The sequence below is a fragment of the Elaeis guineensis genome, chromosome 4 (genome assembly GCF_000442705.2).
Source record: "Elaeis guineensis isolate ETL-2024a chromosome 4, EG11, whole genome shotgun sequence".
NCBI lineage: Eukaryota > Viridiplantae > Streptophyta > Magnoliopsida > Arecales > Arecaceae > Elaeis > Elaeis guineensis.
Window position 1 is genome coordinate 122420014 of NC_025996.2, and position 72089 is coordinate 122492102.

Genomic DNA, 72089 nt, shown 5'->3' on the forward strand with positions numbered 1-72089 from the left:
ATAGAAGGTGGAAGCGATACTAGCAAAATCAGTGTCCTAGTCTTCTCCTCAATATTCTCACCAATACTGAAGAGGTCGGTAAGGATCTTCTAAAGTGGCTTAGATGTTCCTGTACGCTCTGTCCCTCAATCATCTGCAGCTGATAGAACTACCTCCGAGGAAAAGAGTATTGATGAGAGACTTTGCCATATATAATTCTCGAGCTTCGACCACAGCACCATTGAAGAAGTCTCGTTAAGCATATAGATCATCACCACATCTATAGATACATGCGAATGGTACTCACTGTCTGCATCTGTAGCCATTTTTAATCCCGCACCTCCATGGTGGTCGGCTTCTCCTCGCATAAGAGAGCATCAATCAACTCTTGCTGGATGAGCACATCCTTCACCCTTGCCTGCCATGAGAAGAAATTGCTCTTTCCATAAAACTTGTTGATCTCCATCTTGATTGATCCTGTCTTCTCCATCTTTAGTCTTGTTCACCACCGCTGCAATCTACATCCTTGTACCGCCTTACTCAGATACCACTTGTAGGGTAGATGTCTGGCCAGGAACCATCTCGCAGATCTTTTCGATACCACATGATGTAGCAGGAAGAAAAAAGAAATAAAATAAAAACAATCAAAATACGTGATAGCCAAAAAAGGGCTCGCCTCCACGGGGTATGCAAACTTCACTATGAGAAAGAAATTTTACAAGAGGAGATTTCACCCTCAACCCTCATACACCCAATTTTTCTCTCACAAAAAATTTTCTCTCGCAAAAGCTCTCTCTCTCTTGGAAGATCCCTCTGAACCCCTAAAGTGACTACTGTCTGCTGTCCAGAAGCTCCTGCTCCTTCTCTCCACAGTGTCACGGTCTCTATCTCTCTTCACGGGCTCGGGCTCTTCACTATTGAAGGCTGTGTGCACTGCACAGGACCACCAGCCGAACCACACAAGGCCACACACCCCACTATTCACTATATAGGCCTTTTTACAGGCTTAAACACTCAATTAGGAAGTGATTAGGAGCCCTAAACAAAGCCAAGTATCCTTCCCAGCCGTTGGATCAAGATCGCAAGCTATCCACACCCTCCGATCACATGCTAGTTCATGAAACAGTGTCGTGGACTGCACGAAATGCGTAGAAAACATCCACGCAATCCAGTATCTGGTCGTGGACCACCCGGTCCACTGCAGACTGGGGTACATGAGAACTGAGCTGTGTACGCGTGCACGTGGGCCTGGCCGCGCTCGCACGTGGGCCTGGACCAGCCTGCGCACCCCACATGCCTGGGCCTGGGCCGTGCGCGGTCGTGCAGCCACTGCTCAATCGGCCCACCGTCGGCCACCAACGATCCTCCACCACCCCGAGTTCTGTGCCAACTTCAAATGTGCGTATCTTTTCCGTTCGAGCTCCATTTGGGATGATCTTGGTCTCATTGGACTCCATTTTTTATCACGGATCTCGTTATGACCTCAATGTAGATTAAATTTTGAGCATCAAATCCTAACACTTTGATGCCAACTATCCAAATTTTTAATTCGATGACGGAAGATTTATGGGTACAGTCAAGTACTTGTAAAGTCTGAGTGTGAGTTAAGATGGAATTGACCACTTCAAGTAAAATTGAAGATGATGCATCACTGTATTTTAATTTAGCAAAACTTTGATCAAAATAGTCCTAGTGAGGAGTCACAGGATTTTTGAAGTTAAAACATAATGTGGACCACTCTTCTTGGGTTGATCATTTAACCCAAAGTCATCCTTAAGTATCGAGTGTCAAAGAGATAAATTATATGGTAACTATATCCATATGGGTTCTAGAGTATTGCTGGACATACATTCGGCCTATCCGGATGTCAGAAACTATTGCTAGATGATAACATTGATTAGTACAGAAATTATTCTTGTGCTATCGGCTTGGTTCGAATCTATGGGATCACACATATAGAAGTACCGTCTGATCAAATGACTGATCAATGATTATGAATCGTTGAAAGATTTAATTATCAATGTGATTGATGATTAATCCTTGCAAAGTTACAATAAAATATTTACTAATGATTGATAAATTAGAGGAATAATTAATTAACAATATGATTATTAATTGGCTCAATTTGATTGAGCAATGAAAATTAGATTAGACCTAATTGAATTGGATTCAATTAGATTTACTTTGGATTGATTGGATGCAGCCCTATTGAATGGCAGGACTTGTTTCAATTGATTTCAGAGATGCAAATCAAATTCTAAATTGATTATGATTCAATTAGTTTTATATAGGCTTGGATTGAATCTAACCCTATTGAATAATAGGCTTGATTGGATCAAGCCCTAATATCAAATGAAATCCCTGATCTCCATTTAGAAACAATCTCTAGATCAATGGGATTTTAATCTAACTAATTTCCAATTGGATTGGGGCCTAATTGGTTTCATAATTGGGCTAGGATCCAATTAGTTAATTTGTTATAACCAATTCCTAAATCAGTTAGGATTGGGTCCAAGAATTAGTTAGAGTTTGATCAAGATCTTGAATCTTATTTGGAATAGAGCTTAACCAACTTAAAACCTAAACCCATGTGACATAAATCCCACATGCCCCACACCTCTTCACGTTGAGAAATTCCTCATGCCCAAAAGGAGTAGCGCCCCTCTCTTCTCTTGCATGAAAAGGAGATGTTCTCTTTCTCTTTATGTCGCCAAGAAAATAGGAGGGGGGCATCCAAGAGTTGGATGCCCCAAACTCCACACGCCCACCCTTCATCTTCTTCCCATCTTGAAGTATTTTTGTAGGAGTTTCCATGCTAGTTTTTGGACATCAAAGAGAGGCTCCTCTGCTAGTTATACAGTAAAAATTAAAGAAGAAAAGTTCTTCCTAACGAGAGAAAGAGAAGGAAGAAGAAGAGTCTTCTTTCTTGTGCGCAGCCTTAAAGAAGGAGTTCTTCTTCTAGATTTTTTCTCTATTTTTTTTTATAATTAAAGTTATATTAAATTTTATTTTTAATATAAAGATTTAGAAGAGAAATACCAAAAAAATTTGGTTGGGTGTTTGGGGCTTCCTAGAGTTCTAGATCAAAGAAAAAAAAGGAGAAGAAGAGAGAAGAATGGTTCTTCTCTTGGGTCTTTCTTTTGGGTTCTTCTAGAGCTCAAGATTTCATATAATTTTTAGTATGAAAAATCAAATTAGATCTAATTTTCATCATAAAAAATTAGTGAAGAAAAATTCTTCTTAAAGGTGTAAAAGGAAGAGAGAAAGATTCTCTCTTATGCGTGAGAGAATTGAGAAGAAAGGGTTCTTCTCTTGATCTCTATTGTAAAGAGTTGATGTGTGGATCCAGAAAGAAAATGAGAGGGTCTCCTTATTTTTCATCCTCTTCATGTTCCTCTTAGATCAGCCATAATATGATGTCTTCGCGAGCTAGCATTTCCTGGATCATCGATCTGTACATGGGCTTCATGTGGATATCTGTAGAGGTCGAACATGTATGCAGCTATCGAGCATTATGAAGAACCAACTACCACAGACTTCAGATGCAGTGATCTGCTACCTACGCTCAGCTATGAAATTTTGATTTCGATTCAATTTAGATATGATCTAAATATAAATTAGATATGATCTAATTGCATATAAATATAATCTATACTTACTGAATTTTAGATTTCAAATTATACACATGCATATTAGTTCATGTCATGGATCCTGTATGGTAGTTTTAGATTTGATCTATACATACATTATAGATTAAATTATTTAATCTATATATATTCCGTTATAAAATTTTAAAAATGCATGCATAAAACTACCACGCTTCCCTTCAACTGGTATCAGAGCTGAGGTTCGTTATGACATGAACATATATGCATATAGAGTTGAAATCTAGATTTAGCAATGCATGAGATATGTTATGATCTGATTTTAGATATGATCTAATAAAAAAATCAGATCTGATATAATTTAGATTAGATCTAAATTTTTGCATATATGATATGTGAGTAGATTAGATGATCCGATTAGCAAGTACTTGGATTGGATTGATCACCAGACCGTCCAGTCAAAGGAGCAAAAAAGGTCTAAAGGTCCTCTCTTCCTATTCGATAGGATACTCTTATGACATGCAGGGGTGCCATGTAATTTAATCCCATGAAGAAGAAAGCGACAGGAAGAACTTACTTTTCTACAAAATCCTAGATGTTGAACTCCTAGGATTTATTGTATGTGATACAAAACATGAGTTGTATGAAAAGTAGATCATCTAATCTATATGATTAAAATTATTTTAATCATGAAAATAAAATTTGAAATCATAAAATATTTAGATATGATCTAAAATTTGTTATGATTAATTTTATTTCAGTTTATGCAAGAATTTTCAAATCTGAAACTATGTGATACTTGTTGGCATGCCAACTGAGCCGACTAGTTTTAAACTGAGTCGACCCAGTCTTCTGATTTAATCGATTCAGTGTTGACTGATCTGACCCAGTTATCTTAGGTCCAATAGTAATGGTTATTGTTCACAATCAGTAAGTCGATCAAGTATCAGACTTGACCCATTGAAGTGAGCCAACTTAGCTTAGAGGTGAGCCGACCTAATTTTCAGATCAAAAATTTTGCATAAAATTGATGTAAAATTATTTTATAAAATTAAAATAATTTTAATTAATAACCTTAACCCATGTTGATGCTATACTTAATTAAAAATTAAAAAATATATTATAGATCTAGAATTGTGATTCGAGATCCAATGACGTTGCATAAAACATAGGGCATGGGCTAGCTCAAATCAAGTCCTATTAATTAGGTTAGACCTAAGGTTAAAATCAAAGACCCAATGAATTAAAAAGAATAGTTGATCAAATCTAACCAATAGTTGATTTAGATTAGATCAAGGATACTCTAGATCAAACATAATAGTTATAGTTGATCGAGTTCATATCTTTGATTAAACCAAATGGATCTTAATTGAGGCTCAATGGTTGAGCCTGAGTCATTGGACTGATTAGATTACTAAGTGACTCAAGTTGACCCACATCGTTAAGGTTAATCATTATGACTGATTTAGGTGCCTTAGACCGACTTGTCAGTTGGACCGACTTGTCTCTAGTCCTTCTCATGATTTGGTGAAGTCAGTGGGAGGATTTATGATGTATCAGTTGGATCTGCTAGTCACTAATTCTTTATATGACTTGGTGAAGTCAATGAGAAGATTTATGATTTATAAATTGACTAATATCTTATTAAATAAATTAATCAAATTTTTTAAATTATTAGGTCCATAAAATGAGCTAGTTATGGGGATAATTAGATCATAGCCTCCCATTAAGGTACGTGATAATGAATCTAATATTTCAAATAGGTATTGAAGGCACCACACGCCTGGTGTCTATTATGTATTGAAATTATCATCCATCATATGACCATCTTGTTATACTTTCAGATCAATGCTCAGGTTGGTCGAGCCACACTTAGACCTGGACATCCATTTGTTGGATGCACTTGATATTGTCATGTTAATGATTGGACCTAATCTAGATTTTCAGTGGAGGTGCCACACGCCTCTGAAGGGATGTCTGGGGCAAAATCTGATTTTTAAAAATTATTTGAAGAAACAATTGATTATGAACCTACCCATGGATGCACTAGGATTGGCTGAGCCATGCTCGTTCCTGAATGCAGTCTGTGTGGATTCTAGCACTCGCTAAGAAATTAAAGTAATTTCTCAGATTGAGAGTAAAGGTTACCAATTCATATAAAATAGTGGAAGAACCTTTAGACTAAAGTCCAAATTTTTAGGCTTAAAATAATTCAGATACTAATAAGTCAATTTTTCTCTTTTCAAAAATGACTAGAATATTGTTGCTCTATTCATTGTTAGAGAGTGACAACGTTATCAAATCTAACTTCGATAGCCAGTATCAAAAGTTGAATATAGTTTTGGAGCGAATTGATCAAAAAAATCTCAGGCTAATCCAAACAGGCTTAAAGAGAAATCAATAAATTATTGCTGGTCAAGATGTTATGTGATAACACCTTGAAGTTTCTCTATTGATAATACTACTATCTGGGTATGGGATACCGATAGTGTAAGTCATATTTGTAAATAGTTGCAAAAGACTTCAGGATAGTAGAATGTTTGAAAACAGCAAAAGACTCTTGAATGTAAGATATGAAGTCTGTTCCAGTCTTAACATCAGAAATCGTTGAGCTTGTTTTCAATCCTGAAGATGTCATTTTAAGTGATTGTCACAATTGTCCAATCTTATTGATGGTGTCAATAAGAATGATTATTGTGATATCATTGTGAATGATACTGTAATAATAAGTGAATAATTAAAAATGACATAAACTCAATACCATAGCCTGTTAGTGTAAAGTACACATCTAACTAACACCCTAGATTAGATAATGTCATTGAAGCCTACTTTTGGTATAGTTGACTCATTCATCTTTTATTGGAAAGGATGAGCAAGCCAGTGATATTCTGAGTTTGATACATATTGATGTATTTGTACTCATGAACATGTGCCAGAAGAGACTTTACTACTTCATTAAAATCTCTGACGACCAATCTTGATATGGGTGCATCTTGCTTATGAAGCATAAAATCAAATTGATTGAAATATTCAAACGATTCCATAATGAGATAGAAAATAAACTACAAAGAGTATTATAACTCATCAGTTAGACTGATGAAGTGAATATCTTTACAGTAAATTTTGAAATATCTTGAAGAGAATTAGATTCTCTTTCAATAGACCTCTTCCGGGACACCACTGTTTAAAAGAAAGAATTAAACTTTGTTAGATATGGTTCGGTCCATTGTGGGTTTGCTAGTCAGTCGGAAGTTATGCTTTAGAGACTACTTGATATATGCTCAAGAATATTTCGAGCAAATCGATCACCAAAACTCTATATAAGATATAGACTTGGATAATTCGATACTCACTTACCTTAGGTTTGAGGTGTCGAACTTACATGAAATATTCACAAATCGACTAGCTTAGATCTTGATTTGATTAATATTATTTTAGGAATATTTTTTCTACCTTCTTGATGGATATGAGATGTTCATAAATCTTAAGGTATTTTTTTTGAAAAAGAAGTTCCTTGGTGAAGAAACTGATGCTGTTAAGAGCAAGCTTGGTGAAACTTGATAGGTAGAGAAACTTACTCTAATACAAACCAACAGAATCAGAGTTGATTAGATCAAATCCAGAGCCCGATGTAAAGGCATCTCTGAGTAGATACGGTAGAGTACCGTGTTAGCTGAATAGATACTTTGATTTTTAAGTTCGAAAAGGGGATTTGATCTCCCATACAGATGCTGTACAGGGATCTAACTTTGAGAAGTGGCTTGGAGTCATTAAATCTGAAATGAAGTCCATCAAGATCGATGATGTATGAACATTCGTTGATTCACCTAAAGGGATAAAGATCCATAGGGTGTAGTGGATTTTAAATGGATAAGAGGTGCAGACAGAAAGATGGAGACCTATTAATTCTGTTTGGTTGCCAAAAGATTTCATCAAAGTTATAATATTGACTATGACAAGATATTTTTTTTGCGATAATTCTCAAGTCCATTCGGATTAAATTAAACTTCTCGAAGTTGGAATATATTTTTGAACGTATAGCTTCATTGAGAACGAAGAAGAATCCTGAATGTACAAATGGACTAATAGTTCTGTAGAAGTATTCTTTATGTTGTTTAGATGAAATTCTCTTAATCGAAATGACATCCCTACATTACAAAGAATAAAAGCTTGATTGTCATCTCTGTTCTCCATAAAGGTTTGGAAGGTTATGAGAACCATCCTTAAGTATTTATGAAATACTAAGGACCAATGACTCGTTTATGAAAAATCTGACTTAAAACTATGAAATATTGATTCCAGTTTCTAGTCGGATCGGAATGATAAAGTTGTGTCAGATTATATTTTTATCCTAAAAAGAGGAGCGACATGTTGGAAAAGTTCCATATAGTATTCAGTAGCCAATTTTATTTACGATACGGAGTTCTTTATGGTATTTGATACTGATAAAAAGTTGTTTGGTTATGGAAGTTCATTAGTTAGCTTGGAGAGGCACCCTCCATTGATGGTCCAATCCTTCTGTTTGACAGTAGTACTGGAGCCATAGCTCAAACTGAAGAACTAATATTTATCTAAGAATAAAAACTTTTTGCATTACAATCACCTTATTCGAAAAGATCGAAATAAAATCGACCTTAGGAAGATCAACCGAAAGAAGAACTTGACCGCCCATTGACTAGACAATCAGATCTAAAGAGTTCGATGATCACAAATGAAAGATGGATATTTGATACCAATCTATTGACTTTAGTCCAAGTAGGAGTTGTTGAAAATGTATCCTAAAGTCAATCATCTAGATTATAGATGATTGTGCTCCATACAAGTATATGAATTATAAAATGATAAATGTTATCTTGCAAGATTCATTATAAGGAATATATCTTCCTAAATAGAACTCATATATTATGATGAAGTCCTTAGAGCTACTTTCAAAATGATAAAAGAAGATTTATCGTGTAGTTCTTAAATTCTACTCACGACAAATGATACAATTATTACAAAGATGATAATTGTATCAAGTGTAGATCGTTGTATGCCATATTGGCTGGTTGTCCTCTTAACCAAGGTGTGTGGTGACACGAGTATGATATATAGGTGATTTGTAGGAGTACATTTTACTGAGCGTGACTACTTTCGGAGCACTCTACTGTCAAAGGTTGCTCTAATGGGATAAGGGTATATGTGTCCTTCTGACTTGAGACTACCTTGGTGACTTGCAAGCAACTCACTGTACTTTGATGCCGGACTATCCGAATTTCTAATTCAATGACGAAAGATTTTTGAGTACAGTCAAGTACTTGTGAAGTTTGAGTGTGAGTCAAAATGGGATTGATCGCTCCAAATAAAATTAGAGATGATGTATCACTGTTTTTAATTTAGCAAAACTTTGACCAAAGTAGTCCTAGTGAAAAGTCACAGAATTTTTGAGGTTGAAATATAATGTGGATCGCTCTTTCTGGATTAACAGTTTAACCCAAAATCATCCTTGAGCATCGAGTGTCAAAAGATGAATTATACGGTAACTATATCCACATAGATTCTAGAGTGTTGCTGGTATATATTCGGCCTATCCAGACGTCGAAAACCATTACTAGATAGTAACATCGATTAGTATAGAAATTATTCTTGTGCTACCGACTTAGATTCGAATCTATGGGGTCACACACATAGAAGTATCATCTGATCAAATAGCTAATCAATGATTATGAATCGTTGAAGATTTAATTATCAATATGATTGATGATTAATCCTTTGCAAAGATTATAATAAAATATTACTAATGATTGATAAATTAGAGAAATAATTAATTAATAATATGATTATTAATTAGTTCAATTTGATTGAGCAATGGGGATTGATTAGATCTAACTGAATTGAATTCAATTAGATTGACTTTGGATTGATTAGATGCAGCCCTATTGAATGATAGGGCTTGTTCTAATTGATTTCAGAGATGCAAATCAAATTCTAAATTGAATATGATTCAATTAATTTTATATAGACTTTGATTGGATCTAACTCTATTAAATAATAGGCTTGATTGGATCAATCCCTAATATCAAATGAAGTCCTGATCTTCATTTAGAAACAATCCCTGGATCAATGAAGTTTTAATCTAACTAATTTTCAATTGAATTGGGGCTAATTGGTTTCATAATTGGGTTAGGATCCAATTAGTTAATTTGTTATAACTAATTCCTAAATCGATTAGGATTGGATCCGAGAATTAATTAGAGTTTGACCAAGATCTTGAATCCTATTTGGAATAGGGCTTAACCAACTTAAAACCTAAACCCATGTGATATAAATCCCACACGCCCCACACCTCTTCATGTTGAGAAATTTTCTATGCCCAAAAGGAGCACTGCCCCTCTCTTCTCTCGCATGAAAAGGAGATGTTCCCTTTCTCTTCATGTCACCAAGAAAATAGAAGGGGGGCGTCCGAGAGTTGGATGCCCCAAACTCCACACGCCCACCCTTCATCTTCTTTCCATCTTGAAGTATTTTTGTGAGAGTTTCCTTGCTGGTTTTAGGCATCAAAGAGAGGCTCCTCTGCTGGTTATACAGTAGAAAATTAGAGAAAAAAATTCTTCCCAACGAGAGAAAGAGAAGGAAGAAGAAGGGTCTTCTTTCTTTTGCGCAGCCTTGAAGAAGGAGTTCTTCTTTCAAATTTTTTTTTTATTTTATTTAGATTAAAGTTAGATTAGATCTAATTTTTAATATAAGATTTAGAGGAGAAATATCAAAAAAATTTGGTTGAGTATTTAGGGCTTCCTAGAGTTCTAGATAAAGAGAAAAAGGAAAAGAAGAGAGAAGAATGGTTCTTCTCTTGGATCTTTCTTTTGGATTCTTCTAGAGCTCAAGATTTCATATGATTTTCAGTATGAAAAATCAGATTAGATCTATTTTTATCATAAAAAATTAAAAAAAAAAATTTTCTTAAAGGTGTGAAAGGAAGAGAGAAAGGTTCTCTCTTATGCATGGAAGAATTGAGAAGAAAGGTTCTTCTCTTGATCTCTATTGTAGAGAGTTGATGTGTGGATCCAAAAAAAAAGAAGAGGATTTCCTTATTTTTTATCCTTTTTATGTTCCTCTTAAATCAGCCATAATATGGTGTCTTCGTGAGCTAGCACTCCTAGGGTTATTGATCAGCACATGGGCTTCGTGTGGATACCTGTAGAGGCCGACATGTGTATGGCCGTCGAGCATCATGAAGAATCAACTACCATAGCAGTAGATGCGGTGATCTGCTATCTATGCTTAGATATAATATTTTGATTTCAATTCATATTTAGATATGATCTAAATATAAATTAGATATGATCTAATTGCATATAGATAAGATCTATACTTGCTGAATTTTAGATTTCAAATTACATATATGCATATTAGTTTATGTCATGAATCCTGTATGATTGTTTTAGATTTGATCTATGCATACATTGTAGATTAAATTATTTAATCTATGTATATTCTGCTGTAAAATTTTAAAAATGCATGCATAAAACCACCACGCTTTCTTCACCTTATGTTCGACTTTCCGACTACCAACAATGAAGCAGAATACAAGACCCTTACAGCAAGGCTTAAAATTGTGAAGGAGCTAAGAGTGCAAGCCTAAAAGTCTGCAGTGACTCTCAGCTAGTAGTTGGCCAGGTTGGAGGAGACTACGAAGCCCAAGAAGAAAATATGAAAAAGTACCTACTAAAGGTAAAGAATCTGATCTTTGCATTCGCTAATTTTGATATTCAGCAGGTGCCAAAGTCAGAAAACTCCTGAACCGATCTGCTGTCTAAACTGACGACCTAAGCACCAAGAGACCTGCCCCAAGAATCCTTCTTTGAAGTTGTGAAAAAGTCCAGTAACGAGGAACCCACATCAGTGTTGCAGGTTAATAGCAAACCAAGCTGAATAGACCCACTGGTTCACTACCTTAAAGATGGGATGCTGCCAACAAATCTGAAGGAAGCTTGAAAACTAAGAAACTAAGCATCTCCGCTACATCCTCTATGAAGATAAATTATACAAGAAGTTGTTCTCTTTATCACTTCTTAGGTGCCTATATCCCTCCAAAGTTGATTATGCTCTATAAGAGGTACATGAGGGGATATACGAAAATCACCTGGAGGGCAAGTCGCTAGCCTGCAAGATACTTCAGTAGGGATACTATTAGCCCACTATGTAGTAAGACACGGCCACCTAACCAGATGGTACAATTGGTGCAATGGAACATGAATATTCAGTGCTGACCTGCCACACTATTAACCTCTATCAATGCACCCTGGCCCTTTGCACAGTAGGAAATGGATATCCTTGGGCCATTTTCTTAAGCATCAGTGCAACAGAAGTTCCTGCTCATCGTCATTGATTATTTCATCAAATGAATGGAGGCTAAACCACTGATCTATATCACTGAAACTAAGGTAAAGGACTTTATCTGAAAGTCCACCATATGTCGATTCGGCCTTCCTCGGGTGCTGATCTCAGACAACAGGTGCCAGTTCATCGACACCCAGGTGTTTGCTGAGTTTTGTGGAGACTTGGGTATCTCATATCATGTTACGTCAGTAGGCATCCCCAAGCTAACGAAGAAGCTGAGGTAACTAATCGGACTCTTTTGTAAGGCTTGAAATTCAGGTTGGATCGTGCTAGGGGATCATGAGCTGGTGAGCTTCAATATGTACTCTGGACCTATCGAACCACATAGAGAATACCCACCAAAGAAACTCCTTCAACCTCACTTCAGGATGGGGATAGTTATTCCAGTCGAAAATGGAATTCTCTTATTATGGGTCGAGAACTATGACGAACAAAATAATTCTGAATGGCTTCGAGTGAACTTGAATTTACTTGAAGAAGTTCAAGAAAGAGCCCAAGTAAGAATGGTAGCTTATCAATACAAGATCACACGATACTACAACTCTTGAGTCCGAGGCAAAATGTTAAGGATCGGTGACTTGGTGCTACGTTGAGCTGACGTATCTCAACTAAATGAACAAAGAAAGTTATCTTCCAACTAAGAAGGCCCTTACCAAGTGGATGAGGTCATCAGATTCAGAACCTACCACTTGAAGCAACTGGATGAAACACCACTATAGCAACCTTAGAACTCAGACAACCTGTGGATGTAACTACCAATAATGTAACAATCACTCTTTCAATAAAAATAGCTTTTTCTTTCTAATCCACAAATTTCATAGATAATTATAGACATCCTTCTTGTGACAATATTACTCGAGCCAAAGACCTCGATAGTCAAGAAGTAAGGGCCAACCTAAAGGACACTTGGAGGCCCCTCGTTCCTAAAATAAGCTAAGCTGAAGAAAATCTTAGTCATACCAGAAGCGAGGGCTAACCAAAAAAGACATTTAGGCTCTCAAATCTAAGTTACTCAAGCTAAAGATCTCAACAGCTAAGAAGCGAGGAGCTAAGCTAAAGGACCTTCAAAGGCCCCTTGTTCTTAAAATTAGCTAAGCCAAAGAAAATCTTGATCATGCGAGAAGCGAAGGCTAACCAAAAAGCACCCTCGGAGCCCTCAAATCTATGTCGCTGGGGCCGAAGACCTCGACGGTCAAGAAGCGAAGGCTAATCTAAAGGCTCCTCAGTCCTAAAATGAGCTGAGTCGAAGAAAATCTTGGTCATGTGAGAAGCAAGGGCTAACCAAAAAAAAACCTCAGAGCCCCCAAATCTAAGTCACTCGAGCCAAAGATTTTGGATGGTCAAGAAGTGAGGGCTAACCTAAAGGATCCTCGGAGATCCATCATTCCTAAAATGAGTTGAGCCAAAGAAAATCTTAATCATGCAAGAGGTGAGGGCTAATCTATAAAGATCGTGAAGGCCTCATGCTCACAAGTAAGCCGAGACGAAGAAAGGCCACATATTCGAAAAGTAAGGATTAACCCTGAATAATCCTTGATGCCCCCAAACCATCCCTTATATGATGGTCAATTAGGGTCACTTAAAACAATGCAAAAAAGCCACCTAGGCTGACTGAGTATCAGCATGAGTGGCACGATCCTAAGACTATCGATGGTTACTCCATAATTAAAATTATGGAATGCCTAACCATAAGCATCAAGAATGACAACCTAAAGCTTCCTAATAGAGTTAGTAAGTAGCAGCATCAACGAAATATTCAGAATCCTCATTTCATCAAGGTTAGATCAATCAACTACAATGTCACCCAAAGAATAATGGATGGTCAAAAAGAAAGGGAGACAAGAGTATGCATCTACATGACCAGATCCTAAGCTTTCGAAGTAGGATCTTCTTTGGCCAAAGTGGGATCTTCGATGGTGAGATCTGGCACGTCTTCGTCTCGGGTGCCTCAAGTTCACTCAAAAAAGGTACTTTAAGAAGAGCAACATTGACTTCAAAAAAAAGTCGCTTAACCAAGGCAAGCCGACCTTGTAAGCAATAACTAAGGCTTTTACCATCCCAAGTATGTCTTCAACCTGATTGGCAGTGACTGGCTTTTATTTGTTTGGTCTTATCTTCAAAGGCACTGATTGCCACTTCACTCACCGCCACCTTCTATGTAAGCTCTATCGCTGTAGACTTTTTCTGACTAACCAACTGCTCCAAGGTAGCAATCCTTCCCTTGGCCGCAAGGAGCTCATTCTAAAGCCATGCGACCCTCTTCATAGCACCCTACTTCGCCTCTTCAGTTATCTTGGCCGACCTCGCACAAGTTCGGCCAACCAAGCTCTTTCCAAAGCCAATCTCCTGTCAACTCTTCTTAACTCCTCCCTTAGGCACTTCACCTCCACAAAGGCCTCGTACAAGCCCTTTCCCTTTCCAAGGCTCTTAACCTTGTGGTCGTGGGTTCGAGCCCTACGGTGGATGCCAATATTGCGATCAAGGACTCATGGCTCAGATAGATAGGATGGATCATTTCTCTATACTTGTCCGCATGAGATATTGTCTGTTTTGACCAGCCCATGGCATCGGACCTTACAGTTTTACCCTTTAAAAAGTACCTCACCAAGGGAAGAGATGGCTTCGATCCTATATAAGCCAAAATCCTTCTCGACTCATAATCGATATGGGACTAAAGGTGCCATCCTCCCATAACATATGTACACGCGTGTGTGCGCGCCACACACACACACATATATATATATATATATATATATATATATATATATTTTTATATATATATATATATATATATATATATATATATATATATGTATGTATGTAAGTATATACATACGTACATATATGCAGATTAACAAAGCATGTTATTCCATAGATCAATACTTCTGGCAGACTAATGCCAAGACAGTCCAATAAATAAACTCCAGTGGATAATGCAGCAAATGGAGAGCTAAGCACAAGCTTAAGCATCCATTTTCATTAATGTGCAATAGATGAAAAAAAAAAAAAGGATAAATGTAGCTAGATTTAGTCTTGGACATAATGAAGAGGGCCCATGAATGTTTCAGGATTTATTAGATCAAGAACAGTTTGAAATAATATAATCCAGATCTAATCTTTCCTTCTTAATTGACTCGTACCCAACCAAACAATTAGTTTGAAATTTACTTCTAATCATATCTAAGTTGGGTGAAAGCTGGATTCACTGCTTAACCCATTCTATCATTGGTACATAGGATCCTAAGACCAGACATGCAAATAATTGATCAAATTCATGCCAAACTGCATTTTAAAATATGCACATTAAAACGGATATGAGAAAAATGGTATAATGTTAGAGCCGGGCATCGTGCATCCAGTCATATTGTCTGTAACATAATGGCCAATATGTCTCAAAGTAATAAATTTATGGAGTTGATTCTATATGCTCTTAAACAAAAGGAAATTAGAAGATGCGGAAAATAGAAGAAAGAGACTGACAAGGCAAACCCAATTTTTTTTCTCGAAGAGATTTCATTCAATTTTCCAGTCCTACAGTTTTTCAATTAATAATCATTCCCCATGACAAAAGGGATCATCATGACTTGGTGGTTATAAGACCATAGTAACCTGTTTTGCAATCCCCTGGAACTCGAATCTGAAAGAGATCTAGCGACTAATTAATTTTAAGATTTCTGCCAACTATGACAAGGCATAATTTCTATAAATATTCCTGCCCTCTCAACTTCAATTTCCAACTTTCTCCTCAAGGTTGATGTTTGTGATCTACAGTTGTCCGCTTGAATATTTTTCTTTTGTATTTGTAAATGCGTTTCCATCCATAAGGAAGAATTTTGGGACTTTCGTATGGATCTAGCTTAATTTTTTCATCTCAGTCGCGGTGGCCCCTTCTTTCTTTACCCCATCTTTATAATAAATAGCTTCTTGAGTGTTGTAGCAAGAAATTAATCAAAGCACTCAAGTATCTCTTATTATTGCAAGAAATTAATTCTCGTTATACAGATGAGCTGACCATACATCCTCTATCTAATGTTTCAACTGCTAGCACTTGATATTTTCTTGAGGCTGCTCATGCTCTAACAGTGTCTCATGCAAACTATGCATTGAGTAAAAGAGAATTTGTTTCAAAGCTTAGCTGATTCTCCTATGTTGGGTATAAAATAATCCCAGTCGAAGTTCGTAAAAAGCCGACCTTCTCAGGGCTCTTTCGGCTTCCAATCTTATGTGGCATCTTTCCGAACTCCTCCGACCGTCCGAGCTTCCACAATACCATCCGGACCGGACTGCTCCAAATACTCTCTGAGCTTCACTATCAGCCAATTTTCTACAGTGATCGACTATTCTCCAAATCTCAGCCTAAACTTCTTCCGGCCATGAACGACTTTACTCCAAACTTCTTCCGGGCTTCGTCGACGTCCGAGCTTCTCCAATAGTAGGACTTCTACAATAACCAGACTCCCTCCAAGTTTCTACGGCGGTCGACCGTCTTTCGGATTTCATCCGAGCTAATTTCACCCGAGCTCCTACAAGAGCCGGATTCCAGACGAACTTCTACGATGGATAGGCTCCACCGGATCTCTACTCCGAACTTCTTACGGACCTCGTCAATGACCAAGCTTCTCCAGCAGTGGGACTTCTACAATAAGAAGTCTCCATCCGAGCTTCTACGACAACTGATCTTCGACCGAGCCTCTACAATAAGCGACCTCTTTTCGGACTCCTACGAGAGCTGGACTCCGTTCGAACTTCTACAGCAAATCGTATCCCGGACTCCTCCAACGTTCGACCTTCCGCAGTGTCCTCAAACTCCTCTAGCGGACGAACCTCCACAATGCCATCCGAACTCCACTGTCGGTCGACCCTCTGCCAGATTCCTCATGAAATCGAACTTCTCCAACAGAAAGTCTCCATCCGAGCTTCTACCGTAGATGACTTCCGCCTGCAGCATCAGCGCTCTAGCACCCGATAATAGTGGACTTGTCAGCAATCTCGAAAACATCCGAGCCTCTCTTAGATTGCAGAGATAGAGAGCCATTCTGCTCCATCAGATATCCCAGCCGAGCTTCAGCCGTCAGATCCGAACTCTCTGGCAAGTCACGACAATGGCCACTACCTCACTCCACTCTCTATAATAGATTCCACGTGGTCCCACCACTCTCTGGCAAATCGCGACAATGGATACCATTCCACTCTCCATAAAAACTCCACGTGGCTTTGAATACCCACTGACGTTACTACTCTCCGCAACAAACTCCGCGTGGCCATGAACGGCCCACTATCAGGCGGTTACAGACGTCGCTGTCGATCAGTTACGCTCTCCGTCTATAAAAAAGAACCCCCAGATATATTCTCCTCGAAGCTCAAAACTCTATCTCGAAACTCTGCTAAAATTCATTTGAGTACTCCATTTCTGTTGAGGCAGAGAACTGACTTGAGCATCGGAGGGTCTTGCCGGAGCACCCCCAACTTCAGTTTAGACTTCTCTTGCAGGTCCCGACGGCGGACGCGATCTCCTCGACTCCAGCTTCTCCAGCGTCGGCGGAATTATGCACCAACAGAATTGACGCTAGAAAGAGGGCGTGTGTCTTCGCAATACCCTTGTTCTTAAAGGAGTACTCAATGGGATAGTCTTTGGTCATCTTCTTCGATATTTTCTCCTTCTTCTCCTACCAGATCTCCACCTGATGCCTCCCGAAAGGCATCCACCAGGCGATCCACGGCCTCCGCGGCCAGATCTCAGCGAGACCCGCAAGCTCCGACCTCATCTTAGTTTTTCAGGCTCCTCCTCCGGCAATGGCAGTCGGTATGAGCAGTTCGATTTGCTGGTTCAGTAGGTCAGGGGCTTCACCAAGCAGTGTAGGCCATGCAGCGGCAGCCGCAACAGCCGCAGGCATCAGTGCGGCTGGAAAGAGCATCGCCGGAGTTTCAGAATCTGACGACGGATGGGCCACTTGGGCCAGTCGCCCTGTCTTCCTCGAAAAGGAGAAACAGAAGGTGGAGAGCCCTCCGTCCGATCATGATTCCACCTCCTGAGGGTTCCTATCTCTGTTCCACCAGAAGACCCTCGAGACTCGCAGTCGAGAAGACCTCTTGGATCAAAGATTCCAGGAGATGAACCGGCGGATCGAGGAGCTCCGTCATGCTCCCACTACTTACGGATCATGCCTTTTGGCCTCAAAAATGCAAGGGCGACCTATCAACGGCTGGTGAACAAGATCTTCAAAGAGCAGATCAGCCGCAACATGGAGGTCTACGTGACGATATGCTTGTAAAAAGCAAGTCCACAAAGAACCACGTCACTGACCTTGAGGAGATCTTCAGCGTCCTTCGAAAATATAAGATGAAGCTGAACCCGGCCAAGTGCCTTTTGAAATAATCTCAAAAAATTCTTAGGCTTCATAGTATCGGGGCACGGATCGAAGCAAATCCGAAAAAGATTCGTTCCATCTAGAAAATGACCGTCCCAAGTCAATAAAGGAAGTTCAGCGCCTTACTGGGAGAGTAGTAGCTCTGAATCGCTTCATCTCAAGGTCGGTCGAACGATGTCTATCTTTCTTTCAGACCCTCAAGCAGTCGAAGAACTTTGTTGGACCACTGAATGTCAGCAACATTCGAAAAATTAAGGAGCTACCTCGCTCACCTCCGCTATTGCAAAGCCGAACCGAAGAGGAGTTGTTCCTGTACCTGGGGTCTCCTCTGTGGCTCTCGCAGTAGTTCTGGTTAAGGAAGAAGCAAAAATTCAATACCGATCTACTACATTAGTCGAGTATTGAGAGACGTCGAAATCAGGTATACTAAGTTAGAGAAACTAACTTATGCCTTATTGATTGCAACTCGAAGACTCCGACCTTACTTTCAAGAGCACACCATAACACTGCTCATCGACCAGCCGATCAAGATGGTTCTGCATCGAGCGGATGCTTCCGGAAAGATAGCAAAATGGCAGTCGAGCTCATGAAATTCGACATCAACTATCAACCTGGCCGACGATTAAAGCCAGATATTAGCAGACTTCATAGTGGAGTGCACTATTCTGGAAGAGGCCGAACTTGAACGAGGTGAAGCTGACAACTCAGGGCTCCAATGGAATTCTCCTAAAGAAAGAATAGATCTCCCTGCTCGCAGTAGTTCTGGTTAAGGAAGAAGCAAAAATTCAATGGCCGATCTACTACATTAGTCGAGTATTGAGAGATGCCGAATCAAGTATACTAAGAGAAACTAACTTACGCTTTGTTGATTGCAGCTCGAAGACTCCGACCTTACTTTCAAGGGCACACCATAACACTGCTCACCGACCAGCCGATCAAGACGGTTCTGCATCGAGCGGACGCTTCCGGAAGGATAGCAAAATGGGCAGTCGAGCTCATGAAATTTGACATCAACTATCAACCTCGACCGACGATTAAATCCAGATATTAGCAGACTTCATAGTGGAGTGCACTATTCCGGAAGAGGCCGAACTTGAACGAGGTGAAACTGACAACTCAGGGCTCCAATCGAATTCTCCTGAAGAAAGAATAGATCTCCCTGATGGTTTTGGGCCCTCTACGTGGACGGTTCCTCCAACATGTCAGGTATAGGTACAGGCCTGATCTTGGTCAATCCAGAAAGAATTATTGCAGAGTACGCGCTGTGCTTCGAATTTTCTTCGACGAATAACGGAGCAGAATATGAAACTCTGATTGCATGACTGAGGATCGCCAAAGAGTTAGAAGTAGATCGGCTCCAAGTCTACAGTGACTCCCAATTAGTGGTGGGACAAGTCAGCGAAACTATGAAGCTCAGGAGGACAGTATAGCCAAGTATCTCGAAAAGTAAAAGAGATCATCCCTGCCTTCAGTAGCTTTGCCATCAAGCAGATTTCAAGAGCAGAAAATACTAGGGCCGACCTTCTCTCCAAGTTGGCTACACTGGCTCCGACCGAACTACCCAAAGACTGCTCATAGGGGAGACCTCCTTTGCCTTAGCCTTCGAAACAGAAGCCATGATCCAATCGAACTCAAGCTTCCGTCGGTGCGAGTCGTGGCATTCGACGAGCAGCGCAACTCACAGGATCTTAAGGCCAACTTCACTTGTCAGAAGAAAAGCGGGAGATAACTCAAGTTCGGATGGCAGCCTACAAGCAGAAAGTAGTCGCTACTATAACTTCTGGATCAAGAGCAAAGCCTTCAGAGCGAGGGACTTAGTACTTCGGCAAACTGCTGTTTCACAACCACAGAACCAAGAGAAACTTGTCCCGAACTGGGAAGGCCCATATGAAGTTAAGGAGGTAGTTCGGCCCGGAACATACTATCTAAAAGAGCTCGGAAGAGCAGACCTTCCGCGATCGTGGAACTCGAAAAATCTACGAATGTATTACCGGTAACTTTGCCTTAAATGAAAGTCTTATATTTGCATATCTTTTCTTTTGGCATGAGCCTATAACGACAGGGATAGCTCCTTCAGACAATTGAAACTAAGCATGTCAGGAACAAAAGGAGAACCTTGTCCCGACACAAATGAAGGCCGATTATTAAGAGATCGGATGGGGGGAGAGGCCCTCGCAACGGTCCTTATGTGCCCCCACAGTCATATTAGGAACAGGAGGAGAACCTCGTCCTAACATGAGCAAAGTCGAAGGCTCGGTTATTAAGAGACCGAATGGGGGGAGAGGCCCTCGCAACTGCCCTTATGTGCCCCCACAGCCATGTTAGGAACAGGAGGAGAACCTCATCCTAACATGAGCAAAGTCGAAGGTCCGATTATTAAGAGACCGAATGGGAGGAGAGGCCCTCGCAACGACCCTTATGTGCCCCCACAGCCATGTTAGGAGCAGGAGGAGAACCTCGTCCTAACATGAACAAAGTCGAAGGCCCGATTATTAAGAGACCGGATGGGGGGAGAGACCCTTGCAATGGCCCTTATGTGCCCCCACAGTCCTGTTAGGAACAGGAGGAGAACCTCGTCCTAACATGAGCAAAATCGAAGGCCCGTTATTTAGAGACCGGATGAGGGGAGAGGCCCTTGCAATGGCCCTTATGTGCCCACGCAGCCCAAACATGAGCTGAAATTGACTGTGTCAGGAACAGGAGAAGAACCTCATCTTGACACAAACGAAGACATGGTCGGTCAAGACCGGATGAGGGGGAAGTCTCCTCAACGGCTCCTCACACCCCTACAACCCCGTTAAGAGCAGAGGAAAAACCCTCACTCGAATACAAAAAAAAAGGGGAGAAGAGAAAAGGAAAAAGCGACGAGCTACATCGGTGCTAAGAAAAAAATAAACTACATCAAAGACACAAGGAACCTCGTCTCAACGAAGAAGGAGACCCTTGTCAAAAACCCTCAGTCTCTAAGAGGGAACCCGACACTGGCAGGAGAAAATCGACTTCCTCAAGGTAACGAGAAGTTTGAGCCCCCAAGCTCGAGCACCGGGAGGAAGCGTCAAACTCGAGTGGCCTCGAAAAGACCTTCGGTCATGAACAAAAAAGGGCAAATCAACACGATGATGATCAGGAACCTTCAAACAACGTCAACATCGAACAAGATAAAAGATGAAAGAAGTTCGGTAAACAACAACTCAAAGCAAGAATAGACAAGGTAACGAAAAAATTTTTTCTCATTTCATTAGTAAAATATGCATTACAAAACCTTCGAAGGCCAAAAAAGAAAAACGACAAGAAAAGAAAAGAATGCATGGAAGAACAAAAGGTAAAAAAAAATTCTAAGGAAGTTCAGCTTCTTCGACTTCGAGCTCTCGGTTCCAGTCATTGTCAGGGATTGCTTGAAGTTTTCGACTTCTTCTTCCAGTTCCTTTTTCTTAAAAGCATCTCTACGTACATCTGGTGGAACCGCCGGCTTTCACCCTCCAACTCTCGAAGCCTCTTCCTCAGAACCATTATTGCACCGTACCTAGAGCAACGCTCCGATGGGAATTCCGAAAAAATCTTTTCGGATCACCTCAATTTGAAAAGGCTCCAGCACTAGCGCACCAAACGCCAAAATATCTGGAAGCAACCGAATACGGAAAACGAGAGAGGCAACTTCGACTGTGAAAATTTTTTGTACTTCTTCATTCGGAACCCGAACTTGGAAGTAGGGAGACTGGTGTTGGATATAAAATAACCCCAATCAAAGTTCGTAAAAGGCCGACCCTTCCAGGGCTCTTCCGGCTTCCAACATTGTGTGGCATCTTTCTGAACTCTCCCGATCGTCCGAGCTTCCACAATACCATCCGGACTTCTCCGATAATGGCTCCTCCATTCACCTACCGGACTACTCCAAACGCTCTCTGAGCTTCACTATCAGCTGATTTTCTACAGTGATCGACTATTCTCCAAATCTCAGCCTAAACTTCTTCCGGCCACGAACGACTTTACTCCAAACTTCTTCTGGGCTTCGTCGACGTCCGAGCTTCTCCAATAGCAGGACTTCTACAATAACTAGACTCCCTCCAAGTTTCTACGACGGTCGACCGCCTTCCGGATTTCATCCGAGCTAATTTCACCCGAGCTCCTACAAGAGCCGGATCTCAGACGAACTTCTACGATGGATAGGCTCCACCGGATCTCTACTCCGAACTTCTTCCGGACCTCATCAATGACCGAGCTTCTCCAGCAGTGGGACTTCTACAATAAGAAGTCTCCATCCAAGCTTCTACAACAACTGATCTTCGACCGAGCCTCTACAACAAGCGACCTCTTTTCGGACTCCTACGAGAGCTGGACTCCGTCCAAACTTCTACAGCAAAACCATATCCCGGACTCCTCCAACGTTCAACCTTCCGCAGTGTCCTCAAGACTCCTCTAGCGGACGAACCTCCACAATGCCATCCGAACTCTACTGTCGATCGACCCTCTGTCGGATTCCTCATGAAACCGGACTTCTCCAACAGAAAGTTTCCGTCCGAGCTTCTACCGCAGATGACTTCCGCCTGCAACATCAGCGCTCTAGGCACCCACAACAGTGGACTCGTCAGCAACCTCGAAAACATCCGAGCCTCTCTTAGATTGCAGAGACAGAGAGCCATTCCACTCCACCAAACGTCCCAGCCAAGCTTCAGCCGTTAGACCCGAATTCTCTGGCAAGTCACGACAATGGCCACTACCCCACTCCACCCTCTGTAATAGATTCCACGTGGCCCCACCACTCTCTGGTAAGTCGCGACAACGGACACCATTCCACTCTCCATAACAAACTCCACGTGGCTCTGAACAGCCCACTGACGCCACTACTCTCCGCAACAAACTCTGCATGGTCACGAACGGCCCACTACCAGGCGGTTACAGACGTCGCTGTCGATCAGTTACGCTCTCCGTCTATAAAAAGAGGACCCCCAGATACGTTCTCCTCGAAGCTCAAAACTCTATCTCGAAACTTTGCTAAAATTTCATTTGAGTACTCCATTTCTGTTGAGATAGAGAACTGACTTGAGCGTCGGAGGATCTTACCGGAGTACCCCCAACTCCGATTTAGACTTCTCTTGCAGGTCCCGACGGCGGACTCGATCTCTTCGACTCCAGCTTCTCCGACATCGGCAAAATTCTGCACCAACATCCTTCATAATTTTCCCTATGAAGTTTCTCTAATTTTTCTTTTCGATATCTCTAATAGCCCACTGAAACCACTAGTGCATCATTTTCCAATAAAACAACAAGAGTTGTATCTTTTGTTATGGTGGAATATTGCGGTAATCTAGAAACATTGTAGCATGACAGACCAAATATAATCTTCCTGTCAAACATAGGAAACTTTGAGCTGAATAAAACGAGAATAGATCAGGCAGACCAAGTCCCAGTGGACGATATCTTGTTATGCTAGGACGTAGGTAGGGTTCTCTTCCCATGATGATTTGTCTTTGGTGTCTATTAAGGTAGTATTTCAAATTTTTCCTTCATAAGTCTGCTCTGTTTCTCTTGAGACTCCCTTCACTTCCAAGTTTACCGCCCCATGACTTGGTGCCAAGTTTTTACCATGAATAGTGAAGAACAAACACCTTGGCAATCGTTTCAGCTCTGGTGCTGAAAGAGTTGATCCAGGTACTCAAATGAAAAATGTTAAAAAAAGGAGAGAGGAGGTGGCCTGAGCCTTTGTCTCAGATTTCATTCAAATTTTTAATGGGGTCGATTTTCTGGTCCTCACACAGTACAAGTTTTTGGATTAAAAAACATTTCCTAGCTACTAAACACATCATGTTGATCATTTGATCAGACTCATAACATTCTACCTCATAGCTTTCCTGCAAAAACACCACCTACTCTCGAGTTTCCACCAACCATGAGAAGGAACAATAATCACAAAAGCCATGCTTCATGACTTCATTGCAGATCATGTCTGCAGACTTAGGGGCCACTTGCTTATTGAACATAAGACCTCTCCATCTTGCTCTCCCAAGGATTACTGCAAATTTTCTTTTCTATTTATGCCATGAATAAAATTATAACAACAAAATTCATTCACGAAGAATAGCAGATTCATCACCACCGCCACCATCATCATCATCTAAAGCAAATTGCATTTTTAAGATAGCAAGTACTGGTGAAGTATCGTTCCAGTTTTTATAACTATACCAATGCATAGGGAGGAGCTTATCATGCATTCTGGTCAATACCACTCATGCACTACAACAGAATGCTATGCATCATCCTACTGCAGTCCGCTGGTTAATGTTAAAGCATGTTGATAAAATTAACATCATCCACTGTTCTCAATGTACCCGCATAATCATCATTTTGATTCTCGCCATCATCTATGGCAAATTGCATGTTGACATAACAAATACCAGTAAAGTAACAGTCACGTTTTTATAACTAAACAGGTGGTAGCTTATGTGCTGCCGTCTATCCTATTCATGTACCACAACAGAATGCGAAGTATCATATTCTTACAGGCTACAGCATGCTGGTAAAAGTTAAAATATGTTGATAAACTCCACTATTCTCACTATACTCTTCACAATCATTTTCATCATCTCATGTATTCCTTCATCTTGTATTTCCCAACATATCAGTAAATTTAATCTCAATGTATAATATACTGCATATGGCTTATGAATTGTAAATATAGCAAGCGTAACGCCTATTCTATACAACAGCTACACGAAAGGAAAAAAGAGCATAACAAAGACCATACAACCGGCACCACCACAAACCACATAACTGACCTAACTTCCATGATAGTATAGATTAAATGAAATGTGAAACATTGAAATATTCTCCATCTCATTACCTATCTTGCTCTACTCCAACTGCTAATGCCGGCATGCATTTAAGAGCACTGAAATTAAGCTTTCAGAGCACCACCATGACAATGATATTGATAGCATGAAGAAAGCTACTTGTGGCCCAAAGACTGCTAAGGAGGAAATTGTCATCCAAGTATAATCCTGTTAAAACTCCTGAGCACTGAAATCAGGCTTGGTTGGATAGTCAAGGCCCTGAAGTGCTGGAATTTTTCTCAAATCCTCTTCTGAATATGCAGGGATGAACCAATATTTCTTGTCGGTTCCAAACACCTGATCAATCAATAAATGTCAGGCAAGGTGACTTTGTCGACTAAGTTTGTAGCCTAATCCATGCAACAAGAAATATCATATTAAAAGCATTTACTGTAACCAAGGAAAATCTGAAAACAAGGCAGACTACCAAATTTGACAACCATCACTCATGCATGATAACGTCTGAGACCACCTTCCAAGTGCTAAATCAGATTTGCTTGATATCTCTAACATAAGTAGGCAGAAATCAAGTAATTGGAGAGAGTTGGAAATATTGTCAACTCAACGCCCCCACCAATCATGATCATAGGAGAGGATACAAAAGAATCATGGCTCCATGGGAGAAAGACCTAACCTGCTCAAAATTCTTTTTCCGGCCCAAATCGTATTTCCATTTTGGAGTTGTTTTCTTCTCATATGCCTGTTAGCAAAAATATGAAAAGTAAACAAAAACTGAACTTAAAAGATTATATTTATACATATGTGTATATGTGTGTGTGTGTAAAATAAACAACATGCTACCAGACACTTGCCTCAATAGTTGTTGTGTTACCACCCACCAATGAAATATGCATTATCAGAAACCCAAGAACACTTAATGCGAAAGCCAAGTTCAACACTGACAAAAGGGAAGCAAAAGTTAACAGCATAGCTTTCAAAGTTTATGCTGCAGTTAACCAGGAGGAATACCAACCAAATGTGAGGAAAGTAGTTGCAAGTGTGCCAGGTGTTCCAGGTATCTCCGCATCACTAAAGAGCGCAATAGAATTTGGCAACAGCGACAGGGTAACAAGAGTTGTCTCGAGAAACGTGTAAAGCTGCGTGGATGAAACAAAAGGGCATGGATGGATGGGAGAAATATTTGCATAGATGCATATCATTTGCATGCCATAATGTACTTTAAGAGCCAAGAAAAATATTTGCATAGAAGCATAGCATTGACAGAACATAAAATTGACCTGAAACTATTGCAGTGAATGCTATTTGCTGTAAATTTCATAACGAACCACAGGATCCAGTAAGTCTTACTTCAAGGAATTAATATTCACCAGTTGAACAAGCATGGAGATCATTAGCCATTAATCTTTGAGTCAAATTATTTTGCAACCATCTCTATTCAAGGTTTTGAGATTTGGCCACAAGACTCCAAGACCAGCACCAGCTTTGCAAATTTTTTTGCTCAAAGTGATGAGCTGCCTCATCAAGTGTCCATCTCCTATACCAAACCAAGAATTTGGCATATGTCCACCATGTTCAGTTGGAGGCCAGAACCAACACCCAGTCCAGGCAGACTCAATTGGCACCCAGGCTGTTTTCCTTGTGTGCACCTATGAAGCACGGGTACTCCTATTTCAGACATATACCAACACCGGATATATTTTCGATGCGGGTATGTTTCCGGTGCAACACCGGTACTCCTATCTCTACATTCTTGAGATTGTAAATTAGTCCCTTGATGAACCAGATGTGGAGAATAAATTTTTTGCTGATGATACAAAGGATAAAGCAGCTGAAACTATTATCACTTGATTATCAAGACTTACTATTTTGATTTTTTCTATTTATTTAGACTGCTAGTTTTTTTCTTTTCGTTAATTGCAAGTATTTGTTTATTTTTTATAATGATACTTATAAATTTAGTTGAAATTTGATAACTTAATTTTATTAATATTCGAATATTATATATATGATTCAGTTTTTTTATATATTTTTATTAATATTAAAATATTATATATATTCAAATATTAATAAAAATATAAAATATCTAACCATACTCGTATCGTGATTTTTACAATTTTTGCCGTATCGACGTACCCGTACCATAAAGCACCCGTACCACGTATCAGTATCTATGCTTCCTAGGTGTACACCCATCTCATCAGCCCAAGCAGTGGCGGAGCGTAAGAGGGACCGGAGAGGGCCACTACCCCTTAAAAAAAATTTTTAAAACACTTATTACCTATATATTTATATACATGGTAGCTCTCCCAATATTTTAGTCTTACATTACAAGTCCACCAGTTTGAGTAAAGACCATATAATTAATTTATATATTAATTTTTTATTAAAATAATAAACTTTTTAAAGAAAGAATAGTTGTTTATTTATTCTTTAACCCTTTATTTATTCTTCAACCTTTAATGTGAAAGAGATTATTGAGATTTTTACGCAATCAAAATCATTTTGCAGATCGCATAAGATAATATTTTTTATTTATATTTATTTATACATAAAATTAAATATTTATTGATATTTTTATAATATTTTTTGATATATATATATCTTTATTTTATTATTTATTATAAAATATTTTATTTAAAAAATTATTAATAAATTATTACTTTGCCCTTCCAACATTTGATGTCAAGCTCCGCCACTGAGCCCAGGGTCCTACAAGAGTGCCAATCATTTTGCATGTGCACAACTCACAAGCCCATCGTATCTCATGCACTCACTTGGTGTCCTTCCTGTGTATACACTTATCTTCGATCTTATACCTGTCAACTTTCTGCTTTTGCATAGGGTAATTGCAGTTATGTACCAGCTGTTGGTGGAAGGCCTCACTAAGATACAGCACATGTGCTCTTTCAATTTTACTCTGCCATTTCCACGTTAACATCAGTTGTTTGGGGTAAGACCTCATTGATGCACCATATGTGGGCTTCATTCATCATGCTCATGTGTAGCATCCTCGTGCTATTTTCTCAAAGACTCAACTCAACGGTTTCACTGAGAATTTCTAATTCCATGACACATGCACCCTAATTCATCAGTATCTTAGAGCTAAGAGAACTTAATGCAAATTAATCAATTACAAGCACCGGTAAGATTTTCTATAAAATTAGGTTACATGAATAGGTAGCAGGTGTTGGAGCAGGATGGAAACATTTACAAAAAAATAAATAAATAAATAACATGATGAAGGGCCTGGAAAGCGATGGCAGAAGCAAGATTTTATAGAGAAATCCATGTGCACACCCCAGATAGAATATTTTAGCTAGTAAGACCCATTACAAGCAAGAAGGGCATATAGCTAAAGCAAAGCATACAACAAAGCATGGACATAAACTCAAGAAGCCCAGAATGGTTCCAGACAAAATCCATGAAGCATGGATATTGAAAAAATGAGAAGGACATGATATGGCTAGAATACAACGACAAATAAATATATATCACTGAGGTACATTTATTCATAAAGCATGACGGACTATCAAAATAACATAATTGATACTTCCTACAACATCAATATCACAAACTCTAAAGCCAACCATATAACACTAAAAGGCCCACACTCATCAGAAAAATAAAAAGAAAGGCACCCAGTGTTATGTTTAATTGTCATTTCATGTTTAGCCCTTGCACAGCACTTTAGATTTAGTCCCTGCACACCAGAGTAAGGCCAACGTTCTTTACACAGTTACAGCAGTTTCTTTACACTGTAATATCTGTTTTGCATACAGCTACACATAAGCATGTACCAGAGAAGGGATGAAACATAAAATGGCCATCAGAAATCAAGGGATAGGAATAACAACAGGTAAACATAAAATGGCAGTTAATTCAACATGCTGACCTCAATAATAATAATAATAATAATAATAATAACAACAACAACAACAACAACAACTTTCCCTCACCTTGAGAGGTATCCAAGAAGTATCATAAGCATATGCGTGAAGTGGTGGAGCATGTCTCAATTTAAACTAACATGATACTTATAAGTGACACTTATCATGGGCGTATGCAACATGAAATGAAATTTGAAGTTGTGATTTTAAGAAGAGAATTCAGCAAATTTTCTTTTTTTTAGAATAGTTTTCTTGAGAAAACTCACCAAATTTGAGTCATGCCCGGATAATTCAATACATAAAAAAATCATAAAGACGAAACCAATGATAATGTGAAAGCATCTTATATTCTCCTCAAATCTTCAAGAATTGAAACTCAATGACTTGAAGATAAGCTCTATACATCAAGCATATGGGCACTCTAGTGTGTTTCAGAATGACTCAAAACAAAGCCAACATGGGATATTCTTCAGATCTTAAGCCTCCAAGGTGTATAAAAGATTACACCAAAGTGCTGGATTAAGTAGTGTCAAACAAATTAGCTGCTTGAGACCAGCTCCTGTTCAGCTCAAAATTCAGCTCAACCTCTGCCTGCTCGATTAGAGCTCAAGCTGAGTTCAGCCCACTTGATTTCAGCTCATGAGCCAGCTTGAATATATATATTAAACATAATATATACTAATAAATAATATATTATATTAATAAATGACATATATTATATATTAGCGATAAGCTTCAATTGGTCATTTGAGTAAAATCCAACACCTCAACTTCTTGATCTCACCCAATGCCTTTAGCAATTGCAAGTCCCAAACTCAAAGTTCCACAAACCCTCCCAACTTCCCCTTTCTCTTCCACCTCTATGGCATCCACAATACATCTCCACCCTTGGGCTCCCATCACCACATCTCTCCAGCTCTCCACCTCCAGTCCCACTGGCTGGCATCCACATCTAGTTCTCCTCGATCTCTCAGTACCTGAGGCGGCAAAGACCGTCAAGATCGATTGCAGCCTTGCAGCCATTAGTTTACACAGCCCAAGAGTCAAGAGAAACCAACTGGCGAGTGAGAGGACAAAGGTAAAGGTCAGACTTTCTCCTTGTGCTACTTCAATTAGGGTTTTGACACCTATTAGTTCACATTCTGGTGTTCTTCTTTGATGGTTTCAGAAAAATCCACAATATTTTCTACAAAAAAAAAAAAACCTCCAAAAGGTTATCTTCATTCTTGTTTTGCTTTTGAAATTTACTTCCAAATTTTTTTCTTTTGTTCACAGAATTTTACACTTTCCCGGGTTACTTCACAGCATCTTTTGCTTCAATTTTCCCCTGTTTTGTATAACTGACTGATTTTATGACAGAATTGAGCTAATTGTTGAGCTAAAATCATAATCTAGCTCACAAGGTTCAAGCTAAACTGAACCCAAGAGCTCGATTCAATTTTGGACCTTCGGCAAGCCAAGTTCAAGCTGGCTATAAATGACCCCATTCAAGATGGGGTTCCGAAGCTCATCTCAAGATTGAGCAGTGCATTTTCTATTTTGAGTCGACCTCAAACAGAGCTTAACTCGCTTGTCTTTGGCTTGTTTATGCCCCGAGCTGGATTACAAGCCCAAAAACCTACAGCTATTGAAGATACCTAACCATCAAAGAAAAAGGAGATAACGAGTGAACTCCTACAATTTACTCAAGTAGACTCTAATCATACCTTATGATAGTTCCAACTCGGTCATGAAATAAACCAATATCAGTCCAGACAAAACCCTAACCAATCCAGACACTGTAGGATAATTGATATCAAAATCACCAGCTAATCACATTACCATGATCCATTTTGATTTGGGTTATATGAGGTATCTTTGCTAGTTACCTGCAAGGAAGAAACTTAAAAATAAGGCCTTCCAGAAAAGTCACTACTATAGCATAGGAGTAAGGATTCCCTATCTTCATAGAAGAAAAGGAGACTCCTGAGTGCTCTCTTTACTTATTTTTAAGCCCTAGCAATCCAAGGCTCTTTAGAAGAGGCATTTGGGATTTCCAATGGTAACATTTTACCACATTAGAAATAGTTAGACTCCTGCATATATGAGCATGGAGCAACAAGAGTACACTACAGTAGCAGTGGTATACCAAGCACAATACAAGAGACTCTCCATCATAAACCATCAAATCTGTCATTTTGATGGTGGATTATATAATCTCCTTTATGTAGGCCTAAGCCCATCATGGGTGAATCATGTCACCATTCGGTAACTCAATATCTTGTCATTTCTCTTTCCTTCCATTTTTCTCCTTATATTTTTGTTATCTTGGGCACAGATTTGTCTCTAGAATTGGCTTATCTTGTCATTTAGGTGATATAGCTCCTAAAAATTCAGCAATGCCTTTGCTGCTATATATGGTATCAAAGCGCAAAGGTTGGAACACGAAGTGTTCAACAAATTGCTATGATGGCAATGAGTTGGTTTGAGATAAAAACAGAAGAATATTTTTTAGATTTTGGAAGTTGAATTCATGATTTGCCAGCACACTAGGGTCAATGAAATGCACTACTTAGGAAGGACAAAATGCCAGCATCTATGACCTAAAATGAATAATATGAGTTGGATAAGAAAGCATTATCCACAATCAACCTATACTTGATAGATGAGGTTCTAATTAATATTGTTGGAAAGAAGATGGTCATTGACTTATTTAAGTAAGCGACTTCGTGTTAAACAGTGTCCACCAGTAATTGCATTTTCTTGCAAAGAAGATTGCACCATTTAAAGATGAAACTGCCAAAAATCTCCAAGCACTTGAAAAGCAAGAACATCTTTTGCATTGGAGAGAATGAAAAATGATGGCAAGACAGATATGCACAAAGCCAAAGTTTTAAAACACTTCCATTACAAGCATATGCCACAACTAGAATGGTTACCTTGAGATGGCAACATTGACCAATACATTGCTTGCTGCTTAACTCCAAATGAATGCATCTTTGCAAAGTTTGGAAGAGTTCAGAACAGAAGCTCTCATGACAAGGGATTGTTCCAGGGAAAGTGAAGATCAATCATCCTTTTTAAACAGGGCCAAAATGAAAAGATACTGGTTTGGTAATATGAACAAAAATTTGAAGAAAGACCATTTGAATAGGATTAAATTTAGTTTAGGAAGTTCAGGTGAATCAAGCAAAGAAAAGAAGGGGAAAAAATCAAAAAATGAAGTGCACCAAGTTGAAGGATCTGCATTAGGAATTATCGATGATGAATCTTTATGCAAGGTTCTAGTTTGATATTTCGTCAATACTGGATTCCTGATAGTAGTGCAACCCATCGCTTGTATCCACATCTTACTTGTGGGTGTTTAATGGAATGATTTGAGAATGTGAAAATGTTCCTCTGGTGTCTCATCTGAAGATTGGCTTGATTTCGCTTCGTAATTAAATAATTAAAGCAACAATGCTATGGTTGGTTCATAGGAGTGAAATAAATAGAATGAAAGTAGAATGCAATGGGATGAGGGGATACATAACAGAATCATTGCTCCAATTCCATTGTTTGGGCACCAGATAAACACATAGGAAAGAAATGGCAATTCCATTTTAACATTTAATTTACCTAATTACTTTTTCAGATATATATACATATTTATATAATATTGTATTATTTTTCAAATGGGCTTGAATATCAATTTTCCAAACTCTAGCAATATATTCTTAACTAAGAAATAGAATTCAATTTATAATAATGACTGTTATAATTGTTTTGGACATGGTACATCATATCGGTCAATACCAGTGCATGCTGGGCATATTGGACTGTAACAATGCCATTGATACTGGGGGCATGCCAGTGTTAGAACATCAAGCCCACTACCGTACTACGCATACCAACATTGTAAGATATCACTGGTATGGGATCTGGTACCGAGACAACAAACCTTGGCTTCGGAAGGCCCTCATTATATGATATAATATTACATTAGCACATATACATGCTAGAGTTCCAAATAACAAACATTGTAATGCTACAATGTCACTACTTTTACATTTAAGAATTCATCCTAATAAAATAATATGATATAAGATTCAAAGGATAATTAAATCATTTATTGCCATTCTTATACTATAAATGTCACGAAATGGTTCATACAAGGTATACAACTGTTATCATTTAATACCATTAACTCATACCAAGATATCATACTTTCTCATCTGCATAGGAACAACCATTCCTTCCATCTAAAAGCGGAATTACAACCCTCTAAGTTAAGGGAAAATGGTGATTTCAAGATACTTGTGCAAACCAAACAAAAGAATGAGAGCAAAGTTAAAATTCCCATTCCATTCAAGCCCTTACTCTATAAACTGATTGAAATGCAATTTCACCAAATAAAATGGAGTAATTATGATCTCCAAGGTGCATTGCTATTATCAAGGTTACAAAAAGGTGCTATGGGACATATCAAGTCTTGTTTTTTAAGTCTAGAAGGGTTTAATCCCACCATGTCTACCCTATACCCACCCCACCTTTGGGGGCTGACTCCAAAGAATCGAATCTGAACCCATTACTTAAATGGCAAGAGGTGATACGATTCAAGCAAGTGCTTGGTGGTTAGGAACAGATCAAGTCAATGATGATCCTATCCAATACTCCAAATAATCGACCCAACCAAACCCAATCCAAGAACTTTAGTCAACAAACATCCCCAACCTGATCCAAAATAGATAAAGGTACCCATCCAAATCAAAAAGCCTGAATCCCAAACACAATACTTCGGCTGCATGCATTGTCATTATCAAAGAAGAATGTTTTGGTTGGATGAAACTTGGTTCTTCATTCGAATAGAGACTCAACCAAAGAGGATTCAAAAGCCAAGACCCTTGACCTCCAGGTTCTTTGGCTCTAATTAGTAATGTATCTCAAATGGAAATGCACTGATGTCAGTGAAAACGTCATGAAGTGGTCGCACAGTGCTTCCTTGGAAAAAAGTGACAAGGTGCACATGGCATTTGGCTTGTGGAGTAGAACAATATTGAAGCATATAGGCACCTAGCTGTGAACTCTCTAGTTGTGCGCTACTGCATTTATAGGTGTTGATCATAATGGCTAACCAATGATAAGTTGATAGTGGGCACACCATGGGTGTTGCAAGAGTTAAGACTTGCTTCCATGGTGAACTTGAATAATCACAACTGGCACATAAAAAGATCTCAAGGAGATCCAATAATGAGAGAAAGCAAGGGCCGGGATCAAAATTTAGCCAATCTCTCCATGATCCTATTCATTATGCCCAAACATACCTTGGGCACACATGCCTTGGGTCATATGAACATAGTGGGATGGACTTCCATTTTTCTCTTCCAACAATCCTCTCCCTTCTATTCTCCCACATTATCTTCTTAGACTAACCATATCTTTTAATTCTTAGGTTGTTGTGAAGTTTCTTTCCCTTCTAGAAGAATTCTCAAGACTCTTCACAATATAAACAGCTATCCACTACATTACTTCCCACCATGAGTTACATATCTTTTTATTGGTCCTTCTTAGAGTCCCTTCCCTATCTTTCCTCCATTAAAACCTTCCACATAACTTTCTCCATTATGGCTCTTTATCACTTATCTTAAATTTTGGTTGATTGTTCTCGCAGTTCTAGAATTAAACAGACTTGCTGCTTTTGTATAATGCCCTTTTATGGCAAATTAGTTCAAGTTTATCTGTTTAGTTAATTCTTTTCTTTATTTATCTGTTCAGTTAATTCTTTTCTTTATGTTTGAAAATAAAAATGGACTGCCTAAATCGGTAGCTGCCTAGGAGCCTAGGTGGCGCCTCAGCAATTAGGGTTCCCACCGACTCGAGACTGTCTATCCACCTTCACAACCACGTATATGAATAGAGGCATGATTTTGGAAGAGAAGTTTCAAAGATTTGAATATCAATTGAATTCTATATGAAAGGTTAAAAGTAATAAATCCATGTGGAAAGGTATAAATTGATAACACGAAGGTTATTAACTTTCATGAGTAGGCTTTTGACATGACTATGACAAGGAAGGACAATATAGAAAAAATAGATCATTCATGAAATTTTATATTAACTTTGGAAGTTTTGATAGAATAGTGAATCATAATCACCTCCCTCTTTTTCATTCACCCCTGTGTGTTTATTTAAGTCAAAGCATGCCCACAAACATAAAACAAGACAGTTTTATGTTTCAAATTGAACTGTACCAAGACAGGTAAAAATAGAGTTATTCAAATTTAATGTTCCCTAATCAAGCCTTCTAGTGGATAGCAGATCTCCCAACTTGTGTCAAACACATGCACAGGATGCTGGGTATCAAAGAGAAGTGCTGCATGTGTACAATGAATGCGAGGATAAATAGGTGTGAGGCATATATCATAGGTGTTAACCATATAAGATCACTTTCATTCTACTCAGGCACTAATCAAATCTGATATGACTCATAGAACCCGCTTAGAAGCTTAAAGTGGAAACTAATCTCAATCAAAACACAAAAGTTAAATGTTTTGGATCATGCTAGGTAGTTCTATCAAGGTTTTCATTTTGACGGAGATATTAGTTTGTACCGACATCAAGCACCCACCATATGACATGTTTAAAATCTCAGCCATTATTAATTGCACTAGTAAAACCACTATTTCCCACAATATGGCTCGCACGTTATCAAAATATTGCCGAATTATTTGTATCATTCTTTTATTTCCTTCAATGTGTCTTAATAAATAAATCAAAATCAATGCATTAACATAATACTAATCTTGGTTTTACTATATCAATTGAAAAGTCAATATCTCGGTTCCCCTATATCGGATCGATTTCCTGGAACACCTTGGTTGTTCCATAGTTTCGTCAACCTCTCAATAATGAAGATCTCAATGCATCTCAATATCGGTCGCTCACCAAGAAGACCTATCTGAGCATGTCAAAACCTTGGCTCTATTCAACCAGCTAGAGCTGGGAGATGTATAGATGTACATTAACTACAGTTGGGGGAAAAAAAATATCACTCAACTGTATCATAAACTTTCACTCTGTAGCATAGAATAAAGTTATGACTGTAATTCCAATTACACGAAAATGGGCATTGATTATTAGAAAAAGGCATGTTATGAAAGAGGAAGACCAATTCGATATAGATAACGTACCAGAAAGAGAAGAAAGAACTTATAATTTAGAGCCCCAACACAATTTACTACCCACACACAATGGTGGTCCATTTTCAATACGCATCGGCCACCTAAAATTAAGAATGTAAATCAAAACAAGGAGTCATAAGAGAGCAAAGGAGAGTGAACAGAAGACTTCCTAAATAAACTTCTTTAAGCATTTGGAATCCATAAAATTAGAATGTACGAGCTCACAAACAGAACAGTGATGACAGCGAGGCGGTTTCAACTGGTTGCATTTCCGACAGTATCTGATCCTTGGACTTCCTGAGTCTGCAAGATTAGCTGATTGCTGATAACTTAGAATCTGATTACCAAAATCTGGGCTATTTAATGGAGCTTCTTCACCCCTCTCCTCATCCACAGTTGGCTTCCAATTTGGTGGAACGCTGCCAGGGTCTGTCAGGACTACAGAGAAGTAGCTCCACAGAAGCATTACCAACTGCAAAGCCAAAGTCCAGTAAAATTATAATGCTGTAATATATGCAACCCAACGACCATAAAAGCATTTAAATCTCCACAGGACATTTTTTTTTCTTCTGTTTTTAACTCTCCTTCCATCACTTGTTGATTTCTATTTGATTCCAAAAGTAAATTCCAACGTATGACAAGCAGTTTCTCCATTTAAAGAAAAAAAAAATCAGCTTTTGCATTATTCGAATTGATATATGAATTACTTCCCACAAAAAAGATTAGTGATTGAGGAAAGGAAATTGCCCTTCCCAGATTACTAATTAAGTATTACAAGCCCAATTCAACTGATGCAGATCCCCTAAGAGCTAACCCTGCCCAATCTCCCACTCAGTTCCCAGGGCAGTTGGCAATCATGAAATACATAGCGCATGCGAGTGTCGCTTCGTGGTCAGGCCATTCACCAGGAGCCACATCATGGTAGGGGCTAGAATGGCGTGCCTTTGCACTTTCTCTAACTAAAACAGAATGAACACCAAATACAGATCCCTACTAACTAAGAGTGCATGTAAGACAGCACCCAAAACAATCAGAAAAACAATTATAATGAGATCATACCATGAGAAGTCAGAATAACACAAAGGTGAATATACCATTTTTCTGACCTAAAAACCCCAATTCTAACCTTCTCTACAGCTCAATTCACCTCGAAATGCAACTGTTTCACATGAAAAGTAGTAAATTTTCCACAGAGTGATATCAAAATTAGGGTTCTTTAGGATCTATTCAGCTCAAAACCACAAACTGGAAACAAGAACAAGAAGGAGCGGTAGAAGGGATTACCAGGAGATGGAACAGGAGCAAGACGGCGAGCGCAGCGAGGGAATCGATTGCGCCGGCGTTGAAGACGGCGGGACCGTAGGTGGTGACAACGACGGCGTAGTAGGTGACGCCGACGATGCCGAGGACGAGGAGGATCATGATGGAGCCAAGCCCCCGCAAGGCGGTGCAAAACTTGAACACGTTCCACGCCATCACCGCCCCCGATCTGTGCATCACGGCCGCACCGGGGAGAAACCCTAGATGAAAAAAATTGGGAAAAAGGAAAGAGAGAGGGAAGAAAAATTCTTCCCTACTATTATGATCCTCTGAGCTAAATTGTTCTTTGTTTCCTTCTCTCCTGCCTCCCCTCTCTTTCTTTTTTTTTGGTGTTCTACTCCGGCGTTATTTTAGAGAGCTGGGGAGGCGAAGGAAGGAGAAGAATATCGGCAACGGAGATGGAGGGTTTCCAACTTTGCCATCCTGTGGGTAGAAGAAGAAGGGGTTTGCTTTATCTTTCTCCTGGTCTAATTCGGAGAAGTAGAACCTTTTTGGCCTTTCCAGTTTTTCTTTCCTTGGTAATAATTTATCAACGTACCAGATGGTCAAAGTCTTGGGTGCAGAGGTGCAGTTGAACCGAGCACCGGTCCGGTTTAATATGAACCTGGTCTAACTTTGCATGTACCAGTAGACTCAAACTATATGTCAGGTATAACATATTTATATTATTTTTATTTACTGAATATTATATATAAATATAAATATTAATTAGATATAAAAATTTATATTCATATTTATTTTGAACGAATATAGATATAAATCAAGTATTAAAAATATAAATATCGATATAAATCAAGTATTGAAAATATAAATATCGATATAGATAGAAGTTGGATATCTAAATTTTATTATTGTTCAGGTACGGGTATAGAATTGAATATTCAAATTCAGATTAAATAGTTATATATTTATATTTATATTTATTTTTTTGATGAATATAAATATTAATATGAATAATAATCAAATATTCAAATTTTTTCATTCATTTTTAGATAGATTTAAATATAAAAGTGAATCTGGATAACTATTATCCTATCTACTTTCACCCTTATGTATCAGTGCAACTCGAGCTGGTTTGACCTAAACTCAGGCATACATCTTTATATAATCTTATATCTTTAATAAAAATAAGATATAAAATATAATAACTATTCTACTTTTGACAGCAGGCTCCAGTGTTTGGGTCCATGATACTCTCTAGTTGGTTTAGTTTCATGTTTTCATTTTCCAAAATACCCTTCGTATGCCTTTTATTTAAATTTCTCATGCTAAAACTCCACGTTTGTCACTCTAATTAGAAGCATGTCATTTTAACGACGCGGACGCTTTACATCTCTCTCACGTCTCAATGCCTCTAGATCTGACCCACCAGTACGTTTCATTCGATGGCTTTGATGTTGAGTGAGGACATTATCATGCCCAGAGAAGAAAGAAAGGGTAAGCCACATGAATAGCATGTGGTACATCTCAATCTATAAAAGAAAGGGTCTATATCCACTAAAGTTTTGCTAAGTTGCAATTTTAAAAAAAATAACTATTACGGTGGTTAACGTGAGTACCTCGTATCAGCATTTCAAGCAGAGAATAGCTCAGATCTTCAAGCTATCATCAGAACCGCCGATTAAGACATATGGAGCTGCAAAACTACTTATGGTCCACTATGTGGTCTGTCCGATGCACTTCATTGCCTCGGTGGACCAATGCTTTAGTACGTGGGTTGTCTCTGTCATCACAGCCAATTCACTTCATGATGTGCGCAATAGCTGTCCACCCCAAGTGGATGGATGCTGGCGTAACCGACTTTCCTAATCTCGCAAAAATGATTAAGGGCTGAATTATCTCACTCGCAATGACATGTTTAACGGCCCTACAATCTCGAGATCGCACAATCTCACAACTGTTCGACCAGCTATTCGACAGCCTTCTATATAAGCAACTAAAGGCCTGAGGATCAAGATAAGTCAATCAATCCCTATCAGAGAACTCGTTGGTATTCCTATTATTTTCTGAATCTAACTTGAGCGTCGAAGAGTCCTCGCTGAAGCGAAAATCTCCGGTTTGAACTTGTTTTGCTGGTCACTCTAGCTCCATCATCCTTGAGCGAGACTCAGTCACCTTCTCTCCGACCTCAACCAAATCAAACAGCAACAGATAGAGGAAGGGCATAATCTTTACTATGTCTCCAAAGCAAACATCCTCTCGACTCTCCAACGTCGCCGCCTCTCGTCTGGCGGAGAGCCAAGCCAACAGCAGGGTGCAGCAATCATTGATCGAAACTCCCCTGCCAGCCCAACCAGTGCTGGTCACGATGGATCAATTCAGTCTGCTCTTCCCATAGGTTCAAAACTTGATGGCTACCGTTCAGGCGGTCCAGACTGTTCTGGCGCCTCACCCAACGGTGCTGCAGCCTGTTCAGGCTGCTCCTGCACCTCCTTCAGTGGTGCAACCAGTGGCCCTCTCGACAGCACCATTGATGGCTCCCATAGTGGTACCCCGATCAAATCCAGTTCCACACTCAGCTCCTCAACCGCCACAACAGCCAGAGCCACATGTACCTCCTTAGAGCCCGGAGAGGAGACACATTCATCAGAGCTGTCAGCCGACCAGACGGAGATCTCCCAATCCACGATCGAGGCATGATTCAACCCCCGATCGTCATTCTTTGCAGTATTCTGAGGCATGCACCATCTAAGATCTCGATATCAAAAGGTGGTTCCAGGCTCTCAGCAAACAGATAGAAAAAAGAATAGCAAATGTATTCAACAACAATCACTCCTCGGTGCAACCCTATGAGGGGTATAATAGTGAGCCGCCCTTCATCCTAAGGATAGTGCAGGAGCCACTCCCTCGACACTTCAAGCTGCCCCAACTAGAGGTCTACGATGGGACCGTCGATCCCATCGATCACTTGGAAACCTTCAAGGTGGCCATGCTCCTCCAGAGAGCATCTGATGTGATCCTCTGTCAAACGTTCTCTCTGACTCTCAAAGGAGCGGCTCGATAGTGGTACTCTAGTTTGAAGCCAACTTCCATCCATTCCTTTGAGGATCTATGCCGATCTTTCATCGATCACTTTGTCAGTAGCTGACGGTAGCAGAAGCGGTTCGACTACCTCCACACCATCAAGTAGAAGGAGGGTGAGTCGATCCGTATTTTTATCAACTGTTTCAATACGATGAATCTGGAGGTCCAAGAATTGGACCAGTCGATCACGAAGGCTGCAATGATGGGTGGCCTGCTGAAGGATGACTTAAAGAAGTCATTGATTAAGACTTATCTCTGAAATTTTTCAGATGTGCTTACCCATGCGAAGAAGTATGCCCGCACGGAGGAAGCCTTTGCAGAAGAGACCCCTGCCAGTTCTGTTACGATAGGACAGAATAAGGAGTGCTTTCTAAGATGGGAGAGGAGAAACTGCCAATGCTCTCAGTTCTCATTCCAAAGGAGGAAGAATGGGGGTCGAAACCGTCAATCTCGAAGTCCTCAAAGAAGGGATCGACGACCCTCACCCCCTGGGCGTTACAATAATTACACGCCCTTAACTATTTCTAGGGAGAGGTGTTGATGGAAATCCGGACTGAGTTGCCCCAGCCTCCTTAGATGCAGACAAAGCCAAAGCACCACCGCAATCTGAATGACTATTGCCTCTATCATGGTGACCACGATCACCATACTAAAGATTGTCTGTAGCTTCGTGATGAGATTGAGAGGCTCATCAGGTAGGGGAGACTGAATCACTTCATCTGAGAGAGAGCGCCTCCATGTTAACCTCCTTCAGGAGCTTAGCTGCCACCTCCTCTATCTCAGCAGCCATTCCCTTTGCCTCAGCTGCAACCAGCACCAATGCAGCCGGTGAGACAGGAAGCAGGGGGATCAATGATAGTTGGAGACCAATCCATCCGTGGTGAAATCCACATAATAACTAGGGGATCATCTGGGTCAGTAAAGCCTCTGGAGGTGAAGAGACCAAGACTTGATGATGAGGGCGAGGATGCCATTATCTTCATCGAGCAGGATACTAAGGGTGTACTTGCCCTGCACAATGATACGGTGGTTGCAATGACAAATATTACTAATTTTAATGTGCACCATGTATTCATTGATAATGAAAGCTCGATCGATATTTTATATTTTTTTGTTTTTATCCAAATGAGATTCACCCCAGACCGGCTAACAAGACTTAGCACCCTAATTCAGGATTTCTCCAGAAGTTCGGTAATTCTGGAGGGGATGATTAAGCTCCCTCTTACTGTGGGTACTACACCAAAGTGGATGACGATCCAAGTTGACTTCTTGGTGGTCAAGCTTCCTTCAGTTTATAATGCAATCCTTGACCATCCAAGCTTATGGACTCTAAAGGCCGTGGTGTTGAGCTACCACTTATGGTGAAGTTTTCAATCCTGAATGGAGTAGGACAGATCAGAGGCAACCAGGCCATGGCTCAATAATATTTTGCTATCAAACTTCAAGCAGAAGGCCAGCCATCCCAGGCAAGGGCCCAACCTGAACTTTCTATTGGGTTAGATGCCTGAGATGATCTATCCAAGGAATGAGTCCAGCCGTTCGAGGACCTCCTGGAGATTCCACTAAGGAAGGAGAACCCCCAACAAACTGTGAAGATCGCTCATACCTTAGTGAGATAATAAAGGGTCAGCTAACTATTCTTTTATAGAAAAAAGCAGATCTCTTTTCCTGGTCGGCTACAGACATACCCGGTATTAACCCTAAGGTGATGTCCCATCATCTGAAGGTGGATCTAACCCACCGTCCGATTAAACAAAAAAAGTGAAGCTTTGCCCCAAGTGTTAGAAGGCTATATCCGAGGAAGTGGACGAACTGCTCAAAACTAGCTTCATCCAAGAAGCAATGTATCCGAATTGACTGATGAATGTTGTCCTGATCAAAAAAGCGAATGGAAAATGACACATGTGCATCGATTTTGTCGATCTGAACAAGGTCTGTCTGAAGGATAGCTATCCATTACCTCAGATAGACAAGATGGTGGATGCTGCTTCTAGACATGAGCTCCTTAGCTTCATGGATATCTTTTTCGACTATAATCAGATCCGGATGGCACCTGAAGATGAGGAGAAAATAACGTTTGTTACTGATCGTAGATTTTATTATTACAGAATGATGTCCTTTGGCTTGAAAAATGTAGGGTCTATCAGCGGCTGGTAGATAAGATTTTTAAAGATCAACTCGACCGTAATATAGAGGCGTACGTAGATGACATGCTAGTCAAGAGCTATGCAGTCCCAGATCACATTACAGACCTTCAGGAGACCTTCAGCACCCTCCATCGATTCTGGATGAGGTTGAATCCAGTGACGTGTGCCTTCAGAGTTACCATCGAAAAGTTTTTGAGATTCATGATCTTACAAAGAGGCATCAAGGTGAATCTCAAGAAGATCAGGGTAATTCTTAAGATAACTTCATCAAACATAGTTGGAGAGGTATAGCACCTCACTGGCAGGATTGCCTCACTCAACCATTTTGTCTCCAGATCGATCGAAAGATGTCTCCCATTTTCTCAAACCCTCAGGCAGCCAAAAGACTTTCAATGGACTATTGAATGTCAAAAAGCATTTAAGGAGTTAAAGCAATATCTCAGTTCTCCACCATTGCTCACAAAGGCTCAACTTGGTGATGAACTGTTGCTGTACTTCGCTATCTCTCCAGTAGCGATCAGCACAGTTCTCGTTCGAGAAAAAAGGTAAATTCAAAGGCCTGTATACTACACCAGCAAAGTCCTTCACGATATGAAGACCAAATACTCTAAGCTTAAGAAATTGATTTTTGCACTAGTTGTCATAATGAGGAAGCTACGGTCTTATTTTCAGGCCCATACTATTGTGCTACTCACTGACCAACCGATCAAGGTCGTTCTCCACCATTCGGACATCTCGGGGTGGATTGTAAAGTGAGTGCTGGAACTTATCGAGCCAGACATATAGTACCATCCAAGGCCTTCTATCAAGGCCTAGGTGTTGGCAGATATTTTTCTTGAATGTACCATCCCGATCGGATAGAGCCCATAATATGGAGAAGGCTCAAGGGCTGTCGAGTGCTCAGAAGCTGGTGAAAGCTCAAGGGATAAGGAGACAGATGTAGGATATGATCCTGAAAAGTTATGGATGCTGCACGTTGAGGCTCATCGAATGCTTCTGGAGTTGGGGCCGGACTAATCTTGACCGATCCTAAAGGCGATATTGCAAGATACGCACTATGCTTTGAATTTCTGACCACCAATAATAGGATAGAATATGAAGCTCTGCTTACCGATCTCAAGATGGCGAGAGAAGCTAGAGCCCAGCACTTGAAGATCTTCAGCGACTCTCAGCTAGTGGTGGAGCACATAAAGGGTGGATACGAGGCATGAGAGGAGAATATGAAAAAGTATCTTCAGAAGATAAAAGATTTAACCTTAGCCTTTTTGAGCTTTGATATTCAACAAGTCACCACAGCAGACAATGCCAGGGCAGATGCACTATCAAAGCTAGCAATCTTATTGCTCAATAATTTGAAAAATGGGACCTACTTCGAGGTGCTCAAAACCTCGGCCCTTGAAGAGCCTCTTGTTGTCCAGCAAGTTGATGAAGAATCCTACTGGATCGATTCCCTGCTCAAGTACCTTAGGTTTGGCGAGCTACCCACTAACCACAAAGAAGGTTGAAAGATAAGAAAATAGGCTGCCCGCTATGTCTTGCACGATAACAAGCTATACAAGTGATCGTTCTCCCTACCTCTCTTGAAATATCTACATCCATCTGAGATAGATTATGCGCTACGAAAGATCCATCAAGGAATCTGCAGAAGTCACTTGGGGATAGGTCCCTCTCTTACAAAATTCTCTGGCAAAGCTACTACTGGCCTACTATGCAGCAAGATGCAGGTGCCTTCATCAGAAAATACGGTCGGTGCCAGAGGATCTCCACTATTTAGTATCAATCGACAGTACTTCTATCTCCCATCGGTGCCCTGTGGCCATTCTCTTAGTGGGGGATGGATATCCTTGGTCCTTTTCCTCTCGCATCCAGTCAGCATAAGTTTCTATTGGTGGCCATCGACTATTTCATAAAATGGATCAAAATTGAACCCCTGGCTCGCATATATAAGGTGAAAGTGAAGGATTTCATTTGAAAATCAATCATCTGCCATTATGATCTTCCTCGAGTCCTGATTACAGATAATGGCAAGCAGTTTAGTGGTGCCCGACTTCATGAATTCTATAGAGAATATAGAATAGAGCACCGATTTACCTTAATTGGCCATCCGTAGGTAAATGCAGAGGTAAAGATGACCAACAGAACTCTTCTACAAGATTTGAAGGCTAGAATAGACCGAACTGGGGGGTCCTGGGTGGATAAGCTTCATCATATGTTGTGGGTCTATCGAACCACTCAGAGGCTTTCGACAGGCGAGACTCCTTTCAACCTTGCATTCGAGATCGAAGCGGTCATCCTTGTGAAATTCAGACTCCCATCTCTTAGAGTCGAAGAATATAATGAAGATACCAACTCTGTATGGCTTCGAACCAACCTCGACTTGATCGAAGAAAGTAGAGAGCGTGCCGTTGTCAGAATGGCTGCCTAGCGTCAAAGGGTAGCCAAATACTGCAACGCTCAGGTTAAAACCAAGAAATTCTGAATTAGTGACCTAGTATTGTGGCGAGTTGAAGTCTCATAGCCCACTGAGCAGAAAAAGTTATCATCCAACTGGAAAGATCCTTATTAGGTGGATGAGGAAGTACGTTCGGAGATCTATCAGCTCAAGCAACTTGACGGGACTCCACTCTCTAAACCTTGAAACTCTGCCAACCTGCATGTATATCAACAGTGATGGTAATTTTATGTCATTGTATATCAACACAAATGCTTAGATTCACTAATCCCTGCTTGTTCAAGCATCATAAATGATCTAAACTTTTTTCATTGTGAAGAATTTCTCTGATCGAAACTATGTCTAACAAATGAGGGCTAACCATAAGGACCCTCGATGATCAACGACCAATCCTCGGTGACTTAGAGATGCGGCTAACTCATAAGATCCCATCAGAGCTCGAGTCATGTGAGAAGCAGAGGGAGACCCTAAAGGACCTCTAGAGGGCTAATTTATAAGATCCTCGATCCACAATTTGATGAGCAAATCTCAACGACTTAGAGGCTGAGCTAACTCACAAGACCCCATCAGAGTCCGAGTTGTGTGAGAAGCAGAGGGAGACCTTAAGGGACCTTCGGAGGACTAACTTATAAGACCTTCGATCTATAATTTGGAGAGCAAACCTCGACGACTTTGAGGCAAGGCTAACTTACAAGATCCTATCAGAGTCCAAGTCATACGAGAAGCAGTGGGAGACCCTAAAGGACCTATAGAGGGCTAACTTATAAGATCCTCAATCTACGATTATGAGATGTGCACATATTGCCTACAGGCATACGCTGCCTCTCACATGAAAATGAGAAGTGTGCACACTGTCTATGGGCACACGCTCTTCTCGCATGAAGACAAAAAATGCACATGCTGCCTACGAGCACATACTGCCTCTCGTATGAAGATAAGAAGTGCACATGCTACCTACGGACATACACTGTCTCTCGCATGAAGATGAGAAGTACACACGCTGTCTACGGGCATATACTGCCAATCATATGAAGATAAGAAGTGCACACGCTACCTCTCATATGAAGATGAGAAGTGCACATGCTGCTCCGCTGACAAGATGAGCTGAGTACATGTTGCCTCTCGCATAACAATAAGTGCACATGTTGCTTCACTCACAAGATGAGCCGAGCACACATCGCCTCATTCCCGCAGGATAGAGCCAAGCCGCCGCCCGTAAGGCGGAGCCAAGCAACCACCTATGAGGCAAAGCTAAGTTGTCATTTGTAGAGCAAGATCAAGATCTCGCTTATCAAGCAGAAACCAACGGCCCTTTGGATGGAGCCACCTTCAATAAGGTTCATTTAGGATAATTTTATCTCGAATCAGAATGAGCTTGTTCTAATTCCTAAGATTGGGATTAACTTGGATCGAAACAATTCTAAGGACCTTAGGTCGAGGTCAGCCACTACATGTTAAGTTAAAATACACAAGCTTGTAGCAAATAATTTTTATTCATTTTGATATTTACAAGAAGAAGTACGGCATCTTCAGCGTCGACTTACAAAAAAGACATTTACAAGAAGAAGGATGGCATCCTCAACGCCACCTTACAATATATATATATATATATATATATATATAAGTGTTGGGTATAAAATACCCCCCAGCCGAAGTTCATGACGGGAATGACCCTCCGGGGATTCTACCGACTTCCGACCTTCGGCGGCATCTCTCCGAACTTCTCTCGGCCGAGCCCCCACAACACTCCCAAGTTTTACTGACGGATAAACCCCCACCAGCGTCGACCAGATTCTTCACAACAGACGGACTCCTACGGGAGCCGGGCTTCGTCCCCGACTTCGACTACTCGTAAACTTCGTCTGGACTCCTACGGAAGCCGGACTTCGCACCTGACTTTAATTACAGGAAGACTTCGTCCGGACTCCTACGGGAGCCAGACCTCGTCGCCAACTCCGACTACAGGAAGACTTCGCCCGGACTCCTACGGGAGCCAGATCTCGTCTCTGACTCCGGCTACGGGAAGACTCCACCCAGACTCCTACAGGAGCCAGGCTTCGTCCCCGACTTGGACTGCTGGTAAACTTCGTCCGGACTCCTACGGGAGCCGAACTTCGCTCCTAACTTTAATTACAGGAAGACTTCGCCCGGACTCCTACGGGAGCCGGACCTCGTCGCCAACACCGGTTGCAGGAAGACTTCGCCCGGACTACTATAGGAGCCAGATCTCGTCTCCGACTCCAGCTACGGGAAGACTCCGCCCGGACTCCTACGGGAGTCAGGTTTCATCCCCGACTTCGACTACTGGTAAACTTCGTCCGGACTCCTACGGGAGCCGGACTTCGCCCCTGACTTCAATTGCAGGAAGACTCCGCCCGGACTCCTACGGGAGCCGGGCTTCGTCCCTGACTTCGACTGCTCATAAACTTCATCCAGACTCCTACGGGAGCCAGACTTCACCCCTGACTTTAATTGCAGGAAGACTTCGCCTGGACTCCTACGGGAGCCGGACCTCATCGCCAACTCCGGCTACAGGAAGACTTCACCCGGACTCCTACGAGAGCCAGATCTCGTCTCCGACTCCGGCTACGAGAAGACTCCGCCCGGACTCTTACGGAAGCTGGGCTTCGTCCCCGACTTCGACTGCTGGTAAACTTCGTCCGGACTCCTATGGGAGCCGGACTTCGCCCCTGACTTCAATTGCAGGAAGACTCCACCCGAACTCCTACGGAAGCTGGACTTCGTCCCCGACTTCGACTGCTGGTAAACTTCGTCCGGACTCCTACGGGAGCCAGACTTCGCCCCTGACTTTAATTGCAGGAAGACTTCGTCCGGACTTCTACGGGAGCCGGACCTCGTCGCCAACTCCGACTGCAGGAAGACTCCGCCCGGACTCCTATGGGAGTCGGACCTCGTCCCCAACTCCGACTGCGGGAAGACTCCGTCCGGACTCCTACGGGAGCCGGACTTCGCCCTCGACTTTAAATACAGGTAGACTCCGTCCGGACTCCCACGGGAGCCGGACTTCGTCCCCGACTTCAACCGCAAGAAAACTTCGCCCGGACTCCTACGGGAGCCTGATCTCGTCTCCGACTCCGTCTGCGGGAAGACTCCGTCCAGACTCCCACGGGAGCCGGACCTCGTCTTCGACTTCGATTGAAGGAAGACTTCGTCCGGACTCCTACGAGAGCCGGACTCCGAGCTCCTCTCAGACGGGTAGCTAGCCACCTCCCTCCGCCAGACACTCCAGCCGAACTTCGACCGACAGGCCTGGACCCCCTGGCAGGCCGCAGCAACAGCCACGACTCTGCTACACTTCCTGCAACAGACTCTGCACGGCTCCATCACTCCCTGGCAGATCGCCATAATGACCATGATTTTGCTCCACTTCCTGCGATGAAAACCGCACGATTCCTCCACCCCCTGGCAAATCACGACAATGGACGCCGTTCCACTCCCCGCAACAGACTCTACGTGGTATGTCCCGACGGTGGCCACGATCCCACTCCACTACTCTTCGTAACAAACTCCTCCTGACCCTAGGCAGCCCACTGCCAGACGGTTACAGACATCGCTATCAGTCTGTTGCCCCCTCCGCCTATAAAAAGGGAGACCCCAGATACGTTATTCTCTAAGCTCTATGTTCTATCCCAAAATTCTGCTAAAATTTTCATTCGAGCACTCCATTCTTATTGAGGCAGAGAACTGACTTGAGCGTCGGAGGATCTTGCCGGAGTAACCCCACCTCCAGTTTAGACTTCTTTTGCAGGTCCCAGCGGCGACCACGACTCCCTCGACTCCAGCTTCTCCGACGCAGATGAATTTTTGTACCAACAGAATTGGTGCTAGAGGAAGGGTGGCTGTGTCTTCGCAGTATCCTTGTTCTTAAAGGAGCGCTCAACGGGATCACCTCCGGTCATCTTCTCCGACATCTACTCCTCCTTCCCCCACTTGGTCTTCGCTCGATGTCTCCCCGCAAAGCATCCATATGGCGATCCACGGCCTCCGCAGCCAGATCTCAGGCTCCGGCCTCACCTTCAGTCTCCCAGCCTCTACCCCCTCCTCCGACTGCGGCGGTTGGCACGGAGCAATTCGACCTGCTGGCGCAGCAGGTCAGAGGCCTCACTGAAGCTGTGCAGGCCATACAACAGCAGCAGCAGCCGCAGGCATCAGTACGATCGGAAAAAGCATCGTCAGAACTCCAAAATCCGACGGTAGGATGGGCCACTTGGGCCAGCCGCCCCGTCTCTCCCGGAAGGATGAATCCGAGGGTGGAGAGCCCTCAGTCGGATCATGATTCCACCCTTGGAAGATCTCTACCTCCATTCTGTCAGAGGACCCTCGAGACCCGTAGTCGAGAGGATTTCCTGGACCGGAGGTCCAGGAGATGAACCGACGGATCGAAGAACTTTGCCACGCTCCCCCCGCTTATGGTGAGGACATTTATACTGACCCCCCCTTTTCTCAAATGATCATGCAGGAACCAATCCCGCCAAACTTCAAGCTCCCTAATTTGAAAGCTACGACGGGACTTCGAACCCGGTTGATCATCTAGAGGCCTTCCAGACAATGATGCTACTTCATGGCGCACCCGACGCCATCCTGTGCCGAGTCTTCCCGTCCATCTTGAAGGGCGTGACGAGAAACTGATACTCGACACTGAAGCCGGGTACCATTTTTTTCTTTAATCAGATGAGCCACCAGTTTGTGGCTCATTTCGTTAGCAGCCGGCGTCCCCGGAAGGGCTCGGAGTCCCTCATCAACATCAAGCAGAGGGAGGGGGAGTCCATTCGGGCCTACATCAACTGTTCCAATATCGCCGCGCTGGAGGTCCGGAACTTAGACCAGTCGGTAGCAATGGCCGCTCTGAAGGGCGGCCTTCAGAAGAACAACCTTTTGTTCTCCCTGGAGAAAAAGTATCCCAGGGATTTTGCTGATCTATTGGCCCGGGCCGAAGGGTACGCTCGAGCTGAAGAAGCCTTCAAAATGAAGGATGAAGAGGCCGCGAGAGAGCGGCAGGCGGGAGACCCGAATAAGCCCACAGTCAAAAAAGGGCCGAGAGAAGCTCGGCCACGTTCTCGAACTCCTCCCGGGCACAAGCGTGTCCAGACCCCTCCTCGAGCACGCAGGCAGGGAAGCCCGGAGCACCGAGCTCGACGGGGTTCTCCCCCGGGAAGATTCCGCAACTATGCCCCCCTCAACACATCGAAAATCTAGGTGCTGATGGAGGTCAGAGAGCAGCTCCCTAGGCCAGAGAGGATGCGCACGCACCCCGAAAAGCACAATCCGAACAAGTTCTGCCTCTACCATCGTGACCACGGCCATGACACGGAGGAATGCATCCAGCTCTGAGATGAAATCGAGGAGCTCATCTGACGAGATCGGCTTGACAGGTTCATTCGACACTGACCTGAGGGCAGAGAGGATCGGCCAAGGACCCTGCCGCAACCTGAACCGTCGAGGAGGAAAGAGCAGCTCGAAGATCGATCTCCAATCGAGATCATCAACTCCATCACCGGAGGACCTCAAGGAGGAGCAGACCTTCCACGACCATGGGACTCGAAAAATCTATAAATGTATTACTAACGACTTTGCTTTGAATCAAAATTCCTTTCGACTTTGCATGTCTTTTCCTTTTGGCATGGACTTGTTACGACAAGGGATAACCCCTTCAAGCAATCAAAACAAGGTCATGTTAGGAACAGGAGGAGAACCTCGTCCTAACATGAGCAAAATGAAAGTCCGATTATTTTAAGATTGGATCGGGGGAGAGGCCCATATAACGGCCCTTAGGTGCCCCCAAAGTCATATTAGGAACAGGAGGAGAACCTCGTCCTAATATGAGCAAAATGAAAGCCCGATTAACCTAAGATCGGATTGGGGGAGAGGCCCATATAACGGCCTTTATGTGCCCCCACGGCCATGTTAGGAATAGGAGGAGAACCTCGTCCTATCATGAGCCAAGTCAAAGGCCCGGTTCTTTTAGACCGGATGGGGGGAGAGGCCCTACAACGCCCTAATGTGCCCCCACAGCCATGTTAGGAACAGGAGGAGAACCTCGTCCTAACATAAGCAAAGTCGAAGGCCTGGTTCATCTTAGACCGGATGGGGGGAGAGGCCCTACAACGCCCTAATGTGCCCCCACAGCCATGTTAGGAACAGGAGGAGAATCTCGTCCTAACATGAGCAAAGTCGAAGGTCCGATTCCTCTTAGACCGGATGGGGGGAGAGGCCAAACAGCACCCACATGTGCCCCCACAGCCTTGTTAGGGACAGGAGGAGAACCTCGCCCTAACATGAGCAAAGTCAAAGGTCCGATTCTTTTAGACCGGATGGGGGGAGAGGTCTTACAGCGCCCTTATGTGCCCCCACAGTCATATTGAAAATAAGAGGAGAACCTCGTCCTGACATGAGCAAAGTCGAAGGCCTGGTTCCTCTTAGACCGGATGGGGGGAGAGGCCAAACAGCGCCCACATGTGCCCCCACAGCCATGTTAGGGACAGGAGGAGAACCTCGCCCTAACATGAGCAAAGTCGAAGACCCGGTTACACTCAGATCGGGTGGGAGGAGAGGCCATACAGCACCCATATGTGCCCCCAACAGCCCCATTAGGAACAGAAGGAGAACCTCATCCTAACCTGAGCTGAAACTGACCACATCAGAAACAGGGGAAGAACCTCATCGCGACGTCGACTAAGGTCCGACCGTTCGAGATCCGGCAATAAAAAAAAAACTTTCACGATGATCCCTCTACGCCACCGTGACCCTCCACCCCAACGAAAAACAGAGGCCGAACTACATTAAAAGCACAAAGGACCTCGTCTCTATGAAGAGGGAGGAAGAGAGAGTAAGATCTACAGTCGCAAATGAAAGGCAAACCGACACGGCAACGACCAGGAACCTCCAAGCGGTGTCGATGCTGAACCGAAAACTCGACAATGACGACCTAATACACAGATGAACAAGAAATCCTCGAACGACATCGACATCACGTGGGACAAAAATGAAAGAAGTCCGGCACACGACAGTTCAACACAACATACGGGTAAGATGGCAAAGACCTTTTCATTTCATTAGCAAAACATGCGTTACAGAGCTTGGAAGCCCAAAGAAGAAAAACAACAAAAACAACAACGACAGTGACACGGCGACGACAAACAGACAAGCGACAAAAGAAGACACTTAGAGGAACAAAGGACAAAAAGGGCCCTAAGGGGGCCCGGCTTCCTCCGACCTCGAGCTTTCGGCTTCGACCCTCGCCAGGGAGCACCTTAAATTTTCGACTTCTGCTTTCAATTCTCTCTCTCTCATTAATATCTCCATGTATCTTCGGTGAAATCGCTGGCTTTCGTTCTCCGCCTCTCGACGCCTTTTTCTCAGGACCTCGGATTCCACCTCCGCATCCTTGACGGCCTGTTGCTCGCATACCAACTGGATCTTGAATTGCTGCAGCTCGGCCTTCCCCTCCCTAAGGGCGACAGATAACTCTTCTGCGGTTCTTCTCAGAGATTGGAGTTCGCTGGAATCCCGAGCGGAAGCAAGCTGAGCCCCTCCAGCTAGCTGCCCTTGAAGGCGGGCAACCTCGTCAGTCGCCATCCTGAGCCTCCCCTTGTATTCGTCCACCTGCTTGCGCCAGTCGGCCCGGTACGTATCATAGCTCGCCTCGACGTCCTGGAGCTGTTGCTGGAGGTCGGAGACCTTCTTCGACCATTCTCGATCGCTGTCGGCTCGAGTCAAAAGTCGGGATGAGCTTCCTTCCAACTGGCTAATCCTCTCCTGTGCAGCCGACAGCTCCACTCTGAGAGAACTGATCTTGGCAGCTTGAGCCCAAGATCGATCGCTGGCGTGCTTCCTGTGTTCCTCGAGCTCCCTCTCGAAGTTCGTCTTTCTCCGGCTGTACTCCATGATCCCCTTCATGTGGAGGTTTCGGAAGCGGGTGGCCTCCGCGGTAGCTTCAGAGTGATCCTCCCTCAACCTGCGAAGCTCGCTTTCCATCCTCTTCGACCTTTTCGTCAAATGAAGAACTTCCTTCTTCAGGCGCTGGATCGTGGACTTCAGCGGAATCTCCTGGGGCAGGGGAAGTGCTTCGACAGGACACTACCATCGAGAGACAAAAGCGTCAAGGTGCGTCTCATTGCAGAAAGAAAAACAAAAAGAGGAGGAAGGAAGAGTGGAGAAGAGTGGAAAAGCCATCCACAAGGAGAAACTCAACTTTATTGACTGGATGTTTCTTAAAGACAAAAGGGAAAGAAAAATTGCAATAAAAGAAAAATACAAGGTCAGAGGTCTCAGACCTCTGCAGTAGGAGTTGGGGAGCTCGATGTCCTCGGAAGGGGGGCTGCGGCAGCGGTAGCAGCGGGAGAGGGACCGACCTCATCTTCAGACTCCTCACCCAAGAAGCTGAGATCGAGCTCGAAAAATTTTCTGGCCACCTTCTCCTAGCAGAGCTCAAATCCCTTGATGAATGCCTCTTGGCCGAACCTGACGTTCAGGTCCCTCATCTCCGCAGAGGCCTTGAATTCCTCCACCGTAAGAACCCTGGCCTCCGAGATCAGGACCGGGATCTGCTCCATCAAATTTGCGACCTCGGCCTCTACCTTCCTCACCGTCTCCTCCAAGGTCTGCTTCTCTTCCTCCCGGGCCTTCTTTTCTTTCTCCAGGGCCTCTTGGAGGGTAACTACTTCGGCTGCCCTTTCTTTGAGGCGAACGACTTCGATCTGACGATGCTCCTCCGCCTGGATGGTGTCCCTCCTCGCCCGGTTCGTCGTCTCGATATTGGCCAATCTGCAAGGGTGGCTAGGGGATCAGAACAAGGGTCGAAAAGCCAATTAAATGAAGATTTGTTTACCTCGAGAAAGGACCCTAGGGAGTCCCAAACCGGCTGCTCAAGATCGGCGCGATCAATCCTCTCGACGACTTCGAGCAGAATGCAGCCGTCGATCAACCGCTTGATCAAGTCCCTGTCATTGAAGGGATTCTCCGGCTCTTCTTCAGAACCGTGGGATTCTTCGATGGTGACCCGATGGCCACTTATCCTACGGGCCACCGACTTCCTTCTTCTCCCCCTCTCGACCCCGGGCACCTCCGCGGGACAGACCCCCGAAACGGAAACCTCAGTGGGGGGACTCCTGGAAGAAGCTCGGAGAGCCGGAGGTTCGACGTCCGAAGGGACTTCGATCGCGAAGGCCGCCTGGGCAGGCGTGGCCGAGCTCGTCTCCTCTGTTCTGGCCTTCTTTGCTGATCCGGAGGCCGCGGTGCTTTTTCTTTTGTGGGCCTTGAGACCCCTGACGAGCATCCGTGCTGCTTCGACGTCCATTCCTAAAAAAAAAAGAGCAATCAAAAATCGGTGATGGGGTGAAAAAGGAAGAAGTGACACAAAAAAAAAAGAGAGAAAACAAAAAGAGAAAGAAGAAAAGAAGAGAAAAAGAAGAAGGACGGGAGAAAAGAAGAGGAAAGAAAAGATGAAATACTCGCAGGATCCTGGAGACTCAAGCCGATGTTGAACAAAAACTGCTCCTTCAGAAGGTTGGGAAGGAAAGGAGCGGAATAGCCAAGAAGCTTTCGGGCGGCTTGAAGGTCGTCCTCCCCCAGGCTGGGAGCCCGACGGACAGAGTCCCTCAGAGAGCCCCAAGAGGGCAGGCCCAGCCTCAAAGTCGGGCAGTGGACGAAGAGGTACTTCCCCTTCCAGTTGTGGATTGAAAATGGAGCACCTTTCAGCAACCCCTTCTTGCCAAACTGGAGAGAGAAATACCACCAGTCCTTTGCCGAGGGATAACTCTTGAAGGTGTAGAAATGCCTAAACAAAGAGAGGGATGGCTGAACTTCGACTACGTGGCAAAGAGAGAGAAACCCTATCAAAAACTTAAAGAAATTCAGCGCAACTGAAGCTAAAGAAATATCTAAGAAGTGGAAGAGGGCGACGACGAAGGGCGGAAGCGGTAGTCGGAGCCCGACACGGAAGGCCTCCTGATACAGACAGAAACGATCGGATGGGGGAGTGCTAGCCCGGTCGGAGGGACCAGGAAGCTCTAGATCGTACTCCGGAGGAACTCCATACTGAACCCTTATCAGTAGGAGTTCATCCAGAGTCAGAGAGCAGGGAATGGCACCCGACGCAAAAATCGGGCGAAGCCCAGCCCCAGATGTGGGTTCGTCTACAGTGCGGGGGTCCTGGGGGGCTGAGGTGGACGAACTCCCAGAACCGCTAGAGACGGAGGTGCCGAAAGATATTTCAAATGAGGACCCAAAAAATCTCAGAGAAATCAGGCGGAACAAGAGGCGAAAGGTTTGCGGAGAATCAAACCAAAGGAGGGCGACAGGAGAAAGATGGAGAAAAAGGGGCACCCGAATGGCAAGAAGGGGAACAAAGTTCCGGGACTAACCTAAGTCGCTCCGAAGGATGCAGAAAGTGCGAGGACAAGGATGACTCGAAGGATGCCTAGGGCCAAGGAAGACGCCAAGGAGGGTTAGGGCTCTCGAAGAAAAGGCAGACACCGACAGAACTTTCAAGCGGGATAGGGCCCCTAAAGGCAGAAGGGCGAGTTTAAATAGACCCTGAGATTTGGCGCCATAATGATCGCGAATTCCCACAGGACGACCCGCACTCGACACGTGTCCCACTCGCCACGGCAGGCGACTAAAAGCGGCTGACAGCTGACAGAGCCATAACTGCACCGTACCTGGGCCAGCGCTCCAGCAAAAATTCTGAAAGGTCCCTTCGGGTCGCCCCGATTTGAAAAGACTCCGGCACGCACGCATTTAATGCCAAAATATCTGAGGGCGATCGTGCACCAGAGTCAAGGGGACAACTTCGGCTGTGAAATTTCTTTGTACTTCCTTCATTCGAAACTCGAACTTGGAAGTAGGGGGACTGGTGTTGGGTATAAAATACCCCCCAGCCGAAGTTCATGACGGGAATGACCCTCCGGGGATTCTACCGACTCCCGACCTTCGACGGCATCTCTCCGAACTTCTCTCGACCGAGCCTCCGCAACACTCTCAAGTTTTGCCGATGGATAAACCCCCACCAGCGTCGACCAGATTCTTCACAACAGACAGACTCCTACAGGAGTCGGACTTCATCCCCGACTTCGACTGCTCGTAAACTTCGTCCGGACTCCTACGGGAGCCGGACTTCGCCTCTGACTTTAATTACAGGAAGACTTCGCCCGGACTCCTACGAGAGCCGGACCTCGTCGCCAACTCTGGCTGTAGGAAGACTTCGCCCGGACTCCTACGGGAGCCGGATCTTGTCTCCGACTCCGACTACGGGAAGACTCCGCCCGGACTCCTACGGGAGCCGGGCTTCATCCTCGACTTCGACTGCTGGTAAACTTCGTCCGGACTCCTACGGGAGCCGAACTTCGTCCCTGACTTTAATTGCAGGAAGACTTCGCCCGGACTCCTACGGGAGCCAGGCATCGTCCCTGACTTCGACTGCTGGTAAACTTCGTCCGGACTCCTACGGAAGCCAGACTTCGCCCTTGACTTCAATTGCAGGAAGACTCCGCCCGGACTCCTACGGGAGCCGGGCTTCATCCCCGACTTTGACTGCTCGTAAACTTCGTCCGGACTCCTACGGGAGCCGGACTTCGCCCCTGACTTTAATTGCAGGAAGACTTCGCCCGGACTCCTATGGGAGCCGGACCTCGTCGCCAACTCCGACTGCAGGAAGACTTCGCCCGGACTTCTACGAGAGCCAGATCTTGTCTCCGACTCCAGCTACGGGAAGACTCCGCCCGGACTCCTACGGGAGCTGGGCTTCGTCCCCGACTTTGACTGCTGGTAAACTTCGTCCGGACTCCTACGGGAGCCGGACTTTGCCCCTGACTTCAATTACAGGAAGACTCCGCCCGGACTCCTACGGGAGCCGGACTTCATCCCTGACTTCGACTGCTGGTAAACTTCGTCCGGACTCCTACGGGAGCCAGACTTCACCCCTGACTTTAATTGTAGGAAGACTTCGCCCGGACTCCTACGGGAGCCAGACCTCGTCGCCAACTCCGGCTGCAGGAAGACTCCGTTCGAACTCCTACGGGAGCCGGACCTCGTCCCCAACTCCGACTGCGGGAAGACTCCGTCCGGACTCCTACGGGAGCCGACTTCGCCCTCGACTTTAAATACAGGTAGACTCTGTCCGGACTCCTACGGGAGCCAGACTTCGCCCTTGATTTTGATTGCAGGTAGACTCCATCCGGACTCCCACGGGAGCCGGACTTCATCCCTGACTTCAACCACAAGAAGACTTCGCCCGGACTCCTACGGGAGCCAGATCTCGTCTCCGACTCCGTCTGTGGGAAGACTCCGTCCAGACTCCCATGGGATCCGGACCTCATCTTCGACTTCGACTGAAGGAAGACTTCGTCCGGACTCCTACGGGAGCCAGACTCCGAGCTCCTCTCAGACGGGTAGCTAGCCACCTCCCTCCGCCAGACACTCCAGCCGAACTTCGACCGACAGGCCTGGACCCCCTGGCAGGCCGCAGCAACAGCCATGACTCTGCTCTACTTCCTGCAACAGACTCCGTGCGGCTCCATCACTCCCTGGCAGATCGCCATAATGACCATGATTCTGTTCCACTCCCTGCGATGGATACCGCGCGATTCCTCCACTCCCTGGCAAATCACGACAACGGACGCTGTTCCACTCCCCGAACAGACTCCACATGGCATGTCCCGACGGTGGCCACGATCCCACTCCACTACTCTTCGCAACAAACTCCTCCTGACCCTGGGCAGCCCACTGTCAGACGGTTACAGACATCGCTATCAGTCTGTTGCCCCCTCCGTCTATAAAAAGGGGGACCCCAGATACGTTATTCTCTAAGCTCTATGTTCTATCCCAAAACTCTGCTAAAATTTTCGTTCGAGCACTCCATTCTTGTTGAGGTAAAGAACTGACTTGAGCATCGGAGGGTCTTGCCGGAGCAACCCCACCTCCGGTTTAGACTTCTTTTGCAGGTCCCGACGGCGACCGCGACTCCCTCGACTCCAGCTTCTCCGACGTAGGCAGATTTTTACACCAACAATAAGGAAAAAGATAGTGTCCTCAGCACCACATTACAAAAATAGAGCAAAGAGAGAGAAAGTGTAGCAAAATAGAAGAAAGCCATAACGATCATGCCGATCCAGAAGCAGATCCCTGCCAATCAGCGAACATGGTTCAGAGCTCCCATCGTCATAGATGATAGCAATGACCAGATAGTTGACACTCTCCTTGGTCCTTAGCTTAAGAATGAGGAAGCTCAGCCCTCATCCGATAAGGAAGCCTCCTCGTGGCTGTTTTAGGGCTGGAAGGAGTGGGCTCCAAATACGGCATTATCCGCAATGGGCCTTGCAGTTCTCAAAACCATCGATCAATCCACCAGCAGTAATGTCGATGACTTCTCTCCTAAACTCTACAGAGTCATGGTACTCCTGAATGCAGCAGACTCAGATGTCAAGAGGAATCTGCTCAAATTAGGGGGTGTGATGACCCCTGAGCCTTGGCGGAGATCATAAGATGGAAGGCACCCAGCGAGAGGAAGATGGATTGGCATCCCTGGCTCTTGCCCTTCTCCAGGCCTCTCTTATAAAGGCCCACCTCTCCTTCCCTCTGGCCTTCACCACCGGCAAAGGAGGATGCAAACAGGAATGCAGGGGTGATGCCATCATGATAGAATGGAGGAATTTCTGCGAAGGATGAAGACAAGAGATTAGGTTTCTCCATCCGTTGGCCTCTATTTATAAGCACCAAAGCCTACATCAACCGCCAATCGATGGCTTAAGTGGATACAACTATCCACCAGCTAATAAATGACGTATCTTCCCACCATCAAGAATAAATCCCGATGATGCTTCCAAAATTAGAATACGACTACGTGGCATATGCCTACTGACCCTATGTCTTTTTCTAGGCATTATCCTAGTAGAAGAGTCAACAGCCGTCATTCTCACAACTATTAGCATTGAAAAAGATAGAATAAAAGTATCGTTAGATATTCATCTAAGATCGACATGCTTAAATAATTATCCTAGATTGGCAGGCATGGGAAGCTACCTCAGATCAGCATGCACACCGCAAATAAAGATAAGGTATGAAGAAAAATCAATTTTATTCATTCCTTCAAAAGCTTTTACAATAACCCCAAGGGGCCAAGGTACAAAAAAAAAGAAAACAAAAATCTAAGAAGTCACATCCAGAGTCGAGGCATCTATCTCAGGTTCGTTAGCTACAGTAGGGTCTCAGACTTCATCTAAAAAGTCCAAATTTAGTTTTGAATATTTAACGATGATCCTATCTCAGATCGACTACCTTCCAAGCTCGTAACATCAGTAGAAAATTCGACCTTCTCATCTTGACACTCTGCTGATACTCGAAAGTCTGTAATGGCTTTAAAGACGGCCTCTGCTGCCTTCTTTTTGGCTGTCCCCAGCGATCTTCAAGCTCCTTTATTAGTCCCTGCAGTCGAGAATTTTCTTCGACTGTGATCATACTCCTCTCGAGCTGAACCTCAAGCCCCTCTATTCTCCCTAACAATCGAAAGTTCTCCTCGATGGCCCCTCTCAACACCATCTCAGCATCCTCGGCTCTTCTCTCAACGATGTCGGCTCTCAGGAGGGCCTCTTTAGCCTCCCTTACCACCTTGTCCTTGGCATCCTCGAGCATCTCGGCTTCAAGCTAAAACTTTTTCACCTCAGTCGAGAGATCACGGTAGCTCTTAATGTATCCATTTAAATAATAAAAAAATTGATAAGAGATATTTTTTGTCAGTAAGCACCATAAATATATATGCAAGATAGATAAATTGTAGAAGCCCTAACTTATCCGGATGATGCACTCCACAGCTCCTTTCCTCACCTCCTTTCATGGTACACCCAGTAGTTCATTTGTGTCGATCGGAAGGAGTATCCCAGAGAAAAGCTTGCTTGCCAACTTGTAGTCCCTTAAGGTCGAAGCTTTGAGCCTCAAACCGGCTGGTGCAGCTTTAGAACCAGAAACCCCAGGCGTGGCCCCAGAAGTCCCAACCTCCTTGGCTGGCTCATCTCCTGGGGAAAATGTAATGGCAGGAGGGGCCGGCAAGCTCAGAATTATGTCTTTAGAGGCCCAACTCATTTGGCTCCTTCGACCTCCATTGGAGGCCAGAGAGGTCGAGCCAACCCTTACCATTCTGAGGTCACTAGCATGGGGAAGTTTAGGACCTCCTGATCTAAAAGCTGGTGGTGTTAGGGGACTTCCAATCCTAATGCAGATGCTCCAGCCACCCGCAGGCTCAATCATCCTTTTTCGACAGACCTTCTTATCTAATATATATATCCTAATGCTGCATCCTTCACCGCGACCATCTCTGCAACTAAGGCAAGTAAGTCGTCAACAAAAGCATGGTGGAAATCAAAGAGTATAAGATCCTGGGAGCGGATGATATGCACCTCAAGAGGCAACCTGACTGATGCCAACATTGAACAACATCTGGATCGATGGCAGCTTTTTCAGCTCAAGGATTTTGAAGCCATGCACGGTTGCCAACTCTTGCCTTAGCGTTCATTTATGGAAGGCTCTTTTACTGCGGCCTCTTGAGGTTCGTCCCAAGCGACAAACTCCAAATCCTCACCAGACATCTGAGAGACAAAGAGAAATCATGATTTCCAACCATGAACGATGGTGGGAATTCTCGAAAAAGATAGTGGACGAACATCCTTCTTCCTCCGCGGCGTCACATACCACCAGCCATAGGACTCCGAATGTATTTTTAGGTTGAAAAGAGAATGAAAGAGCACGATGCTAGGATCAATCCCCACCAATACGCAAACTGCAGTGAAGCCACAAATGTACCGCCATGAGTTCGAGACCACCGAGCATGATGACATCCTGAGTATTGGAAGAGAGCTATGAAGAAAGGATGAAAAGGAAGCCGTAATCCGATCTAGAAGTACTCCTCATAGAGACTCATCCGACCTGAAGGTGGTTGACAGACTCGATCATCTAGCCCCGAGACTTTCAGTTGGAACACTGGAGGGATTTGAAACTATTCATAGAGTAATACTATATCCCTCTCAGTTAGCTCTGATCAGAATCCTAGCAGTGCAAAGCTAGGGTCTCTAGAAGCCATTCCTTTCACTCAGAAAGAAAATCATGAAAGCAGAAAACAAAGGGGAGAAGGAGAGAATTTGTGACAACAAGAAATGGATAGTCAAAAATCTTAAAGGTCTATACTACCTAGACCTTAAATAGACCCGAGATCAAGGAGATCTCCAAATGATATTTCTTTTCAGAGTATTAAATATCTGAGGCATGGATTGACAAAATTTGAACGGACATCTGACACGTGGTGACTGCAGCTCCTACTATCGATTTGATAGTTAATGCCAGCAGCAGGCAAATCATGCTGTGCACCACTATCAGAGAGATGTGGGAGACATGCGATGGTACTTGCTATGCATCAGCGATTAAAATTTCAGTCTTTTCAAAAACCCTCATGGTGGGTGATGAAGATTTTTGGTATGCCATTTACCTCGGATCGTAACCCGGATTGTGGCTTGGATCATATTTGGCCTAACTTATGATTCAATCAACATTGCCACATCAAGTCAAACACAGTGAATTTTAATAGTGAAAGATGAATTTTATTAATTTTTATGCACAATTCGATTACATCGCTTAAAAAAATATATTATATTGAAGCACCACCATAACGGTTTGCTTCGAAATAGTTTTCCTCAGTGCCGATAGTTTCTTTAGTCTGGACAGCAGCATGGACCTTATTTGATTCGATGGAATAGCATTCTGTCCTTGCAAATTTCTCTGCACTATCTGCCACCATGGCTAACAATCTCTCATCTACGCAATTGGCCTGAAGGAGCTCAATAACGTCCACAGGAAGATACATTTGGATCATTGCTTTACATCTCTCAAAACCTACAAAAAATACCGTCTTGCAAGCTTGGTTGATAATTCCAGCCCCTTTCTTTGCCAGGTGCCCTTCCCTTGTCTCGATGTTCTTGGTTAGGAGTTCCTAATTCGTGAGCCCATGCTAGAGATGGTGGTTATTCTTTTCCTCCTCCTTTAGCCTCTCTTGCAAGCACTTCATTCTTGATAAAGTCTCCAAAAGGTTAGCTTGAGGTGCGATTGGCTCCAGAGTCACTTGAATTCCCTTAGAGGCAGAGCCCTCACTCCCCCAAGGCGTCCTCTCTCTACTACGGCTTATTTCACTTGAAGTCCTAATCCTCTTAGATGAACACCTGCTGGGACTTCTAGGAAAATCATGTGCCTCAAAGGGAGTAAAATCCCGGCTTCTCTTCCCTCCAAGTGTCCTCTTCAAGCGCTCTAGGTCATCATGGGCACGGCGCCCATCTCTTTCAGCTTCAGATCTTTGTCTCTTGAGGTCCTCAATCCTCCTTTCAACTCTCCTCAGCTCGTCGTCCCGACGGTTGATCATCTCCTAGGCTTTTTGAAAAGCCTCTTCAGAAGAGCTGAGCTCCTTCACCAGCTCGCTATTTTTTCTCTTCGCCTACTCCAACTGATACCTCAGTAAGTCTATTTTTCTCCTCACATCCCTAAGCTCCAATGCCGAAGCATCAGGGGTGGAATCGACAAAATTAGCTAGGTAATGCCCCATCTGTGCAAAGTGTTGTAAGTAAACATTAAAATATCGCAGGTTATAGGAGGTTAAAAGAAGATGCCCAAGGATATCTCACCTGGATGAGAGATCTGAGGGCACCCAACATCTATTACTGTGCTCTTTGTCTATCCAAAAGTTACCCCTCGAACGGAGGAAGAAAGTCCTTCAGAAGTCTGTCCGCATCCTAGGGGTCTTCTATCCCAAAAGGAGCAGGAGGCGCCAGCTCTAGGGATTCCTTGATTTCTATCACCATTGTTGAAGCCCCCTTAGGAAGAATAGCCATGACCTCTACCTGTGTCGCTGCAGTTGGAACTTTGGCAAGGCTACTAGTTCTTCCCACCACCTGCACCCTCTCCATCGGCATCTCCTCTCTTAGCAAAACCCCTTCCAGTGGGTCTTTCATCACATCCTCTGATAAAGCACTTGTCAGTTCAATAATTGGGGGGATTTTCATCCCCCGCACTGCTAGAGTCAATCCATTGGCTGAAGCTTAGGCATAGTCACCTTCTGGAGCTGAGGGACCGACGGTTGGGGCCTTGGCTAGTTTCTTTCGGGCCAACGCCAATTGAAGCTTCCTCATGAGTTCTGCACTCATCTTGCCTCTGAGAGTCGTAATAAGGGTTTGGAGTAGGAAGGTCTCCCGATTATTTTCTCTGACTAAATGTCCAGGAACCTGATTTAAAAGGGAGAATGAAGATGAAGATAAAAAGCCATCGCCTAAGAAATTAAATTTTTGAGAAGACCGTCAGCTTTGGAGTCCCATCAATTATGATCATTCGTAACGACCGTGCCAAAATGATGTCAGTAGCTTTAAATGTCGGACATTCATGAAGGCATGAAAGCACACATCCTCAGATCTGAGGTATGACTTATGAAATACTCCTTTCGTCTGAACCTCAGACTCAGGAGTAGGGGGTAGTGTTACGGTGCTTATCATGAGTACCTTGGATCAGCATTTCGAGTAGAAGACGGCTCAAGTCTTCAAGCTATTATCAGGATCGCTGACTAAGATATGCAAAGTAGTATGCAGGGTAGAGCTACTCACATTTTATCCACTGCATGGTCTGTCTGGTGCACTTCGTTGCCTCGACGGGCCAATGTTTTAGCACGTGAGCTGTCCCTGTTATCATAGCCAACTCACTCCATGATATGCGTGACAACTGTCTACCCTGAGTGGATAGATGCAGGCATAACCGACTCTCCTAATTTTGCAGGAGCAATTAAGAGCTGAATTATCTCATTCGCAATGGCATGTTCAATGGCCCTACAATCTCGAGATCGCATAATCTCATAGCTGTTTGACATCCTTTTATACAAGCAACCAAAGCCCTAAGGACCAAGGTAAGTCAATCAATCCCTCTCAGAGAACTCGTTGCTATTCCTATTATTCTCTAAATCTAACTTATGCATCGGAGATCCTCACCGGAGTGAAAATCTCCGATTCAGACTTGTTTTACAGGTCACTCCAGTGCCATCATCCCTGACGAGGCTCAATCGCCTTCTCTCTGACCTCGGCCAAATCGAGCAGCAACAATAGCTCTAGAAGACTTGGAATTTAAATGATAGTGATGGCCAATAGGACTTTTATTTTGCTAGATAGGGTTGCCAATCCTTGACATGTATCCAAAATATTAATGTGGGCCTAATATGGATTATGGAGTCGTGAATGAGTTGGTCCTATTAAAAAAATATTAATTAAATAGGTCGAGTTTGCATGTAGAATTCTTCTTACTTTAATTTGAAATTATCTATTTCATTAGTTAAGTTGAATTACTTAAAAACCTTAAAAGTTGAAAGAACATTTATGTAACAAGAACACATTAATTTCCTAAGAAACTTATATCCAAGTTTGTAGATAACCATGTACTAATCAACTTGGCTCCTAATCTCCCCTATCTCCTCCAATAAATTGATTCTTACCTATTCTATTTTTTTCCTAACAATAACTTTCTTTCCAATCATTTACTTCGCGATTACGATTTCACTTCTACTAGTAGCACCTGGAGGAACAACAAGAAATAAGAGAATCTTCTCATTATTGATCCTTATCTTGCTCAAATTCCTTGACATAGGCCGGTAATCATGAAGTTTTAGGATTCAGCTGCATGGGGTTAACATAGATGCATGTAAGCAAATGATTTCCCTAGTTTTGTTTGTGAAAGTAATAGGTTAAAGATTCGGCCCAGAAGGGAACAAGATTTTCCTAAAAATATGAGCATAATAAATAATCTAGTAAAATAGAAATTGTTTACAATACTGATGGGAGGAAAGAAAGTAAAGAAGATAAATTAATTCGAACCAAGATAACTAACCGAACTCTGACTAACCAAGCATGCTGTTCCAACTAGAGCTGCATCAGGATGTGGTATTGGCTTTAACAAAAGGTCTTCCAGGCCACAACTAGAAAAATGAAGTCTTAGAGCAGGATCAAAGTTGCCATCGTGCCGCAGCAAAATGTAGGTGGTGTAATACCACCAAAGAATATTCACAATAGCTTCAATTCATTATTCTGTTATGATGCTAAAGAGAGGAATACATGGAGCCTGTGGCCCTTTACAATGGATCAAACTCATAGATGCCTCTAGAATTGAAATCCAAAAAAAAAAAAAAAAAATCTACATTAAGGAAGTTAACTATACTTCTAGGACTAGTCCTGCACCTTCAAGACCACAACATGAATTTTGAGATAGTTGATCATGACAATATAATTGCCGTTCAAACTCTATAAATAGCCTACAGTTGTCGTTATGCAACTCCCTGACCAAATAAGACTCAAATCCTATAGTTTTTTTTATCTAACAATAGCTTTTATTGCTGCTACAGATTAATATGAAGATTAGGATCTCACTATTGGAATAGATTGATTTTACAAGAACAACTTGTTAGAAAATCGGATAGGATGCATATATAGATTTCAAAACTTTTCAATCATAGCGGAAAATCAATCGGGTTAAACCCTTTAACCTCACATGCATTAGATCTCATCTAATCCTACTCAAGTTCGGAAGTAAAGACATGCATATAATCTAAAAAATAAAATAAGGATGAGATCAAATCTCAATATCTTTGCACGGATAGAAATTCACCACTATCGATGATCTCAGATTCGAAGTTCTGGAGCCGCACACTTGTTCTGTCTCTACAAGTATCCACCGGGATCAATCTTGAATCCTTCTTCTCGTGTTAGATCTTTCTTTTCTAAGAAAGATCTATGCCTCTTTGAACCTTGATCAGTAAATGATCTGAACTGCAAATTCAACCTTTAAACTGCAGCCTCCTTCACCTCGTTTCTTGCTGTAGAAAAAGACCCTTTTTCGTTTTGGCGTGTGGAATATAGAACACCCAAACCCTTGGGCATGGGAAAGAGAAGAGGGAGAGAGGGTGTGGCATGGAGAAGGAGAGAGGAGAGTTTTTCTTTCACAAAATTCTATTATTTCAAACCCTAAGAGACTCTCTTTAAATATATCCTTCCTTGATCCAAATCAGGAACCAATTAACTTAAAAAGGCTAATCCTTATCTCATAAAGATTTCTACTTTTTTACTCTGATTTTTTTTTTATTAAAATCAGAGTTCATTGGTAGAACATCAATCTCTTTTGTCAAGCATATAAGGTGCTCCAGTCAGATAAGACAATCTGAGTGGGCGCCCCTTACACTAGAGGGCAGGTAGATAGGGCGCCAACACTTAGCGCCCCCTTAGGATTTTCATGCACAAGAGAGGGGGCATAGCCCCTCTCTCTATCCTTCCAAGCCAATGCAAGAGAGAGGGTGGGCTCCTCTCTCTGCCTCATGCCAATCAAGAGATGGCGCCCAAGGGAATTTCCAAAAGAGATGCATGACGCCATCTCTTCTTTTCCTTAATTCCACACACAATATCAGAAAATAAATGAGAAGATAATGAGGCGATAATTTAGCCAACTCATTGACTTAATCCAATCCTCTTGGGCTCACAATTAGACGCCCAGCTAAATTTTAATGGATTTAGGTTAGGTTTAATGCAATGGACTTGATTCAATCAAAATTCTGAGAAGAATTTGGTTTAACCATGTGCTAGCATAGTTCTCTTAAACCTAATAGGATTTCAATAAATCCTAACCCAATTAGAACTTCATAAGCCCAATTGGCAAATTCATGATTAATTCTCTTAATATGTGACCCCATAAATTTCATTCTATCTGATAGTGAGATATATTGTGATCACCATCACAATATTATCGAAACTCTTTTCAATTGATTGGAATAATTCCAACTCTATCCTTCGAGGATCATCGATCATCAAGACGATGTCCGATAAGTTCCACAATCCATCAGTGACATCTAACAGTATGTAGTAGCAACCCAGTAGAATGAAAGTATGAACCTCCTAAATGTAATTATCGTATGATTCAGTTCTTCTATCGTGAGTCCGACTGGATGGAGGTCATGGAGAACTCGTTAGACCCCATCATTAGTCATATGCTAGATTGGCTCGATTCGAATTTATTTGTGAATCTCGTGAAAACTCTTTTCCAGTATTCACACTTACTTTAGCCAAAAATTTTTGAACTCAGTCTCGCAAATCACATAGGACTTCTCCTTTTCTACCAAGGTCGATAGATTTTATCTAAGTGCATCCTACTCCAAATAGCGAACCTGAACTTACTGAAGCCAACATACATAGTAAGGATCTGAATAGCTAGGGACCAAGAGAACATGCAGTCAAACTCAGTGACCTCGTTGCGAATAGCCAATGACACTGCAGATCAAAAAACCACTCACACCACCGTAGCATCGAGAAGACCACTGATGAGTGAGTAGACATCCATGTGTTTCTCATGTTGGTCACGTTCAGTATAAGTTGTTCTCTAACAATCACCCGCACCCTCACCCCAGTGTCCCTACACTGAGACCTGAGACTCATCTGTCTACAAGGGAGGTAACTGTGCATCGATCTTGAATGGATTAATCACTATCCTCCATGATAATCTTTTGATCTGGAGCATTTAAAAATTAACCACTAATTAATATATGTCTCAAATTCTCAATACTTTGAGAATATACAAAAATCATCTTCGCTAATTTTTAGGACAAATCATAAACACATAAATATGATTGGAATGACAGCTTTTTATTGATAATAAAAATATTATAAGTACAAGATTAAGTCCTAGAATTACAAAATATGTCAGCCAACAATTGACTTCTAAAGCATAAATCTAATAAACTTTCACTTGACCTAAAGTCAATTGGCCATATACCCAAGATCCATCTTCTCAAGGTGAGCTTTGGTCTTCTGCTGGCTGAGAGGCTTGGTCAGTGGATCCACCATATTTTATGTGGAGTTGACTCTCTACATCTCGACGAACTTCTTCTTAAGGTATCCATATATGATGTGAAATCATCACTCTATATGCTTGGACTTTTGATGAGACCTGGACTTCTTAACGAGGGCTAAGGCGCCGTTGTTATCGCAGCGTAGTGCAATGGCATCTGATGGCATCACATCCGGCTCTGCAACAAACTTCTTAAACCAGAAGGCTTCCTTAATAGCTTCAGAAGCAGTGATGTACTCAGCTTCCATGGTCGAATCTGCAATGATCGGCTATTTAGAACTCTTCCAGCTAACCGCACCACCATTACACAAGAAGATACACCTCGATATAGACTTTCTATCATCGATATCAGTCATAAAGTTTGAATCGGTGTATCCCTCAACTTTCAGTCCTGATCCTCCACCAAAGACCAACAATAATTCGTTAGTCCTTCTCAAGTACTTAAGAATATTTTTAATAGTAATCTAGTATTCTTCACCTGGATTTGTCCGATATCTGCTCGTGACACTCACGACAAGGGTTATATCAGGTTGTATACATAACATAGCATACATGAGGCTTCCTATTACCGAAGCATAAAAATCTTGCTCATGTACTGGATCTCCTCAGGTGTGTCGGGATACATCTTCTTGGAGAGATGAATGCCATGTCTAAGGGACAAAAGACCCCTCTTGGAGTTTTTCATGCTGAACCTCTTCAGTACCTTCTCTATATATATTCATTGTGAGAGTCCTATCATGCTCTTAGATCTATCTCTATAGACCTTTTTACCAAGAATATAGGAAGCTTCTCTTAGGTCTTTCATGACAAACTCTTTGACAACCATACTTTGACCGATGTCAGCCTAAGAATATCATTCCCAATCAAAAAGATGTCATCCACGTACAATATAAGAAATGTGACAGTGCTCCCACTGATCTTTTTGTACACACATAGCTCCTCCTCATTTTTGATGAAATCAAACATTTTGAACACATCATTAAAGTAAGTGTTCCAACTCCGAGATGCTTGCTTAAGTCCATATATGAATCTTTGCAGCTTACAGACCCTGTGATCACTATCACTGGATGTGAAATTCAAAGGCTATTCCATATAGATATCTTCCTCAAGATATCTATTTAGGAAGGTAGTTTTCACATCCATTTGTCAAATTTCATAATCATGAAAGACTGCTATGACAAGCAGAGTACAGATAGATTTTAGCATAGCCATGGACGAAAAAGATTCATGATAGTCAATGCCTTTACGTTGACTATAATCTTTCGCGACTAGTCTTGCCATATAGGTCTCTATCTTATCATTCGACTCTATTTTTTTATAAATTTATTTACACCTAATAGGTATAATACTTTCAAGTGGATCTACTAAGGATCAAATCTGGTTGGAATGCATGGAGTCAATTTCTGACTTCATCGCTTTCATCCTCTTGGAGTCTATATCTAACATTGCCTCATCATAGGTCTCGAGAATATTCTTAATATCCCTATCTCCTACAAGGAACGCTTCCTCTAAATTCTTTATAAGAATACCTAAGTACCTTTCAGAAGGATGGGAGATCCTACTTGATCTATAAGGTGGAGAAGGTATCATATCTACTAGCTCATTATTGGGTTCAGGTTCTTGGATTCGATGCTCTTTAGAGATTTTTTCTTCGAACTCAATCTTCCTCCCACTACCTCTATCTTGGATAACTTCTTTTTCAAGAAGACGGTATGATGGCTCACAATCACATTATGATTCTCAGAAAGATAGAAGTAGTATTCCATGATTTTCTTAGGACACCCTATGAAGCGAGCCCTAAAGGACCTAGTCTCTAACTTGTCCGCCTGCTGTCGCTTGACATGGGCCAGACGTCCCCAAATCTTGAGATACCTAAGAGTTGACTTCTTACCATGCCATAACTTATATAATGTGGTAGGAATAAATTAGAGAGAATCTGATTCAAAAGATGAATCGCAGAAAGCAATGCATGTCTCCAGAGAAAGACAGGAAGGTCAGTAAAGCTCATCATAAACTGGACCATATCTAATAGGATCCAATTCCTCCTTTCGGATGTCCCATTGAGCTGAGGCATCCCTGAAGGTGTCCACTGTGAGACTATACCATTATCCATGAGATAGGTATGAAATTCTTCACTGAAGTATTCCCTCCTCGATCTGATCGAAGAACCTTTATGAGTTTTTCGATCTATTTTTCTACTTCATGTCTGAACTCTATGAACTTTTTAAAGGCTTCAGACTTTCGATGCATCAGATACACAAACCCATACCGTAAATAATCATCGATAAAAGATATAAAGTAGATATAACCACCCCTGACTTGTACATCGAATAGACCATACACGTCAGTATGTTTCAGGACTAATATCTCAGTGGTCCTTTCCCCTTATCCCACAAAGGGCAGCTTGGCCATTTTTTCTTGAAGACACAATTCACAAATCGAATAAGACTCGAAAGTCAATGATCTGAGAAGACCATCTTTCTTTAATTTGTTGAGTCTGCCCTCTCCAATATGGCCTACCCTAAGGTGCCATAGATACTTTTGGCTAATCCTATCTCTAAGTCTCTTAGACCCTATGGCATCCATAATTTGCTCGTTAATATTTACACTCTCATCCATATGCAAATGATAAAAATCATCAATCAAAAAAGTACATATAATAATTTTATTTTCGAAATAAATCAAACACATATCTTTACTGAAATAAAAATTATAATTATCCTGTGCCAACATAGATATAAAAATCAAATACCTACTAGCTACAGGTATATAATAGCAGTCTTTAAGAATTAAACTAACTCTTAATGGTAATCGTAGAGAGTAGGTCCTGACGGTCACAGCAACAATCCTTGCTCCGTTGTCGATTCGGAGAGTGATCTTGCCTTCCCTCGCCCTCTCACTTCTTCGAGATCCTATATAGAAGTGCACAAATAAGTACTTGATCCAAAATCTAAAATCCAACTAGAAGAAGAGGAAATCATTAGATTAGTTTTAATAACGAGCATATCAGAAGTACCTTCAAAAGGCCCATCCTTCTTTCTGCTCTTGACAGTCATCAGATAGGCCGGACAGTTCCTCCTCCAATGGCCTTCGTCATTGCAATGAAAATACTTTTTCTTATCGTCGGCCTTCTTCGAAATCTACTTCTTGGGCTTGGCCTCGTTCTTTTACTTCTTCACAGGCTTCTTCTTCTTCTTGAAAGAAGACTTTCTTTTGGAGAAAATCTGCTCCACAGTCAGAACTGTACCCTTTGAGCTCTTTAGGATATCCTCTGCTATTACCAGCATGTTCCATAACTCGAGCAAAGTGCTATCAATTTTGTTCATATGGTAGTTCATGATGAATTACCTATACAAATCAGGAAGAGACTGAAGGATCAGATCTACCTGCAATTCCTTGTCCATGTTCATACCAAGCTTCTGAAGCTCCTCGATGTCCTTGATCATTGTCAAACAATGATCATTGATGGACTGCCCATCACACATTTTTGCTCTAAAAAGTCTCCGAGAGATCTCAAAATGAGCTGTGCGACTCTGCTCATCATACAACTCTTACAGGTGAGTCGGTATCTCTATGGCAATCCTCATGTCTTCATACTGTCACTGAAGATCATTGGGTATAGATGCTAAAATATAATACTTTATCTTATTATCCTCTCCATCCACTTCTTAAGTGCAGTTCATTGATCAGGGGATGGACGAGCTGGTAACACATGTGCATCTTGATCAAGGACATGGGTAAGTTTTTTAGAACTAAGAACAATTCTCAAATTTCAGAATCAGTTTTAATAGTTTGTACCGATCAACCTATTGGTATTGAGGATACAAACTAAAGGGTTGAAACCCAACATGATTGTCTACAGAGAGAACAGTTTCTAGTTAGATATTTATACTTTTAAAAATATTTATTCTAAAGATTTTAAAAATAAACAAAAGCTCTCACTATTTTTTTGAATCTCCCACACTCCTTGAGTAAAGAAACGAAAATCTATACACAATCAATTTCAAGTGGGTACTGCAGTCCTATTAATCTATACACACCTCACCTAACAGTTATTGATGAGTACAGACCAATGAGTGGACAATATTTTATC

The 72089-nt window shown here is 42.5% G+C and overlaps 1 protein-coding gene across 1 annotated transcript; it reads right to left on the reverse strand.

The window, feature by feature from the left end:
- Window positions 1-24947: 24947 nt before the first annotated feature.
- On the reverse strand, window positions 24948-37885 carry LOC105042711 (probable protein S-acyltransferase 14). Its single transcript, XM_010920006.4, has 7 exons — window positions 37430-37885; window positions 36371-36617; window positions 36155-36246; window positions 26132-26255; window positions 25971-26056; window positions 25793-25858; window positions 24948-25455 (listed from the first exon to the last, which is right to left on the reverse strand). The coding sequence occupies exons 1-7, from the start codon at window positions 37640-37642 to the stop codon at window positions 25330-25332; spliced, it is 954 nt and encodes a 317-aa protein (XP_010918308.1). The 5' UTR covers window positions 37643-37885; the 3' UTR covers window positions 24948-25329.
- Between the last annotated feature and the right edge of the window lie 34204 nt (window positions 37886-72089).

Bases quoted from the DNA above. Each gene is read 5' to 3' on its own strand.
- LOC105042711 (XM_010920006.4), bottom strand. From the start codon at position 37,642: ATGCACAGATCGGGGGCGGTGATGGCGTGGAACGTGTTCAAGTTTTGC. The intron at 26,256-36,154 runs GTACGTTATCTA...TCATCCACGCAG, and splicing joins AGTTCTTTCTTCTCTTTCTG to CTTTACACGTTTCTCGAGAC. The intron at 25,859-25,970 runs GCAAGTGTCTGG...TTTTGCTAACAG, and splicing joins GTAACACAACAACTATTGAG to GCATATGAGAAGAAAACAAC.